Here is a 72,089-nt window from a genome sequence, read left to right as displayed (position 1 = left end):
TCTCTCTACACTAACACCCACACAATTGTCAATAAATACTTGATGTGATAAATTGTACACATTTCCTCTATTAACTTGACTAATTATTAAAGAAGCTAGTTGCTAAACATTCCAATACCACTGAATGTTTCTTGGGACTGCATCAGGTTGTGAAAAGAATTTCCCAGGAGTAGGAATTCAAAGCACTGTTAACAAGAACACTTTTGTAGAGTCCTCAGCTACAATAAAGATCTTTTTTGGTTATACTGAATACTGGAAATTCCCAAAATAAATCCTATCAAATTCTAATCTTTCAACCAAAATACTGGAAATATTCTATCTCTGTTAAATGAGGTTATAGTCTCTGAATATTAAATTACCTTCATAATTTTGTAGAGCACATGTTACACACAAAGGATTACAAACAAATCTCCAATATATTTTTAGTTAATTTTATCCTACATTAAATTAAATGTTATATAGTACCTTTGATGATGATTAATTTTGAATGTCAACTTGACTGTTTTGAATGATACTTAGAGAAATGGTGAAGCATCATATTGTGGTGTATTGGTTGAGGTATTAGGATAGAAGGTGTGTGGTGTGTGTGTGTGTGTGTGTGTGTGTGTGTGTGTGTGTGTGTCTATGTGTGCATCTGTGTTGTGTTTTATTCTTTCTGTCTCTGGAAAATCCTGAAAAATATATCATTTCTTAAGAGATGGCCATTGACATTTCCAGCAAGTATTGATCTATAAAGTATATTTTACCAAATGGTGCATTTATACAGATGATCCAGATGATCTATAATTTAAAATAATTTGTTGTCCTAATTTTGACCTTACAGTGGCATGAACATGTACTTTTATGACCATGCTACTTTTCTTTTTTAAAATTATTTTTTTATTTTAAGTTATAAGTGTGTGTTTGTGAATGTGTGGGCAATTGCCATTGAAGGTCAGAAGAAGGTATCAGATCATATGCAGCTGGAGATGCCTATAAAGGCAATTAACTGTAAGACTGCCAGTGTGGATGCATGGAATTGTACCCAGGTCTTCTGCAAGAGCAGCAAGCAGTTTTAAACACTGATCTATCTCCCCGTGTCCCACTCTGATTTTCAGCTGTAGTGAAAATATTAAGAAGTTACAGTCAGAGCCATGTTCTTCAATCTTACTGTCCATGCTTTGGATATGCATTCTCAACTGCAAACTAAAGGTGTTAGTATTCGTCATGACTCTGTCAAAAAGACACAACATTCACATCTGTTTTACTATAGGATGTTGTATGAGTGTGTGTGTGTGTGTGTGTGTGTGTGTGTATTTGAAATACAACACAGAAAATTGGGGTACGGAAGGTAGAATATATCATAATCATTACCAATAAGATATTAACTACTTTAAGAGATAAATAAGGAGCAAATGTGATTGAGATTGCTTATTATGATGACTGGAAACAAATGGAGATTTCCATGGTCTGGGTAAGTCACAGGACATTTGAGATACTTCTAATTGAGTGTGGTGGCACATGCTTGTAATCTCTACACTTGTGTAGTAGAGGAGGAAAGATTAAGAACAGCTCAAGGCCAACCTTGGCTGTAGAGTGAGTTAGTGGCTGTTGTGCTTCGACTATATCCCACAGACCCATGTGTTTGAACACACGAATTATATATCACCTATTTGTTCCATTTTTAATTTCTGCTACAAGTGCTAATAAGCTTGATATCATCCCCAAATATTTCAGCAGATATAAAAATACCATTTGACTTCAATAGGTGAATCTTAGCATCATCATGGAAGGAAACACAGTAATTGTAAAATGCCATGCCCTTTTCCCTGCCTCCACCCTACTCTACACACACTGCTTGGGACAAGACTTTTTGAATATCGTAGTGTTAAAATTCCTCATGCTAGAGAAAACAATGACAACGACAACAGCAACAACAAAAAACAAAAAATGAAAAACAAAAAAATTAGTCCCGAGAGGGATATGGTGGTTGATAAAGATTTATCCATTGGGGAATATTTTTGATTATTTTCCTGTTGTCTTAAAACTTGGAATGGAGGGTCTGGAGAGATGGTTCAGCAGTTAGGATTGCTTGTTGCACTTGTATAGGGCCCGTGTTCAGTTTCAAGCAACCACATTGGATCTCTCACAACTGCCTGTACCTCCAGCTCCAAAGGATCTGATGCCTTCTTCTAGCTTCTATAGACACCTGAATTCACATGCACGTACTCCTGTATTAATACACACATATAATTTAAAATAAAATAAAATCTTAATAAATATTTTAAATGAGTAACACAGTTTTTCTTATTTATATATTTACAATTTAAAAAATACTTTTGTAAGCTCACCCGAGACATACCTATTGTCTTCAACATCTTTAAGAACACTTGATATACCAGGAAAAGAAATCATATTTATTAGCATGACTTTCTGTCATCCACACAATATTGTTTTATAGCCTAGTGGGAAATTTCAAATACATAATGAATTTCTTTTGTAGTGTGTAAACACTGGAATACTTGGCAGAAATTGAATGTATATGTAAATATTTATACATATCTATATGAGGTTTAATTTTGTGTAGTGCTCTAGAAGACACTATAGTGACCTTGATTTTGTGTCACACTCCCCTTAGAGTCTTATGTTGAGGTTGTACCTTAATAGTCAGGAAGCACTTTTAATGGAGATAACTGCCTTAGAGTAAAAACAAAAAGAAATTGTCTGTGACTCCCTTGGCTTTAGGATAAAATCAACATAGAGATGATGGTTCTTTGTTAGGTATCATTTTCTTAATTTTCCTCTGTAGTTCTTATGTATCACTGTACTTTGCTTGAGGACGCCAAATTAATGAAGGAAAGACAGGCTTTTCAATACAATTAAAAATAATTGTATGTATTCATGTTGCTTGGTGATAAGTAACAAAGAACACTTCACTAATTATATATTTATAAATTGTGCACATTCTTCCCTAAACACTTCCCTTCCTGTTCCCCTCCCACCTTCTGTTAGTTACCTTTGTCTCCATGATAGTTTCTCTTCTGCATTCATGGCACATATGTACATGATTTTATAGATCTCTAAAAAATTACATGAATTACATATGAGTTAAAACATATTTGTCTTTCTCACACTGGCTTCATTCATGTAATTAATTACCTCCTATAATATAATATTTCCTGTAAATGACACAACTTCATTCTTCTTTAAGGCTGAAAAACTCCATTGAGTCATATGCCACACTTTCTTTACTCATTCCTCTGTTATTAGACACCTAGTTTGGTTCCACGAAAGGGCTATTATGAGTAGTGCTGTGACAAACATAGATATGCAAGTGTCTATGTGCAGTGTTGCCTTGGAGTCCTTTGGGTACATAACCAAGAGTGATACAGCTGAGTAGTAATATAGATTTATTTTTAGAAACTAAGAATAGTTTCTCTTAAAATGTAGTATATCTGTTTGTACTCCTAATGTCCCCATGAGCATTTATCAGCATGCTTTCCTAGTTACTCAGAGCACAGGTGTCCATTATCACATTGATCTTACAAATCATCTCCTGAGCCACTAAAATCTTTTTGGAATAGACCTTTGTTAGTTTTCAATAAGTGAAAACCACAGACATAAGAAGCAAAAGTAGAATAACACTGGTCTGTAGTTGTGGATGGCTAAGACTGCCATCTCCTACTAAAAAGCATAGTTTAATGAATGACAAGACTCATAAAATCATAAGACAAAAGATAATGACTATCTGGTTCATTATTATACTCTGTATATATAAACCTCAATGGTACCTTTACTAACTCTGTTATTTTGACAGTGTAGGCAATGCTAAACTATTCATGCTTAGAAGATTACAATTTGAAACTTAATCAAACTGTTTTTGATAAGGAATATAGATGTGAGATTAACATTTACAGACAGCATCCTCTTTCAAAGCGTATACTCAACAACTTGTACTTTCAGAAATGATGTTTGTTTTAATTATAAAACACATAGATATTAGGGAAGAGCCAGCCTCTCTTTTACTGATGGTGTTCATTCCCTTCTCGAACTAGCCTCAGGTCATTGTTGGTACATAGTATGCTGTTGTTCAAATCTTTACAGATCTTATAATAAAAAACCCAGAGCCAGATATTGGGGTGAAAGCTGAAAGATTAGAGAAGTAGAGCAAGGCACAGACAACCTCACCTCTTCAACTCCTCAGCCAATCCTGTTTTCTCAGATTGAAAGCCTCTGAGTCCTCATCGGTAAGGATCTCAACTGAACTGCTTTTAGTTCCTCTTCCCTCATGCCTAAAACCAGTGAATGGAATTCAAACAACAATGAGTTTCCATCTTACCCCAATCAGAATGACTTCACAAGATAAAAATGACAAATGTTGATGAAGATGCAAGAGGAAAGGAACCTTTGCTCACTGGTGGGAATGTATATTGATGTAGGCACAGTAGAAATCAGTGTGGGGGCTGATGAAGAAAATTAAAAATAGAGCTCCTAGAGGGTCAAACCATACCATTTCTGGAGCAATCAGAGTCAGTTTGCATGCCATAGAAACAACTCTATCCCTGCATGCTTTGTAGCACTGGTCACAATGGCCAAACCAGGCAATTGGCTTAGGTCCATCATTGTATGAATGGATAAAGAAAATGAATAGTTTCAAGTGAGATTTTAATCATCCATAAAGAAGAATGAAATGCTGGTATCTGCAAAGAAATGGATAGATTAGGTGATCATGTTATATGAAATGAGCCAGACTCAGAATGACAAATGCTGTATGTGGGAGCTAGGGGCAGAGGGAGAAGGAGAGGAAAACAAAGAAGCTATGGCTGTAGAAGGGGAATGGATAAGGGAGAGATGGAAGGCAATATTAAAACATCATCAAAGGGGAGGGAGCTTAACTGGAGAGACGGCTCAGTAGGTAAGAAGACCAAGACCGGTGGCTCTTAGAGAAGATCCAAGTCCAATTTCTGCAATCCACATGATGGTTCACAGCCCTGTGTAACTCCACTTCCAGGGAATCTCATGGCCTCTTCTGGCCCCTGCAGGCACCAGATATGCACTACACATGAGCTTCACAGACACATGCAGACAAAGCACCCAAATACATACATACTAATATAAAATAAGAAGATTAAAAGTGAAGTACATTATATACATGTGTAGAAATGCTGTTACTAAATCTTATTTTGTGAAATTAATATCTACTAATAAATATATAGTAGATTGGCCAACACTATAATTCAAGTAGTGCAATCATTGGTAGCAGTATGAGAAAAAAAAAACATGGAGTGTCTTGTGTCTTGATAAACAAGGTATCTTTGAAATTATCAGCTGAGATTCTAACAGTCTAATATTAGCTTAGATAGAAACATACTGAGAAGATTTCAGAAATAAAATGACAGATTGGTACTACTAATTATCTTATTTTTAAATTAATAAACAAATGGGAGAGAAGGCAAGGCAGCTGGTTAGACACAGGAGAAGACAAGATGTGGAATTCGTGGGATAAAGCCATAGTGTCACACCATGCCTATTGAAAGCCACCACAGAGCTAAAGGATACACACAGTATTGATATCTAAACCTCACAGATGGCCTTCAGAGTGTTTTTTCACAGCTAGCAAATAGACACAAATAATCAGATACATTGAGCGAGCTGACTAATTTGCTAATGGAATATTTGCTCAAAGGCTGTACCTACACAGTAAAACCCTGCAATTAACCTTTGAAAACAAAAGAGATGGCTGCCTAGAAGGTTTTCCAAGCTTAATTATTGATAGAAGCTGAAGGGTAAATCTAAACCTGACCTTAAACACTCTTTACCTTTATCCCTCACTTCTTTATAGGCAGTGAGGTATTTCTATCACCAACCTGCTCACATGAGGACCGGGAGGGGAGACCTGTCGATATTCCCTCAATTGATTAGGAGGAGCTGTTCTCAGATGCATCTCATTGTTCCTTACAGCTGGGGAGTAGATCATGCCAGTTCATAAGCCATGCATAAAGTTATTTTCTTAATTCAAATTATGCATTTATTTCACAGCCATTTAAAATGATAGTATTCCATATTTGAAACAAAAATCAGAATGAAACAATTCCAAGCAAGCTAATACAATTACCCAGAGCTAGCAATGGTGCCATAAGATAGAAATGACAGCCATTGAGTCATGCAAGGCTCTCAGTCCTTATGGTGTTATATTGCACATTGCTGTTTGTACCTGCCAACAAACAAAAAGAATAAGACATTTATTGATGATGAACTATGCATCTTCTACATAGCTGATGTTCAGTGACTCTGTGGGATTGAATGAAGGTTAGGCACTATGCCACATAATATGTAGATACGTGCTGTCATTTCTTTAAATACACTATGTTTAGACAACCTGAGATTTAGGAATTAGGTCAATCCAGTGATAAAAATCCAAGATCTATACGTGGGTTGGTCTGTCTTTTTATAAACTGCAAAAAAAATGTATTTTCTCAAATATTCAATGAACCTTTTAATCTGAACTGGATGATCACTGGAGATTGTGTTTCTCTGTGAATTCATAAGAAATCAGAATGGGGAGGATGGCTTCCTGGTTAAATGTAACAGCACACCATTAACAATCAGTGGGATATAATGAGCCCTGTAAAAGATGATCCCCTCCGAAAGTTCTTTCTGTACCATGCAATTCTTTGTTTGTATGCTGTCTATATTTTTACTCATAAAAGACTTATTTATGTTAATAATTTTCATTTTAAAATGCAACTATTCCTGAGAAAATTAAATTGATCCACTGTTAATTCTCCAAAGTGAACTAATTAAATCAAATTGCTTCTGCACAGCTATGTCTCACTAAAGAAACAGGCATTTCAATTCAGAGACCTCTGTCCTTAAAGGGAAGTCTGAAGAAGCCCTTTTACAGGAGGACAGTTGAGGGCTGACACTGCAAGGCGGTTTGTGAATCCGAAGAGCAATCCAGATCAGTGGATACGTGGGTCTAGAGAACAATGGGTAATAACTTGAAGAGGAGTGTAAACATGTAGTTTATTTAACTAACTGATTTTGGTGTGCAGTTGTTGTCAATACTAAAGAGCACGAATTACTTTTAAACATGTATCCCTCTTAGACTACAGGATTGTGATTTGTCCATTGACTTTTTTATATTGCCAAAGTAGGCATCTGCCTCTCTGTATAGTGTGCTGTTAGCTATCAAAGAAATGACAAATTTACATTAAGGATGAAACTGCGTGTATGAGCAAAGAGAGAGCAGGCTATATTAAATATTTTTCTCGTTGCTTTGGCCAAATACCTGATAAGATAGAATTCAAGAGATGGGGTGGGATTTTAAGGTGTGAAGGGGTCCAGTCCACTATGGTGGGGAAGACATGGAAGTAGATGGCTCCATGGTAGGAGGGATGTGCTACTGGGACTTCTCAGCTCATCACAGCTTGATAGAACAGAAAGAAGAGAACAGACAGGAAATGGAACTAGCCCATGAAGCCTTAAGGCCCTCTCCAGATGACCTGCTTCCTCTAGCAAGGCCTCACCTCCGAAAAATTCCACAGCCTTCCAAACCAGCATGACCAGCTGGGGACATCACATTCACATTCATGAGCCTGTGGCCTCTTCTAAACCTCAGCACTGAAGTCAAAGAAAGTACATATTGCTCTCAAAGAATATGCGGTGAGATCCATATATGCCTGTGGAGTTCTGTAAAATAAGAATTGGCTAGTTGTGTTAAATTTTAAATACAAGAATCTAGCATATTGGGGTGCTGTAGAAGGATACCACACACAAGGTAGTTTAAAATAAATATATATATATTTTGAGCTCTTTAGCTAGAAGTCCAAAATGAGAGGGTCAACATGGCCATATTCTCTTTGAGACTCAGGCTAAAATCCTTCATTATTTTTCAGTATATGGTGTCATCAATACTAGATATCCATTGGTGTGAAACTGCACCAATTCAGCCTCTGCCTGGTTGTTACAAGACTGTCTCTGTCTTTCTCTTCCACAGGTGTTTTGCCTCTCCTTATATAGACACTAGTCATATTGGATACAGTTTTGGGTAGGCACTGCAAGACCAAAGGCACATCCTAAGAATCACATCTTTCTTCTTTTTCCTCCACATTGAAAAATGGGAAACATTTTTTTTTGTTTTATAATTTAATTTAATTTTATATATCAGCCACGGATTCCCTTGCCTCCCCCACCCCACCCCCACACCTTCTCTCCAGCCCATTCCCCATTCCCATCTCCTCCAGGGCTAAGACTCCCCTGAGGATTGAGTTCAATCTGTTAGATTCAGTCCAGGCAGATCCAGTCCCCTCCTCCCAGGCTGAGCCAAGTGTCCCTGTATAAGCCCCAGGTTTCAAACAGCCGAATAGTGCAATGAGCACAGGACCTGGTCCCACTGCCTGGAAGCCTCCCAAACAGATCAAGCCAATCAACTATCTTACCTATTCAGAGGGCCTGATCCAGTTGGAGGCCCCTCAACCATTGGTTCATAGTTCATGTGTTTCCATTCATTTGGCTATTTGTCCCTGTGCTTTATCCAACCTTGGTCTCAACAATTCTCGCTCATACAAACCCTCCTCTTTCTTGCCAACTGGACTCGTGGAGCTCCACTTGGGGCCTGGCCATCGATCTCTGCATGCAGTTCCCTCAGTCATTGGATAGGGTTTCTAGCATGACAATTAGGGCGTTTGTCCATCCTATCACCAGAGTAGGTCAGTTCGGGCTCTCTCTTGACCATTGCCAGTAGTGTATTGTGGGGCTATCTTTGTGGATTTCTGTGGGCCTCTCTAGCACTTTGCTTCTTCCTAATCTCATGTGGTCTTTATTTATCATGGTCTTTTATTCCTTGTTCTCCCTCTCTGTTCTTGATCCATCTGGGATCTCCTGCTCCCCTAAGCTCTCTTTCCCTCGACCCTTTCCCTTCATTACCCCCACTCATGTCCATGTTGTTCATGTAGATCTCATCCATTTCTCTATCATTGGTTGATCCCTGTGTCTTTCTTGGGGTCCTGTTTTCTAGGTAGCCTACCTGGAGTTGTAAGTAGCAGTCTAGTCATCTTTGTTTTACATCTAGTATCCTCCTATGAGTGAGTACATACTATGTTTGTCTTTCTGAGTCTGGGTTAACTCACTCAGGAAGATTTTTTTCTAGATCCATCCATTTGCCTGCAAACCTCATGATGTCATTGTTTTTCTCTGCTGAGTAGTATTCCATTGTGTATATGTACCATATTTTATTTATCCATTCTTCAGTTGAAAGGCATCTAGGTTGTTTCCAGGTTCTGGCTATTACAAACAATGCTGATATAAACATAGTTGAGCAAGTGCCCTTGTGGTATGATTGTATATTCCTTGGGTATATGCCCAAGAGTGGTATAGCTGGATCTTGGAGGAGATTGATTCCCAATTTTCTAAGGAAGCGCCATATTGATTTCCAAAGTGGTTGTACACGCTTGCATTACCACCAGCAGTGGAGGAGAGTTCCCCTAGCTCCACATCCTCTCCAGCATAAAGTGTCTTCAGTGTTTTTGATCTTAGCCATTCTGATAGGTGTAAGGTGGTATCTCAGAGTTGTTTTGATTTGCATTTTCCTGATAATTAGGGATGTTGAGCAATTCCTTAAATGTCTTTCAGCCATTTGAGTTCCTCTGTTGAAAATTCTCTGTTTAGTTCTATAGCCCATTTCATAATTGGACTGTTGGGCATTTTGATGTCTAATTTCTTGAGTTCTTTATATATTCTGGATATCAGTCCTCTTTCAGATGTGGGATTGGTGAAGACTTTTTCCCATTCTGTAGGCTGTCACTTTGCCTTGCCTTGTGGACCATATCCTTTGTTCTACAAAAGTTTTTCAGTTTCAAGAGGTCCCATTGATTGATTGGGTCTCAGTGTCTGTACTAGTGGTGTTATATTTAGGAAGTGATCTCCTATACCAATGTGTTCAAGACTACTTCCTACTTTCTCTTCTAATAGGTTCAGAGTAGCTGGATTTATGTTGAGGTCTTTAATCTACTTGGACTTAAGTTGTGTGCACAGTGACAGATATGGATCTATTTGCAGCCTTCTACAGGTTGATATCCAGTTATGCCAGCACAATTTGTTGAAGATGCTTTCTTTTTTCCATTGTACAGTTTTGGCTTCTTTGTCAAAAATTGTATGTTCATAGGTGTGCGGATTAATGTCAGGGTCTTCAGACAACATAAGGAGATTAAGGGAATACAAATTGGAAAGGAAGAAATCAAGCTTTCCCTATTTGCAGATGACATGATAGTGTACTTGAGTGACCCCAAAGATTCAACCAAAGAACTGATGCAGCTTATAAACACCTTAAGCAACAAAGCAGGATACATGATCACCTCAAAAAAAATTAGTAGCTGTCCTATATACAATGGACAAACAGGCTGAGAAGGAAATCAGAGATACATCACCCTTTACAATAGCCACAAATAATATAAAATACCTTGGGGTAACACTAACCAAGCAAGTGAAGGACCTATATGACAAGAACTTTAAGTCCCTGAAAAAAGAAATTGAAGAAGATGTCAGAAAATGGAAAGATCTCCCATGGTCATGGATAGGCAGGACCAACATAGTAAAAATGACAATTTTACCAAAAGCAATCTACAGATTCAATGCAATCCCCATCAAAATACCAACACAATTCTTCACAGACCTGGAAAGAATAATACTCAACTTCATATGGAAAAACAAAAAACCCAGGATAGCCAAAAGAATCCTGTACAATAAAACAACCTCTGGAGGCATCAAGATCCCTGACCTCAAGCTCTACTATAGAGCTACAGTAATAAAAACAGCTTGGTACTGGCATAAAAACGGACATGTGGACCAATGGAATCGAATTGAAGACCCTAAGGATCACATCCTAACTACATCTTCAGAGACCTTATTTCTAAGTTGCTTTTACAGTTACCTGGAATTAAAGCTTCACATATCCTTTAGGGAAAGGCACAGGTTAACCCACAAAATCAACTCATTTCTAACTAAATAATGTTCCTTGACAATCCAGCTCCATCTGGGGATGCTGAGGAATCCTGTGTAGTGAGGCCGTTGAAACTCACCTACCTATTAATTTGAAATGGTGAGACAGGCCTTCCTTGACTTTTTTCTTATGTCTCATGACATCACAAAACCAAGCACCAAAACCAATTGTGAAGATCTTTATTTATCTATTTGTTTATATTTATTTATTTATTTATTTATTTATTTATTTATTTATTTATTTATTCATAACAGCATTTCTCAGTGTAGTTTTGGTGCCTGTCCTGGATCTTGCTCTGTAGACCAGGCTGGCCTCGAACTCACAGAGATCCACCGGGCTCTGCCTCCCGAGTGCTGGGATTAAAGGCATGCACCACTACCACCTGGCATGAAGATATTTCTATGTAGTATTAACAGCTTAAGCAAATTATGGAGAATACATTTATATGAAATTATAATGACACAATTCTAGCAGGGAGAGATGCAAAGATTGAAATTCTTACAGAAGAACAGACACTTTTTATACAATATGATGACTGGAAGATTTGGTTTTATTTTGACACCAAGATAGCATGTATTTTCAAACCTTAACCTTTTTAATTTCATTTCAGGCTTCTTTTCTGCATTCCACCAGTTATACACAGTAGCCCAATCTTCCCACCTTTAAAAAGAGACACTTAAGATAATCAGTGAGCAAAAGCTCTTTCCAGACTCAATCTCTTTTAATCATTTTAATGATGTTTTAAATTCTTACGCTTTTTTTATTTCTTCATGCAATCTCAGTCTGCTGATGACTTTTCACCAAGTGCCTACATAATTCTTAAATTTCAAATAGCCAGTCATCATTTCTGCCTTCTAATTTACATAGAACAAAAATTTAAAACCAATTTTATATGTGTGTGTGTGTGTGTGTGTGTAAATCATAGTGTATCCCCTATATTTGTAATAATGGAAATCAGTTGATAAAATACTTAAAGGTGATTGAAGTTGAAGATATTTAAGGTACATAGTTCATAAGTTTAAAGTGGTTATAGTTTATAGATTTCATTCTTCAGTACCATTGAATGAGCTACCTTTGAGAGGTTGGTATTCTATTCTAGTTATTTGTAATAAAATGTTATTGACTGATATGCTTTCAAATCCAATAGAAGTGTTAACATAAATTTCTCAGAATGCTAAGTATGTAATAGCTATATAGATCTCATTTGTAAAATTTATAGTGTCTATAGATACAAATGGTCTTTTTGGCGCTATACCAAAGAAAGTACTAGCTCTGACAGCCTGATTGATTATATTTCAAGTCACCATCACTAGGGCTTCACAGTGGCTTCCCAGATTGTTCTTCTCTATCAGGAGCTTCAGTCTTTATACAAAATTAACATATCTAAAAGTCTATTTAAGCCTCCCTCAGTCTTCTCCAGAGTCCTTTGTGGACAAAATCCTGTGTGATCTTTTGGTCTTGAGTAATATGTAACTCTAGTGAGGTGCACAGCCATCTGGGGCATAGAGGTGGACTTCATCTTGCTCACTGGAACAAAGCCATTACTTTTTGGAGTTTCATTGAAGGTAGTTTTTAGTGAAAACAGTGTCTCAAGCAGCATCAAGGTGAACTACAGCAGCTTTTCTCCTTGGATGCCTCTGTAGGATCTGTTCTATCTTAAATTGGGTCTTTTCCCAGATTTCCTTGCCTGGGTCCTCTCACTGGAATCTCAGATGATGACTTCATTTGGAAATAATATCAGTGCACATGAGTGAGTTCAGATGAGGACATACTGAGGACCTCCTCAGGTTAGGAGTATCTTCTTATCTCATTCCAATATGGGCATTGTTTGTATTAAAAGGAGAGATTTGGGCATAGATACTAACACAGGGAGCATGAAATAGCAAAAATTGCCAAGTAATATTCTCAAATAGAGTCTTCTGAAGTAGCCTCTACTACCTCTTACACCTCACATTCTGTACATCCTAAACTGTGAGATACTAAATGTATGCTTTACTATCATCATTATTACTTTGTGTGTGTGTGTGTGTGTGTGTGTGTGTGTGTGTGTGTGTGTGTGTGTGTGTGTGGTGGGAGCTGCTCACGTGGCACAATGTACATGTGGAGTTCAGAGGGAAACATTGAAGAGTTAGTTCTCTCTTTCTGTTTTTCACATTGTATTGGGGGTTCTCTAGAGCAGTGGTTCTCAACCTTCATTAATGCCAGGACCCTTATTTTTTACACTTCCAGGTTGTGGTGACCCTCAATCATAAAACTATTTTTGTTGTTACTTCATAACTGTAATTTTGCTACTGTTATGAATTGCAATGTAAATATCTGTATTTTCAGATGGTCTTAGGTAACTCCTGTGAAAGGGTCACTGGACACCCAAAAGGGTGGTGACCTACAGGTTGAGGATCACTGCTCTAAAGGAACAGAACTGATGGAGTGAGTATATTCATTAAAAGATGATTTATTTGATTACACTACACTATATGGTGCAGGTAGCCCATCATTGGCTGCTTCACACTAGAGAGGCCAAGAATGCAGTACTTGTTCAGTCTACAAAGCTACACGTGCCAGCATTGCAAACTTGGCACTGAAAGTCTCCAGGGTTCCTGGAGTACCACTGGTCTCCAGGCCACATTGGAAGACATAAGAAGCTGATTATAGAATCAGTGAAGGAATATAGTAGCCACAGGGTAGATGAACTTGCCACAAAGTATGGTGACAAGCAGAAAAAAAAAAACAAAAGCTTCTTTCTCCTGAGTCCTTTTATTTGAACTGCCACCCAAAGTTGCTGCCTACCTTTTGAGTGGGTGTTTATGTACTTCAAATGATCTGATCAAGGAAGTCCCTTCAGGAGTGCCCAGTGGCTCTCATTTCAATTGGGTCTAGAACTAGTCAAATTGTCAAGCAAGATTAGTCATCACACATAGGTTCTAAGGATCAACCTCAGATGGAAAGACTTGTCTTTATCCACTGAGTCAGTTTGTCAGCCCTAAATGTCTATTTTTTTTTTAGGAACTCTGTGATGGAATTCTATTACAACAGCCCTAGAGAACTCATATAGGAACCTATAAGCAGCTGAATACCTTCTGCTCACTGTAATACACACACACACACACACACACACACACACACACATATATATATATGTGTGTGTGTGTGTGTGTGTGTATATATATATATATATATATATATATGCACACATGTATGGTAGAATAGGTGATATGACACAATAACTAATGAACATTTACATATAACACTCATAAAGAAATGTAACAAAATTACTTTGTGGAAATATTTTTGTTTTATGACTTAAAACAATAAGTTCAGACTATGAAACAAAATCCTACCAATAAATATGATGAAATTATATGCAGAAAATATAAAAAAAAAACAACTAGACACATAAATTTTAGGGCTTGGCTAGATTTCCTATGGCCCTTGTATGCATAAACACATTGTTACTCATTTTTAGTATGACTATATATTAGCAAGGACTTCAAATGGGAACTGTCTGGCTGATGGTCCTTTGAGCGCTCATAATTGCCTATAAATCCATGTTACTCGGTTTCCGTGTTTATTACCATACGATTTTGTCTGATATAAGACATGCCAGTACAGTGTGTGCCTGCCTGAATATACATGCACAGACAAGCAGGTGCATGTGCTTAAAAAGCTAGATTTCTCACAAGCAATATGCTAACAGTGTGGATGCCGGAACAGATTGTAGTCACACTCTCTACACAGGCCACAAGTCACAGGGCCATATGCTGTGATATTTAGAAATCTGATTTATTGCCAGCACACATCACCATACGTGTAATATAGGACCGTTATTTTATTTACTTTTCCATTAGATTGTCTCATTTGACTTTCATGGAATGGAAGAACTGTGGGGTGTGTTTAGGGAAGGACAACGTTTAATAAGGACTTATTTGGAGCAGTTGGGATTGATGAACTTTTTTTGGTCATCTCTACATACATTCTCTATCTTTCTCATTACTCTGACCTGATACCTGACAAGAAGCAACTACTGGATGAAGAGTTTGGTTTGTCTTAGCCTGCAAGACATACAACAAACACATCTGGCAGGTAAGGCATGTCAGCAGGAGTGGCTCACATTTCAGTCAGTTGGAATTTGATCACATGTGGGTGGGTCAGGACGCAGAGAAGAGAGTGCTGATATTCACTTGGCTTTCTCTCCTTCCCCCTTTTTATTCAGCCCAGGATCCAGTTCTTTGGATGGTGTTTCCAACATTCAGCGCTGGCCTTCCCTTCACAGTTAATCTTCTCACAGAGATGACACATCTTCACAGATGTGTCCAGACCTATATCTCTTAGGTGACTCTAAAGTGATCAGATTAACAATGAAGATTAATCATCAGCCATCTTTCCTCACCAGTCAGTGTGCATTTATAATTTTTCATTTGCCAAATATATCTACTAAAGAACTCAGTGTAAGTAACTATCATATACCTGTTGGCAGGAATGCAAGCTGGGAGAATGGAACTGATATGCTTTTAATACATACATATGTTGCCATCACTCAAATTAGAGTCCTTTATTCTAACACAGTTTGGAAGATAACTTATTTAGTAAAGTTTATATGGAGGAAAGGGATGTTAACCAAATTGAAAGTATGAAAATGCATTCATTTACTATGTTGAAAGCAACCCTTTTCTATTGTCTTCATAATGCATGAAAGTTTGCATGCATTTGTATAAATATTCCTGAACTATGTATTAAAATAAGTCTACAATAAAATTTTTCACATTATTTAAAATTAATGGCTCCAAATTATTTCTGTTCATGAAGTCTAATTCTACTCTAGCATACTGAAGAACGTGACTGCCCACACCAAGCCCTCTTTAGATTTCATGTGCTGCCTTGCACACTTGCATCCAGGATGGGGCTGCCAGGGAAGCTAGACAGAACACACAAACAGTGGTGTCACTAGTTTTGAACTGGGAGTTTTCTGTTGATTATTGAAGATGTTTCAAGTGAACAATCACTTTTGTTTCTGAACAATAACTAGAAAAAACAGAACATGAAGATGTGAAAAAAATAAAAAAAAAAAGAGAGAAAGAATACCTGATTACCCTCAGCATTCTGTTTGGTTTTATTAAAGGACCAACATGTCTGGTGCTTCATATCATGTGGGGAAAAAAGTGAAAAATGATCAAGTCCCGCATTTCCACAGCTCTAATGACTTACACTAATATATTCCTTCATCTAAATACAGATTTCTATTTAAAATTCAGCATGCAGGGGTATTATGAATTCCACTCTAATGGATTCCAAATAATTGCCCTTTAGAAATGACGAATAGCTGTTTAAACCCACTGATAAGAACATGCCTCTCCTTGCCAAACAATAGGCCCTCCACATTTACTGTGTCATCTATGCCTGAAATGAGTTTATTAATTTTTTATTGATATGCAAAGCCAAAGAGAGGACAAATGGAAAGAGACTCTCCCCTGAAAACCCCCAACTTATTCCCTAAAATATTTGCTGCTGCTTCTGTGTGTGACAAAGAAAAGAAACAGTGATATTGTGTCTGAGAGGAGGCCAGTCCCACCGCATATTTCTTATTCTTTTTATTTATTCATTTTTTTATTTTTGTGTGAGCAGTTCATAATGAAACGTGTCTGAGGTGGTCACAATGACCAACAGTTTCCAAAGCATGAAGGTAAAGCTGTTTTGGTGTCCTCTGCTGCCTGCCACTCCATAACCTCACAGAACTTACGGGGACTTCTCCCTTTAAAAGGCAGCAAAAACCATTGAAATTAAATAGACATTGCTCATCTCTCTTTGTAGCATTGGCCTGGGGGTGGGGGAAGTGGCTTTATTTTGGTATTACATTTCTTATTAGACTTGATTATTTTTCTATACTAGTCAAAAATAGTATTCTGCCAGTCATGGCTAAAATAGATACAATAAAATTTCCCTTCTGTGGAAGTAAAGTAAAATTCATTATTAGACTGTTAACCTTTTCTGGATAAGCAAGCAGTTTTATTTCACAGTATAATTATATCGTTGGGGGTGTGTTCAGTTAAAAACATTCATTTGTGTAGGGGAAGGAAAAAGTTTTAAACTAAGTTATGACAAATGACACAATGAAAAAACCAAATCAACTCTTATTCACCCTATTGATAAGGTTTCCCTTTACCACAGTTAGTTTTATTCCTTTACCTTTTGAAAAAAAGAAAGAAAGAAAGAAAGAAAAAGAAAAAGAAAAAAAGGAAATTTATGAGAAAATATACCTGCGTTCATCACAAAGTGGAAGAATGGTCTTCTATTGGAATTGAAATATGGTTCAGAATTTATATGATCTTTTGTTCCCTGTGGGGTGATTTATAAAGTCATTATGTTCAGGGTAATATTTTATATTTAGAACAGTCTATGTATGCTATATGTACATTTATATATGGAGTGCTCTACTTATGCAGATAAACACATATAAATCAGGAAAACTACAGGGAAATGAAGATTTCCAACTTATTCCCAGCACACCCTCCAGAAAAATATACATTGCACATTAAAAACACATTTCCCACCTCATCTCTGCCATCAATATTAATAAGCTTCAAGCTCCGTTCAGGAAGGAAATGCTGGTGGGCAGAAATGAGAGGGAACGTGGAAGCCAACTGGCACCATTGTTTATAAGCAGGCAGCATGGCTGCTGTGTCCCCCAAGTCCCAACCAAGAGTAAAAGCGAAGCAGAAAACAATTTTACACAATATAGCTACTAACGTTATAGTGTAATGAGAAAAGGATGCTTTTATTTTTCTACTCGTATTTGGATATAATTCTGGGCCGTGGGTGTTATTTGAAGGTTTTCTTTTTAGTAGTGGTGTCGGCCGCCCTTTTTCTCCAGGCCCTTTCTGTCTTTCTTTGGGTCTTCTGTCCTTCCTCTCCCCATGGGTACCCAGAGAAGAACAGCCCTCTGTATGCTGCCTGCTCACTTCATTCTTTGCTGCATTCAGCTGGCCTTTCAGGTCTGTTGACTGCTGCTACACAAGATAGCTTTTATGCTCTGATGACAGGTTTGCTGAAGCCAGACAGTTTCTGAAAAGACAATCTATTTGCATAAACAATGCCATCCTAGGGGGTCTACTGGAAACACAATCAAAATTCACTCAAGCAAAACCCTCCTGATCAACCTTTTTTTCCTGCTAACACCTCCTAAAGTTACCATCTGTATGCTAAAATGTGGCTGAGAGTTTGAAGGATTCCTCCTCTCCTTTTCCTGTGTGCCCAGCTTTCTCAAACAATCCAAAAATATATTTATTTTCCCAGTTAGTCTGAACAGAATCCACAAAAAGACTGTGTTATACACAATGAGGACTACATTGTGTGCTAAATGCTGGTGGGGCCAGTTTCGCATCAGCTGGCCAGAGCCTTATATGACGCTTGTCTTCAGGGCCTCATCAGAATGCATAATCCAGGCAGGAACTTGTCGTCCATGTCACCAAGAGCATTGGGAAATATAGAGGGTGATTCACTTCAGGTCCTTCCCTTAGTTTCCTACCCACAGAAACAGACAAAATTATGGGAGCAAGTTTATTTTTCTTTTATGTGCATTAGTATCTTGCCTGCCTGTATGTCTGTGTGAGGGTGTCAGGTCCCCTAGAACTGAAGTTACAGACAATGTGAGCTACCATGTTGGTGCTGGGAATTGAATCCCAGTCCTCTTCATCAGTCAGTGCTCTTAATCACTGGGCCACCTCTCCTGCCCCTGGGAGCAAGTATAAAAGAGGCTAGAGCAAGCAGGTAAGATAAGACTGTGTGCATAAAACCAAGAGGGGCATTATTAAGCTAGTCACACTGATGGCAAAGCATGGTTGGATTTCTAAGCATCTCAAAGCAAACCCAGTCTCAAAAGGGTCCTTCATAGCAGTACTTAGAATTTTTCAGGTAATAAAGATCCTGAGATTATAAATGTATGCCTTTGCCAAGCAATAAGGATCTCCTCTCCTATCTAAAGTCATGGATGCAATTTGGTTTAAATCTCTTTTATTTCATGGAGACAGTAAATATTATGACCTACTGGATACTGAGGAACAGCAGAAATTCTTCCAACATCTTCTTACCTCCTGCTTCCTTTGTCTGGTATTTAAAAAAAATCCAATATTTTATTGGCCTACTGGATTGTCCAGTCTAAGCACTCCTTTTCCCCCCTAAAAATGTCACACGAGGCCTATAAATATGACTTCCCATAAAAAGTATAGGACTTCTTGGAGAAATGATGGATCTCTTACCTGTGGCAATAATTAAATAATTTGAGACATGGTCTCACTATGTGGCCTAGGCTGGCTTTGAACTCTCAGGAATCCCACCTCTGCATCATTAGTGCTAAAATTACAGGCATGTGCCACAACAACAGTGTGTTGCATATTATTTACACTTACACAGTTTATTGATTTTCAAGAAATTATGTGTATTTTACACTTGAATTTTTGAAGTGATATGAATCTTTACATTAAATAAAACCTTTGGAAAAAGTCTTCTGGGTTAAGGAGATAGTTCAGTTGATCCATCTGTTGTACAAGTGTGAAGAGCGGAGTTCAAATCCTCCTCATGCATATAATAACTTAGCACTGTAACTAACATCTGTAACCTCAGCATTGGGGAAGTGGTCAGAGCCAGGTGGACTCTCAGAGGTCACTGGTCAGCTGGTGAAGCCAATCTTTCACTGAGCTTCAGGCTCACAGAGAAACCCTGTCTCATAAATAGAGTCAAAAGCAACCAGGAAAGACACCTGACACTGAATTCTTCCCTGCCCTCTCCCCGCCACACACACCCATATCTACAGGCCCTCATATTATGCACTATGCTCTGGATGCTCTTGGATCCAGAGCAAATGTTCAGGAAGAGGAAGAATCCCTTCACCCTGTTGGTCAGTGAATGTGGGGAACCTGAGTGATATGAACTAGGATTGGAAGTAAAAGACACCTCAGATTCTTTTAGTTATGGTTCATTGCCAATCAGTCAGGGAGTGGGAGGGGACAGAAGTCATAACTTTTACTGAGCTCTTTTCCCTGAGCTATAAGCAGTCAGTAAACTTGCTTCTTTGTGTGGAATTGTGCTCTGCCTCAGTATCTCCGGCCACTTCTCTCCTTCACCTATCCTTGGCTCGTTAAGGAACTTGGTCATTATGGGTTCTACCAAAGTTTCCCTTGCTTCAAGAGGAACTCATGATAGCAAGAATCTGGCTGAAGGTATCAGAGAACTTTGAGGAGTAGAAAGACTTAATGGCAAGAAATCTCTTCTATAAAACACCAAAATCAAAGTCCACTGTGTGTGCTGGTCCCACGGAGGAAGATTGAATCAGGTCATACAACATGTGAAAGGTTCAGAACAGGACTGAAAATCTAGTGTGGACTTGTGAATGAATATTTTGTGCCATGGTCATTTGGTTTTAACCTGCTTCTTCATCTCACTATGTAAAATAATTGAGTTATGCTTGAACCTCCTTGTCTGGTAAATATTGGAAGAGCACAGATAGAGAAAGGCTAGTGGGGTCACCTGCTATACAATTTTTCATAACTGGCTTTTCCAGGATGCAGAGCAAGTGCTCCCACCTTGTGACATTAAAGCATTCACTATGAACAATCTAATTTTCTTAGCAGTAAGCCAAAGCCTCTGCCTCAGAAGTCTTTTATTACCATGTTATCAAAAACCTCTGTCAAATGTATGGGCCATCTCATCAGTTTTCTTGGTATTCCATAATTGGTTTCACCATGTTTGATCCCATAAGCAATGAGGCTGCCTTCTTTTTAGTCCTCCATCACCATAAAGTAGGCCCAGTATCTCATGGGGTTTTGAACAATATGCCTGTTACTAGAACATGCTGTTTCAACTCTCATTGTGAGAGCTGTCGAGCTAGCATCCTTCCAGTGGGAATCAAGCCAACAAACTGAGCTATGCCCTTGAGGCTTCACAGACTTCAAGATCTCTTTGAGATTCTTGCCTGCGAGATTGATGGATGTTTTTTTTCCCCTCAGTGGAGTTACTGGGAAAGGAAAGTCAGCCTCATCTATAGGCCCTTGAGGTTTTGCACTTGGTACCTTCCTGGTTGGGTAGTTTTTGTTTTGTTTGTTAAGTTTGATATGCATTCCAGTGGAAGGCAATTTGGTTCCTATCTGCAAGGGAAATAAACATTGTTGTTCATCAGGGCCCATGCACTGAATCAACTATTTGGAATCCAGTTATTGATTGCAGATCCAGTTTGTTCTGTTATCTCTTTCATTATCTGCACTGCTGCTTGGGCCCATCATCACACCAGCTATGTATACAAAGCTTCCTAGACTATGTAAGGGGTGAAAGGCTCTAGATCTGATGGAGAAGGGGCCTCTGCATCCCAACCTAAGCAAAATTTGGCCCACTGCTCTTACACTGAGGTGAAGAAATCCAGTGAGTCATTGTTTCTCTCACTTCCAGTAGAGTAGCAACCACTTCTCTTTGAGCCCTTCTAAAGAAGACTTATTGTGCCTGATCACAGATTAACTTCTCCAGGGTACAGTGTTGCTGTTCTGGTGCAACAACCAAGTTAGCCACATGTCTTTGAAGACACAACTCTGTGTCATTTTTTTGCTGTCTTATCCCTTTGTAAGCTTTTATGAGAAAAGCCTTTCAACTGATAGTCAAAGTGCCTACTATATCTGGTGTTATTGAGCCATGAATTAGCTTTCTTGAAAATTGCCTAGAAAAGATTCCAAGCTACTCCCTAGTCACACCATGGCCCTTATCCAAAGTCAGGAGCAATTTAATCATTGGGTGTAACTGTCTCCAATAATGAGTTTAGTCATTTCAGGTGCTTCTTGAGAGAAGATTCTAGGAGTAAGAGATCATATCAACCTATTCTCAGTTTTCAAGATGCTGCCTTTACCTTCTGAAGCACTCTGTCTTTCTTTCCTTAAGAAACTCTCCACTACTCCCATTGGTACACTGTCAAAGAGACAGCCTCCCTGTAGGGAACTCAAAAGCATTTGAGCAAACCTTTACTAACTAATGAGTTAAGTTTGGACATAATCAAAATAAAAAGAGACGATGTTATATGTCTCCAACTATAGAATCAAGTACTCCATTTTTCTTTGACAGAAAAGGGAAACTAGCCAATCATCCAGCAACATGAAAGAAGACATTTTGCCTTTTAGAGATGCAGGAGGCAATGAGTCAAGAATGGTATATTGATTTTCAAAATTGTTCCATGGACCCTTCCTCCTGAAGGAGGATTTCTTTGTTTGGATCTCAACACTTTCTGTGTATATCTCAAATGCTATCAGTTGTCTGGTCTATTAACCATACCAGAGAAAACTTACAGAGAACTTTTCACTTTCTCTGAAAACATATGGCTCAGACTTTATTGACGCATGTAAAAGGTCTCCATGTGTTTCTTGGTCCCTCTCTGAACATTCTTGGTCACTTCATTTTCAATTATGTCACATAGGTGGTGGCATGCATAGGCACCTATGGAACAGACTAGACCAACCCATTCAAAGAACAGGGACTGAAGCATGTTCTTGAACAAGCTTAGGATCCTTGAGACTGAGAACCACCTAGAAAACTACTGTTGACTCTTTGTCAACCTGTGCCCAATGAATGATTTGGGTTTGAGGTGAGAGATGGAACAAACATATACTTTTTCATCCTAACATGACAATGAGTGTTCTCAAGGTTGCACCTTTTGTGTAGAAAAACAAAATAAATTTGCCTCTTTTTCCCAAACTACAATATTAGTCATCCATTCAAGAGGTAGTAGTACACAATCTGAAGTTTCCTGACTTCAGTTATACAGATATACTGATATAACTATATGATTGTGCCTGAAAAGAAGACCATGCTAGCATCAACTCATTGGCCAGGCTTTTTAAAGGCTATGTAGTGAAGGTAGAGTCTAGGCAATCATTATGTGCCCTACTTATACCTGGATAATTGCTGCAGGTCTAGAAATAGTCAAACCAGAAATGTAATGATAAAATGAAATTATCTGAATGTCAAAGGCAAATTCTGAGGTCCCCTATGATTTATTTGGTGAATTGGGTACATAAATAAGGGAGAGAACTCTGAATAAGGCTAATGTTGAACCAGTTTCGTAGTGTTGTTTGGAGTCCTCTTGGTAGCTCTAATTCAATGCCAAACAAAATGAACAGATTTGGGAAAACTCTTAGCCATTCAGACTACTCAGTGGCTGACTTAAGGAGCATATTGGTGCTAATGTTTGCTAGAAGACAAAACAGTCAAAGGATGAGAGGTGAAAATGGGAGAGACGAAAATGAAAAGAACCCCTGAAAGGTATGTGCTCAAATGTTGATTATATAAAGACATCAGGCTACTTTGGCATGTAGTTTGTGTTTTATGTATGTATCTATAAGCAGATGATTAGATAGCAGAATGTCAGTGTTCATGAGATAAAATCTGAAAATAAATATCAGATTCCCAAATCTGCATGCAAATGCTTATACAGACTTGTCTTCAATGTATCATATATTTGGGTTGAAATTATTTTCTGAATTTTTACACACACACACACACACACACACACACACACAGACAGACACACACGCATGCACGCATGCACGCACGCACGCACACATGCACGCACACACGCACGCACACACAGATGTTCTTAGTTTGGATGTATTTTATCCTAAATGCATTTTGAAAGGTAACTATTGACACTTGACCATAGCTTACCTTATTTTTTTGCATGATATTGTATGCATGAGGCAAGAACCCTGCCTTTTTATCACAGATGAGACAAGTCATATGAGTCATATGAGTTAATAATTTCTCATGACACTCAACATGGTTCTGGACATCTTTAGAAATGGCAAAGAGAGGCAACAAAACAAAACACTTAGCTCTGTGGAAGAGTCCTTCTGGACTTTGAAAATTTGCCCCATCTCCCCAGGTATGTTCAGGCCATTCATATATTTGAGTTTAGTATCATTATGGACTGGAAGTGTTCCATTTTTTTTTCACAATAACCTAAGACTTACCAAACTGGAGTCTAGTAGAAAAGACTACTGAAGCTTAAATACCCAGAACATTTTTTCAGCTATAATTGTTTTAACTGAAGAATATTTCTAAAATTCTATTTAAAGTAATGATAACTTTTTTTCTCTTTCATGATAGATAATTCTTTATTGGAAGTAGGTTTCAAGGCTAAGTAGCTATTACTATTTTTACTGGAACAAAATCTTTAATATGACACTGAAAGGAATTAATAATAAAGGAAGGTAAGATGTTCACGGTGGTGGTTCTGAAAAGAGGTCAGGATAATGAGCCTGTCCTCAGAGAAGAAAGAGCATGCACAGGCTCATATTTTAATTACCTCAACATGTTCGCCTATTGCCACTTTAAAAAATAATCATTCCTCAAGTGCTAATACAGTTGTTCTGTCGTTATTAAGATGGAGGCTATGGGGTTTTACATAAACTTTCTTCTCAGGAAGCTCTACCTAGAGAATTACTACTTCAGTGGTATATTTTATATCTTAGGCATTGCAATATATCCTCAATAAGCATTGGATTATTTTGTTAGGGTTTTTTCCTCACTATGACAAAATGCTCATGAAAAGCAGCATAAAGGAGGAGAGGCTTTGGTTCTCAGTTTCAGAAGAAACAATCCATCATGTCAGAGAAGTCTTGGTTGCTGAAGTGGCTTAATCTGTGGTGGGTGGAGCTTGTGGCAGCAGCTCCTCAAATCTCCACGCAAAGCAGACAGGAATTATCAAGTTCTAGAACGGAATCAGAAGCCCATCCCTTGTGTGCAGTAACCACCAGTAACCACCCTATGTCCCAAAGATTTCACTACCTCCCAAGAGCATCCCATTTGGGAACCAAGTAGTCAAACATGAGACAGAAAGGGCCACTTCACATTCAAACCATGGTAATGATGTAGGTTTCAAAGTTTATCAGAATACAACATTACATCTATTTTTAAATGAAGCAGTGTTGGCACAGACAGGTGGATCATCAAAGGGTACATTCTAACAAGAGGTACAGCTTGGATTTGAACCCATGGAGTATATCTCTAGCTTTCATTCAAATCCAGAACCCAATTATTTCCAGTGTTTTATATTTGAGGTAGATACACAGGAATGTATACACAATATCTTTTTCATTTCTTTTGTTGAAAATAGTTTTTTTCCACACAATATGTTCTTATTATAGTTTCCCCTCCCCCAACTCCTCCAAGATCCCACCCACATTCCCTTCCATCCAAATCTTCTGTATTGCTTTGGAAAACAAACAGGCATGGAAATAAAATAATAATAATAATAATAATAATAATAATAATAATAAAAACAAAAACAAAGAAATCAGAATAGGACAAAACAAAAAATAGAAGAAAAGGAGCAAAATGGAAGGAAGGAAGGAAGGAAGGAAGGAAGGAAGGAAGGAAGGAAGGAAGGAAGGAAGGAAGGAAGGCATGAGAAACACATAGATGCAGACACACACGCACACATACACATGTTCATACACACAAATCTCATAAAAACACAAAACTGGAAGCCATAATGTGTACAAAGGACCTATCAGAAAAAAAATAGCCTTACAAAACATTATAAGACAAAGAACTTCCAAAGATGGCGTGGAGTTCACCTACAGCTAGGCATGGGGCCAGCCCTTAAACGTAGTTTGTATCTCCAGTAAGACTCTATCGGAGAGAACTATTTTTTCATTTGTGAGTGGTTGTCAATTGGAGATAGCTTTTGGGTTAAGGAATGGGTGCATGTGTCCACTTCTTCTCTCAGGTCTTGCACTCAATCTGGCACAGACACCTGCAGGCCTAGTACATGCTACCACAATTTCTGTGAGTTCACATGTGTGACATTCCGACAGTGCTTAGAGGGCCTTGTCTCCTTGGTATCTTCTAACCCTCTGGTTCTTACACTTTCTAACCTCCTCTTCCACTGGGTTCCCAAGCCCTGAGGAAAGTCCTATATTTGATAGAGATATTCCATTTCGAAATGAGTTTCCAAAAGTCTCTCACTCTCTGTGTAATTCTGCCTATGGGACTCTGTATTTGCTCCCATCTACTACAGGAGGAAGATTCTCTGATTATGGATGATCAAGACATTGATCTATGAGTATAGCAAAATGTCCTTAAGAGTGACTTTATGGTACATTCCTTTAGCAGAACAGTAGTCTTTGGTTTTCCCCTAGGTCCCCTGCCTTATCTGGTGTTAGATTCTTGGATACCCTAACAGTTTGGGAACGGGTTTCCAACTCATGGAGTGGGTCTTAAATCTAATCTGATAATGTTTGGTTACTCTCATGAGCTTTGTGCCACTATTGCACTAGCACATCTGGCAGGCAGATCATCATTTGATTAGTTTGTTTTCTTAATGTTCAGTTTTTTAGTTATTTATATATTTTATATATCAGCCCTCTATCAGATGTTAAGTTGGTAAAAACCCTTTCCCATTAGGTAAACTGCTGCTTTAATGAATGTTGTCCTTTGCAATTCAGAAGCTTCTCATTTCGCAAGGTCCAACTTACAAATTTTTTTTTCTCAGTGCCTGTTTTTGGCATTCTGTTCAGAAAGTCTGTTCTTCAGTGAGTTCAAGACTTTCCCCAATTTCTCTTCTATCAAATTTCATATATCTAGTTTTATGTTGAGGTCTTTGATACATTTGGAGTTGAGTTTTGTGCAGGTGATAGATATGGATCTTTTTGGATTCTTCTACATGCAGCCATCCAGTTTGCCCAGCACCATTTCAAAAGGTTCCTTCAACTATTGAGGCCTACCTGTCAAATCATTCTTCTAAAAGTCATTTGGAAAGATTCACCCTCTTAGAATATTTGGGAAGTATAATGCTCTAACTAGAAGCTTCTTTATTTAAGAGAACAAACTGTAAGAAATGTGAGCAGAGCAGTCATTTTTACTTTGTCAATAATACAAAAATTATCACATTTTAGAATTCTTAGGTATTTCTTCTTTTCCCATATAAAATACCATAAAAAAGTTTAACCAGCATTCATGTCAGAATACCCATGATATCTGTGTCCTGTGCATCTTATGAACTCTCTTTTCTTCAGTTTCATCAGCCATCCAGCAGACTGGTGCTCATCAGGCAGAGTAATGCTAATACTGTGTCTGTTTCCATTTTACCAGGCTTCACAGTCATACCATGCTGGGAATATCCCAGTGTCAGCATAAGTTGTCAATTATATTAAAAATCTTCTTTTGCAGTTATAACTTAAAAATATTTTTGAAATTATAATGTAATTAAATCCTTTCTTCCAACTCTCCTACATATATCCCCACCTTTCCAATTCATGGCCTCTTATACTTTAATTGTGTATATTTATAAACACATCCTACTCAGTCTGTATAATGTTATTTATATCTGTATGTGTCTACAGTGCTGACATTTGGTATTGGATAAACAATAGGTGTGTTCTTCCCTGGGGAAGATTATTTCTCCTACCCTCAGCATTCTGTGGTTACCTGCAGTTCTTTGTCTAGTGTTGAGGCCTCCTGAGCTTCAACCCCTCCCAATTATAATTACAATTACAAAAAAATTACATAAACACCAGCTGCTTTCTCACCTTCTACTTTGTCCCTTTTAGCCGTCTCTTTGTTTTGTTCCTCGGTTTTATCCACAGCATTCAAAGCACTGGACTTGCTGATATCTTGGTCTGGCAGTTTTTCTTTCCTGTTGTCTTGGGGTATGTCATCACAATAGGGTGTACAACCCACTATATCTAGGACTTTGAAGTTTTACCTGTCTCATTATCTTCAGTATCAGCTGCATGTAGAGTAGAGCCCAGTACATGTCACCTGTCAAAAGTATCTATAAAGTAACTAAAATCTTTTCATATGTTGCCAGATCCTACCTAGTTCTAAACCCAAGCCATCTAAATGGGTACCTTGATTTCCATAGGAGAATAAATAAATGATCAATACTCGAAGACATTTTGACAGTTTCAAATATGTTTGATGGTTAGACTATATGGCATAAAAGCTTAGAACTTTCTACTTCATTTCTCTTTTGAAAAAAAAAAAAAAACGGAGTGCATGCAATGGCATCTGATGAACTAATTTTATTGGCCAAAGCTATAAAGTGTTCATGTCTCCGTACTGCTGAATCCTCAATGTAAATCAATTAGGTAACTCTGCCCTCCAGAGAGCAGCTGTTCCTCACACCAGATTTCTGGGTTGATATAAAACAGCAGTAATTATAAGTATTAGGTGTGTGTGCACTACAGCCAGTCTGGAGGCAGAAAATTGTCTCCACTTGGATTATTGGGACATGCACAGTCCAAAAAGTGTATATTGCGTTACTGCAGCCCAATCTTCAATACTCTAAAATCAGTAGGGGTCATGAGCAAGAGCTGAAATGTCCATGGGAACAGATATTAGGCTGAAGTCATGAGCCCCTTGGTGTAAAGATAGGTTTGAACAATCATGACATGTAAACTTCTCTTTGCAGGTTGTCACTGGTCAGTTGCTGTAACTGTTTCATTGTGTTTTATAATAACTGGCAGGCTTGCAGCCTAATGCATCTGACATCCAAAGGCAAGTTGCTAAAGTGTATACAATGACTTTTAAAATGCTTTTCAAGAAAGATTCTGCCATCCTATAATCATCTTATTCATGCTGAAGGCGTACTACTGTCTTTGGGGAATATTCAAATTTATGAAACATGCAAAATAGGAATGAAGCAACACTTCTGAAAAGCTGCTACTCAGAGAACAATGACTTGTTACAGCATTTATCCTGATAGCAAATGATAAAAGATTTTAAAAATTAACCAAACAGGCTGTTATCCCAGTAATAGTATCCCCAGTCTCATTTATCTACCATTAGGAATTTGGCAAGAGTCAGTTAGCTTGAATAAATTATTTTTTTCAAATTTCAAGAGTTTTTAATTTCTTGATTTCAATATTCTAAAAATCATTTAAAATTCTCATGTATGTCTCTACTAAAAAAAATAACATGGCAATCCCTTAAAACCAGAAATGCCTTGGAAATCACTAAAAATCATCATGCAATCTACAAAACACCCCCATTTTCAAATTCATTTCTTACAGGTTATCATAACTCAACCTTCAATTTCTGTTAGCAAGCTTTTGCTTTCATCCCACAACCATTTGATTTCCTGGAGTCCTAGGTCTTAAGCAAGCACATAACCCATCTTCAGGAAAACATGGCAACTAATGAGGAATGTCACAACTAAGCAAATTGGACTCTTTAGCAATCACTTTTGCTTACCTTTTGGGCTCACAGAATTAGAAAGAGATTGAAAATACTAGTCTGTTTGAAGTCCATCACATGCTGAAGAGCAGCAATGGTTTTTTGCAAAGCTGGAAGAAAATCTGGGTGATCAGGACTTTCATTCATGCAACAGCACATCACAGCACACACAGCCTTGACAACACATTTGTATTTACATATTGCAGCACTCCTAAAAGATAATTGAGTCATTTGTTATTATCCCTGCCAAAAAAGATGGAATTCTTAGATGTCCTGCAAACGAAACATATCACAGAAAACTCTTGAGCCCGAGTTAGGACTTTTGGTCTCAGATCTGTTATTTATGTATTTCTGCTTACAATAAGTTAAATACCAAGATGCTACTTATTTCTTATTTAATAAAAGCTCAAACAATCAAAACAATCTGACAGTATTAGGAATCCAGAAATACTGATAATTTTATTTTTAATATTTTGCCAGTTATTTGGCTAAAATTCAATTGTTGTAATGAAAAGGCCTGAAATAATATGAAAATATGAAGATCGATTTAAAGTTATATGATATATTTTAGCAGTGCTTGTCTATATTTATTGTATTGAAACTACAAAACAGCATGTGCCAGGCCAGATGTAGTTTTAAAACCTCTTAGTGTGATCCTGTTGGGACCAGCAGATAATTGAAAACACTTAACAGAATATTTTAGGGAATGTTGCCAAGGATTGAATAAGAGAATTGCAGTTCGTTTTTACACACCAGACAAAAGTCACCTTAAATGATGGTAACAGCGGTTAGAATAAGGAAGGGAACTGGGCTTGGGAAAGGCATAATTTACATAAGGTGCTTTTTATCTAACATTTTCTTTCTTTTGTTGAATTTGACAATTTACCAGGGCCTTTTCAGAAGTGTCTGACAGCCCTTTTAATTAAGCAGCAAGCAGTGAAAAAAAATGACAGCCAATGTGTTTCTAGAGTATTAATGCATTTCATGAGCAAATTTACCCCCTCAAGGGGAGCTCTAATTCTGAAGACAGCATTCAGTGTTCAGTTCTGTCTTACATAGAATCTTAATATGGATTAAAACAGAAAAGATATGTTTATGCATTTTGGCAAAATCTTACCTCTAGCTTAAACTAGCAATATGTTTTTGGGTTGCAGTAAGGCCTCAACATTTTATAAAAGACAAGGACTCCCATATATTTCCATGATAATTAGTAGGAAGTAACAGCCAGTGATTTCAAGGGTCAGCAAATACTTAGGGCTAATTAGCAATGCCAATTCTGAAAACAGAGACTGTATTGCTAAGGTGTTAGATACTTTGAGAGCTTCATTCTAGTTACATAAAGTATACCAAGATCTGCTGTGGAATAATCCTCTTGTCACTTGAATTGGCTTAATAAAATGCTGATTGGCCAGTAAGAGGTATAGGTGGGGTGACCAAACTAAGAATGCTGGCAAGAGGAAGGACAGAGTCAGGAGTGACCAGCCAGATGCAGAGGAAGTAAGATGAGAATATAGAACTGAAAAAAGGGACCAGGCCATGTGACTAAACATAGATAAGAATTATGGTTTAATCTAAGGTTAAGAGCTACTTACTAATAAGCCTGAGCTACTGGCCGAGCATTTATAAACAATATTAAGCCTCTGAGCAGCTTTGGGTATTTGGGAGTTGCTAGTGGGATAGAAACTTCCACCTACAAAGATTTATGCAGAAAAATAATCTCATAGATGTCCTGTGCTTTCATCATTTGTTCTACAACCATCCTGTGTAAGCTACTTCTCTGCTAGCCAGGTTGGTGGTATTTCTTTGTCTACTGTAGTCTTTGGACTTTTTCTTCAGATGCTTTCTTGCCAGCCTACTGCTCTGTATTCATCAGCTGCCAAGTAGCTTCTTTAGTTGGAAAAAAAATATAATGCTTTCTATTTATTCATTTTAATTTACAATGTCACATATTTTTCATTGGAAAGTCACCAATTACTTCCACAAATATTGTTTTCTCAATATCTATTCCTAAATGTATGAATTTCATCTGATTCAGGCACATTTTGGAGTGCATAGAACATATTTTAATAGTTATTTTAAGTAAAAGGAGAAGCTCTTACAGAACCACACTGAATGGATTACAAGCGTTGGCAATGACACTGCATAAAGGACTAGGAACTCGACTGGTAGTTTTCTGATTTTCATTGCCAGATCATGTCAGGGTACACAGGAAAGGACTAGTTACAGTGAGGTACTTGAGATCTTCTGGGGCAAATAGAAAATTCTGCCCATTCCCTGCTATCTACATATGTAAACGTCAGCAAGTTAACTTGGATGGTGACAAAGGTGATGGTTGACTTTGTCCTACCTTTGCTTTCAGATTATAAAGTAGTGAGAGTTTAAAGTTCCATGTTTCTAGCAAGAGGTGGAGAATTTGGTAACATGGCTGAGTAACCTCTAATTGAGACTTTTGCTTTGGAAGATGAGGAGAAGAGAATCAGGAAGGGAAGAGGAATGTTGCTGGAATCTTAGCACCACTTTCTCACTTAGAGTTTAGGAACTCAGTTAACATGGCAGCCACTAGAAAACACATTTTGAGACAACAATCAGTAGTACTAAGAAGGAAGCACAAGGAAATTCAAAGTCTGATGAAACTTGTTCTGAGTCAAAGCAGCACCATGTAAATGGATATTTTACTGGCAAATCAGTTACTGCAGATATTCTGAAACAGGATAATCTAATCTACCAGAATGACTATTACCCAATACCAGTATGAGTCAAGGAGATGGCCCCATGGTAAATCTTTTGCTGTGCTCAAGTTTAGATCACTAGAATTCATGGAAAAGTGAAATGGGAGTGTTAGCCTGTCTGTAGTTCTAGCAAATGAAGGCAGAGACAGAGAATCCCTGAAGACAGCTAGGTAGTCAGACTACCTGAAACTATCAACTCCAGGTTCAGCGAGAGATTCTGACTCAATACATAAGGTGGAGAGCAATCTAGGAAGACACTCAACCTTGGACCTTCATGTATGTACACACATAAACATATGAACCCAGTAATGTGAACACTCTCCCTCCACACTTATGGACATTGTCCTAGTTAGCTTCAACTTTCCACTGACATAGCCTAGACTCACCTACAAAGGAAGATTCAACTGAGGAATTTCTCAGATCAAATTGGCATGTGAACATGTTTATACAGAACTATCCTGATTGTTAATTGATATAGAGGTGACAGTCCCATTGTGCGTTACATCATTGTTCAGCGGGGAATGGTCCTGGGCTGTGTGAGAAGGCTAACTAGGAATAAGTCTGCAAACAAGCTATCAATCTTCATTCGTATCTGGTTTCTACTATACTTCCTTGGCTGTGAGTGATTTCTCTAGTTAGTGATATTGATGTGTGGAATAGCAAAGAGGCCTGTATTTAAGTTCCTGTTTGAGTTCTGGCCTGACTTCCCTTAGTGATCTGGAAGTATAAGCCAAATAAATTATTTTCTCCTCTAAGGTTTTTTTTTCTTTTGGTTAGAGTGTTATCACAGAGACAGAAATCAACCTAGAATACATATAATATACCCATGCGTACAAAAAATTCAAACTTCTTATGAATGGATATGAAAATGCCATACCTAAAAGATTTATAATACATAACACGTAGTATTTAATATCATGTTACTAACAGAATTATGTGGCTTATTCAACACACTTATAGATAACACTCAAATATTGATTTGTACCTAGTAATAGAGCAGAGGCCTGATTTTACTTTATCATTAATTACCTTATCAAACTTCAAGATGTTTTGACTCAGCCAAGAATTATTTTAGACACTGAAAACTTGGCCTCACTGTGAATCAGCTCTATGTGGTTCTTTGTAAATTGAAAGGTGCTTTAGAGTTGGTTCTTCTGATTGGTGTCGAGTTATAAATAAATGCTGTTCCGGTTCACTTAGTTCTATACTCTGTGGGGAGGAAGCATTTGTTAGATTCTTGTTTGTGTAAGTAAGGTTACTTAATCTAGGAAAGAAAAAGTACACAGAATAACAGATGGACAAACTCCCTATGTTTGAAGACAAATGTCACAATTCCCTCATTAAAACATAGAAGAAAATAAGTGGAAGAGGGTTCAGCTGACTGTGTGGTGTGGCTCAGTTCAGGTTCTTGTGGCTTCTGAGTTAGCCCCAGGGAAGGACAGATTTCCAACTCAGAGCATCCAGATGCTTTAAGTCAGACCCCAGTTTTAGTAATATAATGCTTTGCCTGCTCTTTGCAGCCATAGAAGGAAGAAGTGCTGGTAGTTAATAAGTTCTATGCAGTGAGCAACAGAGAAGAAGCATCAAGTGTGTTTTCTGTACCATGCAATATCCTTGCTTATACATTATTTCTATATAAATGTAGATACAAAAGTCACACTTTGATACAGCAGCTTACATATGTTCAAGGAATTTGGCAGTAGGATAGTGCAATCCATACCTGCTAGGACCAACAATAAAGCAGGCAGGTGACTGCCATGCTGTATAGGGGGAAGAGGGGAAGAGAAAGAGGAGAGAGCTATTTGAAAGATTATAGTTATATTTTCTTTTAATGTTATGTGGTTAATTATCTGAAAGATTTGCAGGTATTTTAATTCTTAATAGCTATAAAATCAGTAATGTAGAATATATAGTATCATTTTTCCAAATCATAGAGCAATCAGCAATCACTACCTGCCTTTGTGGCTTTATACCCTCTAAATACAGTAAGTTACCATTGAGAACTGCAAGATGGACACCATTTTGACCCAGAGGGAATGGCTTAACTTACTATTCAGCAGATCAATATATTTATGAACTAAAAACCTATTGGGAAGCAGGATTTGTATTATAGATCAGTCAGACATTTGATGGATCTGCATTTAGGTCTTTTATAGACTAGAAACTTGGCATAGCATATAAGTTATACCCAATATTTTAGTTGTATTCAGAGTTCATAAGTTTAAAAGGGGATTATAAGCACACATGTTTTACAAGTTGTTGCTGTATTCTGATAGTACTTGGTTTGCATCATTTCTGCCCAATAGGGCTCAATGTGGTCTGGCATTTTGAGCTGAGACATCATAAAGAAAAGTGTCCCTTTACCTGAGTCTACTACAAGGCAGAATACATCTTGATTTTGCAATGGAAGCTAGAGTCCATATTGCATAAAGCTGTTTTAGTCACTTTGCAAACATGTTGTATCCAGCTGGTTTGTAAAGGAAGTCAAGAGATTTTCCAGAGACAAGAAACAAGAAAGACACCACCACATCATCACTAGGTCTGGTGTTTGAGTAAAAAAATTCTTCAACTTAGGCATTGGAATATTTGTACCCCAATTGGTGACACTGTTTGCAGAGCTTTAGGAGATGTGGTAAGTTAGGGAGGCAAGACATTGAGATTAAGGTCACATCCTACTCCCAGCTAGCTCTTTCTGCTTTGTACTTATGGTAAAGACTTAAGCTTTCAGCATCCTGCTCCAGCCACCATGCCAGTCACTGACTCTGCCATGCCTACCAACCATAATGTCCTCCTATCCCTCTGTAACCTTAAGACAAAATAAACTCTTATTTCTATAAGTTGCCTTGATCCTGGTATTTTATCACTGCAACAAAAAGTGATTAATACACCAGACATTGCTAAGTCCAGTTTCCTGGAGCACAGACTATAATGTATCAGAAACATTAGCCACCTGTATATCAGTTATTTTGTTTTATTATTGTAACTAAAAGAAGAAAGGAGCCTCTCTGAAGACAGCTGGCTAGGCTCCATCTATGAGTATAGAAGAATATACTATGAGAACCATTTCATTGACTATTTTGCCTTTTGCTAGCCATGTTTGTTCTATTCTAGGACTCAGGTCTACCAGTCTCCAGTTACTTGCCATCCAGGCAGCATCAGGCACGAGCTCCCTTTCATGGTGTGGACCTCAAATTGGACCAGTCATTGTTTGGCTATTACCACAATCTCTGAGCCACTTTTACCCTACCATATCTTGCAGGCATGACACATTATCTCCAAGATTTTATGCCTGGGATGATGTTCCAGTCCCACCACTGGAAGCCTTGCCTGCTTACTGAAGATGTCCTGTTCAGGTTCTATATCCCTTTTTACTAGGTGCCTTCAGTAGGGTCACCCTTGTAGATTCCAGAGTTTCCACTTCACTAGGTTTCCACATTGCCCTTGAAATGCCCCCTAATTCCAGTCATCTCTCCCAGTACTCTCTCCCTCCATGCCCCCACCTCAAGATTCACAAACATTATGTGGATGTTAGGAAACCCTTCAGAAGAGAGGGAGGAGGGATTGTAGGAACCAGAGGGATCAAGGACACCATGAGAACACGGTCAACAGAATCACCTAAGCAGGGCTCATAGAAGCTCACAGAGACTGAGGAAACTATCATAGAGCATATGTGGGTCTAAGGTAGGTCCTCTGCATATACATTATGGTTGTGTAGCCATCCATGTGTAGCTTGGTATTCTTGTGGGACTCTTAACAGTTGGCATTGGTGGTGTCTCTGAATCTTTTGCCTGCTCTTGTGACCCTTTTTCTCCTACTAGATTGCCTTGTCCAGCCTTGATATGAGGGTGTCTAGTCTTATTGCAACTTGTTATGCAGTGTTCTGTTGAAATCCCTGGGAAGTCTGTTCTTTTCTAAAGAGAAAAGGAGGAGGAGTGGATCTGAGGAGTGGGAGCAAGGAGGCAGGGTGGGGGAGGAAGTAGTGGACAGAGGGAAAAGTATGATCAGGATGTAATGTACAAGAGAATAAAAAAGCTTCAAAAACAATAAATAAATAAATAAAAATAAACAAATCTTTCTAAAAAAGAAAAGAAAACAAAACAAACAAAAACCCAAACAACAAAAACAAAAACAAACAGACAAAAACATTTAAAAAAACAGTTTATATTTTGCACTTCAACTATAACAAAAAAAAAAAAAAGGCTCATGGTCACTGGGGTAAGACATGGTGGCAGGAGAGATTCCAGACTGATGTTCAACTCTCTTCCTTCTTTCATCAAGTCTGTCATCCCAGCCCATGTGATGGTCCTATTTAAATACAGGGTGGGTCTTCTCTGCACAGTTAAATCTCTCTGGAAATAGCCTCACAAGCACACCCTGAAGTGTGTCTCCTAGCGCTTGGGAGTCACAGTCAAGCTGACAATGAGTATCAACATTCATAATAAGACAGTGAGAACCAACTGCCCTCTAGAATCGGTGATCTAGGACTTCATTCTACCATATGTCAAAGCAGGGTTAGTTTCATAAAATGTACACTCAGGATGTCAGAAAAGATTCAGGAGGACAGGGAAGGGAGGTATCTACACTGCAATTGCCAAGAACATTTATTTTGCAATAATATATTGATCCTAATGAGAATAGACTGTTTGGGGAGCAGCCAAAAGAATGTTGGTGAAATCCTATAGGCTTTGCTTTATATTCAGAAAGTGCTCAGTCAATGCCAGTTACTTGCTTTGCTTCATTTGCATTTTTGGCACATGCTAGCTACACAGATTAATGGGTTTCACTGGGATGTTTCTTTGTATGTATATGTGGTGATTTGATCATGACCATTATTGTTGGATACTATTCCTAGGGAGATATGAACAAAAGGTCAATCTATCCCAGATAGGGAACCAATGGCAGACCAAAGTCAATATACCACCAAAGTCCAATTTCATAGGTGAACCAGTGAGTTGTATTTAGGTTACGTAAAGGAGTATGGGTGAGAATTTACTTATAGGAGCATAAATAACTCAGATAGCTGCATGATTCAGCTTCCCAACTCCCACCTCTGAGAGGGATGATGACTCATGGAACCTGGGAACCTATAGCACACTGCACAACTTATAAGCAGCTCAACATGATAGAGGATGTTTCTTATAGGCAGCTCATGTAGTCTGAGCCTCTTCCAGGCAACTCAGCTAGTCTCTGTTGCATCTATGCAGATCTATTGTGTTGAGAGTGTCTCACAGAATTCCTTACTGGTTCAATATGCTTGGAGAAGGAGACAACTAGTGAATCTGGTCACTTTTAGTGATTTCTGGAAGCTATTGGGTTGTTTACCACCTGACCTTAATAGATTTTCTGTATAATGGAACATTTCACCTCCCTTTAGAATATTTGTATTTTGTGGAGCTTCCCCTCAAGATGGAGGTTCATCTCAGAGGAAACTGTTATACAGAACCAATCTATTCTTCTTGCACACGGGATTTGATTTTCAGCCTCTTCTCTAAGCAGACATCCCTGTCCATAAAAGTTCCTCTCTGTCTCCTGTCTCCTGTTGATGCTGGTGGAAGCTGTGCTTGACCTCCACCTTAGTCCCTTGACTAGTTAGGATCTCCATGGGGAATTTTAACTATACACTGATGGAGTTAAGGACAAACATTATCTGTTGTTTCCTAGAATCTTTATTGAGATGATGCAAGATAGCTACACACACATACACACACACACACACACAAACACACGATGTACTCTTTGGTGATACTAGAAGACTAAATAAAAGCAACTCCAACTTTCAGTTCAATCACAAGAGCCATCTCCATAGAGAACAATGTCTCCATCATATCATGAATGACAACATTGTCAAGTCATTGTAGTTAGGTTTCCCTTCATTTTTTTTCTGCTTATGGTCCTCACCTTGAAGAAGAATTAAAGGCAGATGATGAACAAGGAAGTGAGGCAGGAACTCTAGAGTAAGTTCTGTACCTATTCATGTATTGTTTTTAAAACTAATGTCAAAACTTAGCACAATTCACAATGTTGATTCCCAGGAATACTCTCTCCTTTTTTGTAGAAATCCATCATAGCATAGGTTTCAACTCAGCCTCATTGTTCAGTAGTTGTGCAGACTATGTAGGTCTTATGGCTTTTTAAAAGATTACTCCATCTCTATGGGCCTGCAGAGCAGTGGAGTTCACAATACCCATGCTTCACAGCACTGTAAGGAAGATTAAATGACCATTTATTCAGAACTTGGTCAAAATGGTGTCAGAGACTCAACAAGCTGCATGTCCACACTTCTTAAATAAGTAAGGTTCACTTACTTGATTGTTTTCCAATTGTTAGACTTTGGAAAGTATTTTTATAGTTTATCTATCTTTAGCTTAATTTTCTATGCAAGTACCAATACATAGGCAAATATAGGTATTCATGTCATTGCAGACATACCGCTGAGAATCATATTCTTTTTCCATTTCTACAAGAACATTTTAATAGGAATGATGGCTAATTTGGGTTGCCAGCTTGACTACATCTGGAAAATATGAAAACCCAAGCATCTGGGGGTATGCCTGTGAGCTATTTTATTGATGTATTTCTTGTAGTATGAAGACCCATACTATATTTTGGGCACATCTTCTCATGGAAATCCACATACTAGAAGGAAATGGAAGAAAGTTGTTTATCTGCTTTCTCTCACTTCAGATGGACAATTCTTATATCCTGTTGCTGAGGCAATCATTATCTGGTATTAGAACCTACTTCTTCTGGATTTCAATGCAAACTGAGGACCAGTAGCTCTCCAGGAATCCTCTGGGACTCCAGGACCAAATTGTTACTGCTGAGACATAGAGTCTTGTGGGCTGAACAACTACAGAATTCTTGGCCTTTCTATTAGGAGACAACCATTGTTGGACTATATCCTGTAAGCCACTGTAATAATTTATATGTATGTAAGAATAGGAAGAAGCAAAGTGCTAAAGAGGCCCACAGAAATCCACAAAGATACCCCCACAATAGACTGCTGGCAATGGTCGAGAGACAGCCCGAACTGACCTATTCTGGTGATGAGATGGCCAAACACCCTAATTGTCATGCTAGAAACCCCATCCAATGACTGAGGGAACTGGATGCAGAGATCCATGGCTAGGCCCCAGGTGGAGCTCCGGGAGTCCAATTAGCAAGAAAGAGGAGGGTTTATATGAGCGAGAATTGTTGAGACCAAGGTTGGATAAAGCACAGGGACAAATAGCCAAATGAATGGAAACACATGAACTATGAACCAATGGTTGAGGGGCCTCCAACTGGGTCAGGCCCTCTGAATAGGTGAGACAGTTGATTGGCTTGATCTGCTTGGGAGGCATCCAGGCAGTGGGACCAGGTCCTGTGCTCAGTGCGTGAGTTGGCTGTTTGAAACCTGGGGCTTATGCAGGGATGCTAGGCTAGGCCTGGGAGGAGGGGACTGAACCTGCCTGGACTGAGTCTACCAGGTTGATCTCAATCCTCAGGGAAGGCTTTGCCCTGGAGGAGGTGGGAATGGGGGGTGGGCTGGGGGGAAGAGAAGGGGGGCGGGAGTGGGGAGAACAAAGGAATCCGTGGCTGATATGTAGAACTAAATTATATTGTAAAATTAAATTAAATAAAAAATAATTTATATGTATGTATATATTAGAATAAACATACAATGATAGAATTATTCAATTGCGTATATAATTTTATCTTCACATACACACTCATTCCTTCTATCAATTATGTTCCATTAGAGAATGCTGGCTACAATAATAAGCATCCTTGTTATACTTTTCTTTATCCCTCATTTTAGTACTCCAGGCTCAGGAAACACAGCTCTTTCTCCAGAATTAAAGAACTATTAAAGAACCCTGGAAAGATCATTAATTTTCCTACTCACTCACATTCAAGCTGGACCACACACATTAATCAACCAAACTGCTTTTTCCCCTATTGTGATGTGGTTACAATTCGTGTTTGTTCTTCCCAAAGGATTTTGTCACAGGTGGGTGAATTCAGCACTAATAGCATTACCCTCTGTTTTCAGGAAAACTTTGTGAGGGCAGAATAGCCCAATTAACATTGCCAGTTTTACATGTTTTTAGTTACTGATCAAGTTTAATTATTTCCTGTGCCATTATTGGAAAACCCAGACATCAACTTCTCAACTCACAATTCTTGTTCAAGCTGAGTGGTCATATGGCAAGCTTCTAAAATTGATTGCATAAGGTGACTATAAGATGGAAACCTCCTCTTTTATATTTCTCTACCTAAATCCAGTGAAGTTATGAGGAAAAAGTAAGTGATAATTTCTGCTCAGAAGAGACATGAATGTGGGGTTTCAATATGCCAAATGTTTCTGTATTTGCTTCCTTCCTTTTAGTTTAATTTTTATTTATGCATGTATGAGTCTATATGAGGGTATTTAATGTGTTTGCAGGTGCCCACAGAGGCCAATAGAGCTTTTCAGATATCCTGGAGCAGTTACAGACAGTTCTAAGTCACCCCACATTGGCACTGGGAACCAAATTCAGCCACAAGCGTTCTCAACAAATGAGCCATCTCTGCAGTCCTTGATGTTTCTTTAAATTTTCACTATTAATTGTTTAACAATGACATGAGGAAACAGAACTTGTGCCTTTAAAATACCTCTTAAGATACTGGCTTGTGACTAGCTATTTTCTTCTTAAACATTCTATTTTCATCTTGTAAAAGATAAAAGATTCAAAGGTATAAGATTGCATTTGTTCTACATTAGTCTCCCTCCCAAACTATTCTTTTAAAAGCCTTTTGCTTACACCTGGCATCTGTTGTTCTTAGGAGTGCAAACATAAGGATATACCTAATCTAACAGAGTCTCCAGAAACTTTTTTCAGCCTGTCCTTTATGCATAGAAGAACATGGCAGGGACTTTTCAGTCAGTGAAGGATATACTGTAACTGATTCTGAAATCCTGCTGCTACACCTAAACCAACATTTCTACTAAGGATTAAGATTACATTCTTTGTGGATGTATTTATTTGAGTAAAATATCTTTGTCTCTTAATGCTTGGATAGATACAACATCCAACTAACAACTACTGGACATGAATCACCTTTCTCCCATGTTGTACTTCTTGGAGGAAAGGCTATGGTAGAGATAAACAATAAGCATCAATAACTTCTTTGATATTTTTAAATTGGGAAGGCATCTATTGATTCAGCAAGTATTCTTTGGTTCCCAACACTTGACCAGTGAAGTCTAAACATTGTAGACATAAAGAAGGGAGACAAAAAAAAAAAAAAAAAAAAAAAAAAAACCAGATATTCTTGGCATGTAGTCAAAGATAATTATTATTTCTGCATTGAGGACAAGAGCAGATAACAGTTTAGATAACCCTGTTTTGGAGGCCCTTCCTATTAATTATAAAATTATCTGAAATTAGAAGCACCCTGTAAATACACCCAACAGTAGGTCTATGACAATGTTTCAAGAAACTTTAAAAAGATAATATCCATCTTAAATGTGAACAGTACCATCCCATTGGCTGGGATTCCAGATTGAGTAAAAGGAGAAAACAAGCTGAGCGCCATCATTCATGTGTCTCTCCTTGACTACAAGCACAATATGACCAGCCACTCCATACTCCTGCTAGCTGCATCTTCAAGAACTGAAAGCCAAAATAAATCCTTTCTCCCTTAGGTTGCTTCTTGCCTATCCATTTGGTTACCACAAGTAAAGTAACTATAACAGAAGTCCAACAATGTAATCAGAAATTCTCACTTCTCATAGAAAAGGTTTGCCAAAGTGTTTGCACATGGTAAGAGTGAAAATGTTTTAGCAAGTGAAAGCCTATAGTCACTGCTACAAGGACTCAAGTCTGCTGTAACTGTGCATGAGTATCATAGGCAAGAATAAACCATATGTAACAAAATCTTCTGGAATACAGAAGCCAGGAATATCGACAGAGTTTTAATGTCTTACAGAACTGAGTTCTGTTGGAAAGAAATGAAGCTGATGAAATCTCTAGAGATTGTAGTTAAAACTATGATCATTCTTATAGTAACTGACTTTGAAGGCCTCTCTTGTGTACTGGGTAGGAAAAACAGTGCACTAGGCAAAGTTGCCTCCTAATGAGCATCCAAAAATAAATTGCCTAATGGACTGTCATGTCCAAGCACTGTTCCCAGTAGTTATGTCCTTAATGGGTTTCTGTCAAATGATAGGATAAAAATAATGAGTTTTTCTTTATACTTTTTTTCTCATCCTTATATATGTTTTTATTTTTATATCTTTGTAACCCAAAACAGTACCTTGTAAAGGAAAAGAATGCAGAGCTGTACAAAGATGTAATCTGAGTCCATATTTCTAATGTTCATAAGATCTGCTTGGAATCATTAGAGCATAATGAAGGAAAACACTCTATAGACCTGTTGCCTTCCTTCTCTGAGATGCAGTATGGTTTCAAGTTGTTCTTTGATCTGATGTAGGCACTGATCTCCATGGCAATTATTCTGGTTTGTAAATATTCTTGTTACAGGTTGTTCTGGGTTTAGTAGGAGCAATTAAGAAATTTCTCTTTCTCTTGGCTACTTATGATTTCTCCTTGGTATAAAACTTTTATTTCCTTTTTAACATTAAGAATGTACTGACAAATTCAGATTATTTGTTAGCATCTTCAGGCGGTCCTTTAACCTACCTTTTTTTTTTTTTTTTTTTTTTTTTTGCTTTTTCACTTTTAGTACAGTTTTAATAGTTCTTTTATTTTCTATGTTTTTGATAATTTAAAATGTTTTAAAGTAGAAAGTTTACTTAATTATTTAAAAAAAAGACTTTATGTACCAGGTCCTGGAATGAATTTAACATTTGAAAGCACAGTTAAATAGACATGAACTTCTTGACCAGTAATCAAAAGGTTAAAAGAGATCTCTAAGCTGGGTGTGGTGGTACAGAACTATACTTTTCAGACTCATGAGCTGAAGGCAGGGGAATCAAGGATTCTATAATATTCTGGTGTATATAACAAGACCCTCTTTCAAACATCAGCACCCCTGAAAAAAAAAAAAAGGCAAAGATAATCCTCAGTCAGAAAATCACAGGTCAGCAAATACTTTCTGCAAAGGGAAGATAGAAAAAGTCCTGTGAGCATCACAACTCTTATCTTAACAGTGGGAGCAAGAAGGCAACTACCTCCTGTTTCAACCATATTGTGCCTATGTTCTAATAACCTTGTATTTACAAAATCAGGCACCCTGTAAGACTTAGACCCAATGATGGAGTTTGCCACATTAGTCAGGGTTCTCCAAAGAAACATGGCTTACGTGGAAATTGGTTCATACGTTTATGGAAGACAAGAAGTACAGGATAGATGTTGAAGCTGAAAAACCCAGGACTTCATAGTTTAATAAAGTCCAAGTCCACAAATCCAAGAACTGTAAGGAGCTCTGGTTTGAGTCTGAAAGCCAGATACATAGCAGGTATATTACCCAGACACAGCAGAAGATGAAAGTCCCATCTCAGAGAAATAATCTGCCTTTTCCTGTCTTTTTTGTTTAGTTCAGACTTCAAGTGTTATCTGACATATATGAATGAGAATGATCAACTTAATTCAGCCAATTGATTCAAATGCTAATGGAGACACATTCAGAAATAATATTTTCCTAGCAACCTTTAGTCCAAAGCTTTTTTAAACCAAGTATGCATCATATAACTGAATGTGGGGGAGTGATAAAAATATGGTGACAGTAGAAGGTTTATGAATGTACAATAATCAGAAATACAGAAGCCAATGTGCCACACATCCAAGGTACTTCTAACAGCACTCACCTGTGTTGTATCCTGCAACTTCATTCCATCCTTGGTTCTGAGCATAAAACATAGATACTATGAGCTGTGTATATTTTTACACCATACAACAATGAGCCCTGTCTGACTTACATTGACTCAGATACAAGACCACTGTATGTGATGAACTGACAATATTTTATTGTATATACAAGGTTTTCTGTTCTCACAGAAACATAATAGTTTGTTATAGAAGACAAAGGAACTTTTTAATTGCTCAGCCACAACTTAAATCTTTAAGAGTAAACAAACACATCCATCTCATTCATAGGCAAGTCTGATTTCAACTTTAAAAAATGGTAACTTCGTCCCAAAGAATTATTATAAAATAAATTTTGTTGTTATTTGTTATCAGAAAATGTTTGTTTTTATAGCACTTTTGTGCATGTATATATATACTTGGGACCATGCAAAAATTTTTTCTTCATGAGAAGTCCTCTCAAAAGAAAAGCTTTTAAGAGCCCCTATGTAAGTGTGTTCTAACTGAACATACAAATTGGTCATCACTTTTATTGTCTCCTAAGATATCATAGAGCAATGGTTCTTAACCTTCCTAATGCTGTAACCCTTTAATACAGTTCCTCCCTTTGTAGTGACCCCAATCATAAAATTATTTTGTTTCTACTTCACAATTGTAATTTTGCTACTGTTATGGATCATAATGTAAATATCTGTGTTTTCAGATGGTCTTAAGTGACCCCTGTGAAAGGATAATTTGCCCCCTAATAGGTCATGACACACAGGTTGCGAACCACTGCCATGGAGGTTATAACTGCAGGAAGCAACTTATGCTCTTTGGTCCCAGAGAACAAAGGGACAAAATTGGATTATAAAATTTGGAAATTTAGAAGAAGCATCCCTAATTAGGGACCCAAACCACTGAAGAGGCAGCAATATATATCTTTGGATGCGTGAAAGAAAGTTGGTCCTGCAAATATTGGAAGAAAACACACCCCAGATTCTAGTAGAAAGATCTACTACATTGTGTGTCAAGATCCATGAGGAGAAAATGGCCCCTCCTTGAAGAGGCAGATAGGTGAACCCAGATTTCATGCAGAAGAGAGAAAAGGTACAAGGTGGGAGCTGAAAAGCAACCAGTAACTGGTGCACACATCAACCTGTGTTTATTTTTCTACCATTGTCTTCTTGTTGAATCACTACCGGAAATTGCTCAGTTAGCAATCATGCTCATGTGTGTCTCCAAAATCTACCTACTTTTGAAAATGCTAAGAGCAATTGGTAGTTTAGTATCTATAACATAAAAGGACAGCTCTGTGTGTGTGTGTGTGTGTGTGTGTGTGTGTGTGTGTGTGTGTGTGTGTGTAGAAGTTTGTAATTCTGCCTCCATATATATATCAGTAAATCCCGGTTTTTGAAAAGTAATATATGTTAGAATAAAATATAGCTCTCCTTCTCAATGATTTTAAATGTCTTTTATTATGCACTAGTGACAGCACTTGGTATTGACAGTTCCTATTATGTTAATTTGTGTTAGGAGTTGGAGAGATGGCTCAGCAGGTAAACTTAAGAATACTTCCTGGTCAAGCAGAAGACTGGTTTATTTCCAAATGCTCTGATTCCTACTCTGGCCTTTTGGGCACCTGTGTGCACACGGTATACACAAATTTATACAGGAACACACAGATACACATACATTTTTGTAAAATATCTGTAATTCTTGTTTGGAAAATAAAATACTATCAACTATACATGCATACTCTTTTCCCCCACCTCCTTTACTTTTGAATTTCACAAGCTGGTGAAATAGAAATGCTCTGACATGTTTTTATAGCCTCATTCTGATTGATTGATTGATGATTGATTGAATGATCTATTGATTGACATGTAGTGAAGGATGCTGGAAGAATAAGGCAGGGCTATTCTGAGAAACATTCTTTGAAGGTATTTTAAAAGTTAGGCAATTTGTCACTCAATAAAAATATGTCTATGTGATACATGAAATTTTGGCACTCTTGTTTGGCCAAATGGCTGCACATGTTGACAGCCTAAGTGTCTGTGTGCAGCTAGACAATGCGTAATATGACTTCTATTATTATAGTGTGTACTCACCACTCCTGCGTAATGACTCAGCTCCTTTCAGGTCTACCACTAAACTGTGCTTTCATTTCAAAATCTTCTGTCTAAATAATTGGTTATTTCAACATTTTACACACTAGTTGGTCTTTCAACATTTCTTGAATAATTTTTTTTTTCTAGATACAGCAAAACTGTGCAGCCTAATTGATCATATAACTGTCCCTGTGGCAAGGAACAGACAGAGTTTGTCTAAAAATTCTTTAACTATCTGCAATATTATGTGTCCAGTGATAGCTTACAGGTACCTAATTATACTATCTTCTAAATATTTCATGCATTTTCTTTTACTGATAAGGGTTAATCCACACGTCTCCCAAGGGCTTTACATAAGTTAAGCACATAATATCACTTCCTGTATTGAAAATCTCCGAATATTATTTTCAGTACATAAATTTGGTATATGCTAAAGAAAAGTTATCTGGTGAAAAATAACCGAGAAGATTAATGAGTTAGTAACTCAATGCAATGCTGTATGAGATACTTTATCATGGAAGCCATCCTGTGGAGTAGCAGACAGTTTTTCTATGTTTCTTCTGGATTTTTTAAAACAAAATGCTCTGTACTCATTCACCCTAAGGAGATCAAGAATATTAATGACTTAATATTTGCAAGCAGCTATAGATTCTCATAGCCAAGGACAGAGTATCTCATTTGTAAAATATAACCTCGAGAAACAGAACTGCATGTGAAATAAGCCCTGCCCAGCCTATATTTCCCTATGCATTATAAAAAGCCAATTTGCATTGTTAACTAGCTGCCATGTTGTTAGTTTTCCATTCCTCTTTTATCATGTGGATATGGATGGATAGAGAGATGGTGTTTTGATCACAATGTCTTCTGTGATAGAGAAAAAGCTGAGGGATCCTTTTATGGAGAGTGGCTTTAAAAATCCCACAACATTCACACATATTAACAACTCTACTAATGACTATAACTTCAAAATTATAAAGATTTTTGAAGATGAAAATTTCCTAGCTGGCTGAAGGGCACAGAGTTAAGAGGTTTTCTAGATGGAAAACACTGTCACATAGGACATTATTTCAACACACTACTGAAGTTGTGTTGTCAAGAACATTGGGTAGTAGATTTATTAGCTAGGACTGATCAAGTTGTTAATAATCCGGATGGCTTGAATTTGGGATTGAGGAAATTTGTTGCCACTGAGGACAAATAATCATGAAGGTACAGAATAGAAACTGGTAAGACACAAAGGGTCCTTGACTTAGCCAGGCCCTGTTAACCTATCCTGTGAAGACAGCTTTCAGGAAGTAGGTTTTCTTTTCCCTCAAACACACACTTTAGAGTCTGATTTTTGTTTGTTTGGTCTGGTTTTTTTGTTTGTTTGTTTGTTTGTTTGTTTGTTAATTGTTTTGGTTTTTGGCTTGGGGAGGGGTTTTAGTTATTTCTGTTTTTCTTTTCTTTTTTTTAAACTTTTGGCTTGGGGACAAGTGGAAATTTGATGCATGTGAAATATTTTTCTGCAGTAGAGCATACTTTTTCTGTGTGGGACAATGTGTGATCAAAACTCTCAGAGGTTAGCTTTGCTTCCTTTGAGGCTTGCTCTGTAAGAAAGCTCTGAAGTCCCCACTGACTTGTGGCGTTGTCTGTGGAGCAACATCTGAAAGCCCTCATTGGTAGTTGTACCTGTGCTGATCTTTGGTGTGGTTGTACCTGTGCTGATCTTTGCTGCCCAGCACATCAGTACAGTTTTGATGGCAGCATGGTGACCTACTGGGTGGAGCAAGCTAGACAGACACCATGTTGTCTCTTTCAAAAATGACACTGATCTTCAGGGCTATTCAAGAAAATGGAAATAGGAGACAAAAACGCATCTCTGAATAATCAGCTGCTCTCAACTGTGCTTTCATTCTTAGGTGACACATATTTAAATAAACTTTTCCTCAAGACTCCAAGAACAAGTAATGTTTCTCCTCCTTTGAGCTATATTGTCTCAAAGAAGGGTTTTGAAACCAGGAATTAAGCCTTCTCATTCCTTCTCAGTCATTATACCATTATGGGGTACTGTACTGTTGTTTTTGGTTTTGCTGTCTATATACTCTAGGCTGGCCTCAGACTTATAGCAATCCCAGCTTAGCCTACCAAGCAGTGTCACACAAGTGTGAGTTGCCATGCCTGTGTTCCTTCCAGCACTCTTGTAACACAACCTTTCCTTTCTTTTGTTATTGCCACACTACAACTAAAATACAGCTTTGGAGAAGTGTGGGGCTGAGCTCCACTATGAGCAATTTGCAGATGTTAGGAGCTTGGCTTCATGCAGCTTTGTGTGTAGTGTTGAATTACTTAGGGACTAGAGAATTGTTCTTTATGTGTATGTACAGAAGTCTAAGGAAGCCTCACTATCTGCTAGTAATTAAACTTCATGGGATGAATGGCTGCCCATCAGAGGATGACACTTGCCCCTAATGGACAGAGCAGGGTTGGAGGTGCCTATAATGGAGATCATCTCTCTCTCTCTCTCTCTCTCTCTCTCTCTCTCTCTCTCTCTCTCTCTCTCAATGAATGTGATTTTACAGGTCTGATCTTGTACATGGTCATTCTTCTGTACAATGCTACGTATTCTGTGTAAATTTGCAAGGCTCTTTTTGAAAGCTTTTCTTTCTTCTGGGCTTAATAGGGATAATAAACACACATCTGTCTTTGAAGTAGAGTGGAGAGTGATTCCATGAACTCAAAAGGCCATTATGAAGGAACGTGAAGTAAAAGGTGAAAAACTTGACTAACAACCATTTGGAGATGAAAATGTGTTTTACTGGGGAATTCCATTAACTGATCAAAGAGGCATGTGTATGAGGACATGCATTTATGCAGGCTTTTAAACTAGAAGTTTAAATTTGTCTTTCTGTGTGTCTTATCAAATGAGTTTGGCCATCATCTTATTGACACTAGCTCTCCAAAGGCACATCAAAGCTAGTTTGTCTGGTACATCTCTGTAATTCATTTCCTGAATTTCCTCTTTCATTATGGTTTCATTTGTTCACTGAGGGATTTTCTTTTTCTCTTTTAAAAGCAGCATTCTACTCAAAGAAGGAACAGACCATTGTCTTTGGATACTGACAATTATTTCCACTGGTGGCACTGAAATCAGACAGAGAAGTGTTACTTCCTCGAGGTCAGAGAAACAAACAAGTCTCACCTTGCAGCCAAGAGAAGGTCTAGTACTTTTAAAGATTTTTCTGAGCCATAGTCTGCATCAAACTGATTTGGTGCTTAAAAACATCAGTGAACTTTGAAGTGTTGAGTAACATCACTCACATGTTAGATGATTTAATAGTAATGAAGTGCTGCTTGCTAGCATGAACCACACACTGGGGTAGCTCTGAGGACAGACACAGTATGGGCTCAGTCTCTGCCCTCCTGGTAAATACTGGGTGTATGAAAGACATCCATTTGCTCTCAGACAACTCTATTTAGACATAAGTACCAAGACTCAATGAAATTTTAATTTCACCCCCTCATGTCTATGCTGCTGCATTGCTCAATATGAGAATAGAGCCAGGACAAAGGGCACAGAGGAAGAGATCAAATGGGCTGAAGCTGGTTTTAATATGCCCTATTTTCCCATGCTTTGCTCTTCAGCAATATCTTCCTCTCACTAGTCCTAACTACTGTGCTGGTGTCAGCAGTATTTGCAATAAAATTGGAAGGATACAGAGGTCAGCACGACACCTGTGTAAGGAGGGTGCTCAAAGCGTGAGGCATTTGATCCTTTTCCCTCTGACTTTTCATCAACTTTCTTGACCAACATTCTCCAGCAGAGAAGATTATCCATCACTCTGGACCCCACCAGTGTCCTGCTAAGTCTGGGCTGGGCAAAGGGGTCCAAGTCTGACCTTTCCTAGGCAGCATGTCTTTCTCTAGGGCAAAGATTCCAGAATCAGCTACTTCTAACTTGTAGGGTCTAGATAGTTCGGTACTTAGTACCACTTATCTATCTATCTATCTATCTATCTATCTATCTATCTATCTATCTATCTATGCTTGTGTGTATATGCTATTAAAACCACAGCCGTCCCATCCTTCCTACTGTGCAGGTGTTTGCATCAGCAAAATATAAGTAAACCAAAGCCTGTCAGTGTCTATCAGCACAGCTTGCATGAATAATGCTCTGGGGGATGTTGAAGAGTGCTTTATATAATGCAAAACTTAGTGCACAGGTGTGTGCTTGATTAGTCTAGCACCATTTGTCTTTGAACCAGGTTAGATTTATTTAGAATGAAGGTCTCCTTTTTCTCTGCTTTGAGCAACTGGAGAATGTAGACTTGGGTTAAAATGACAAGCTGAGTAAATTCTATAAAACTTAAGAGAAAAGAATGGAGCATGTCAGTGAGATTATACATCCAACACTTGGTTTCAAAAGAGAAGAAATAAAGAATGTTGAAATTAATGTCTCTTTCTCCCAGGCTTCCCTTCCATGTGATCTCTTTCAGGGTCTTGTTTTAAAAGTGTCCCGAAGCAAGTATTATTTCAGGACTGTACTTCAGTGCATCCCCCCTTATGGTGAATACTACCTGACGGCCAGATCTTTCCAGTGAGAATTTCAATAGGTGAAATGGAAATGATCAGTGAGCAATGAGGAGCATTATAATAGAAACATCATTTATAATGACAGCCTCACATCTGTTTCACTTTCTAATTACAAGTACAACACTCCCCCAGACACCCAGCTCTAGCAGCAGGGGTATAAATCACAGCCATAAAAAAGCTACCCACAACAACGTGATTCTGATTTTCATAGTTGCATGTTCTTTGTATTTAGCACCCCACACATGCTTCAGTTCTGTGCCTGTCCTGTGTCAGATGAGATCTGGCAGAATGGAAGGAGAGGAAACAGAGTTTTTACACTAAGCATGCATTTTTCCCCTGGATGTTCCTAAACATCTTGTCCGAACAAAGTGAGATCCTGAGAGGAGAAAAACAAAAAACATCCATGTGAGAAAAAAAATCAACTCTGAAAAGTAGTCTCAGACATTTGTCAATAAATATTTATTAAATCTACTATGTGGCAGGTTTGGTGTGAGCCTAAGGGGACAAAGGAATAAACAAAACAGATGCTCTTAGAACTGACAACCTAATTCTAGAAAGAGAGATTAAAGATGATTGCACACAGAAATGCATAATTACTCCTGTGATGTTTCCATGAAAGCAAAACTTCAAGGCTCTACAGCAACACAACATTCAGGGGAAAAATCCCAAGAATATAGAAAACACTGAAGGAAACAGCAAAAAGACTACTGGAAGCATTTGTCAGCTGCCCATCAGAAACTCAAGCAGGGTCAGATTTTAAGGATTTTTCAATTTCTGAAAAATCTGTAATTTGAAAAAGAAAATATGAAAAGGTATTGAAGGCATATTTTACAAATTTGAATTTCAAAGCTTTTAAACATAAAGAATGAGAACACTCCATTTTTCATGTTAGCTTTTACACTGAGAAGAAATATGATTCCTGTTGATTAGTGTAGAATAGTCTGAAACACAGAAAACAGACTCTGGATTATCTTGACCCTGATACCAGAAAAGGATTCTTTCACCAGAGGTAGCACATCTCTAATATGATGTAGGATTGCTGTCAGTAGTTGGAAAGAAGAAAAAAAATGCTATTGAAAAAACAGGGGAGAAATTGTATTTTTACATATATATAAATATATGTATATTATATGTAATATAACAATATGTGTATTTGTGTGTGATAATTTGTAATTAAAATTTATAATTTTTGTGAATTTATACATGTATGTACACTTCAAATACTGCATAATCTGTCAACATACTATTAAACTTAAGTCTATATATTGTGTTGGTAAATGACTGTGTATAATAATTAGGTTTCTCTTGCTGTGATAAACACTGAAACCAAAAGCAACTTGTGGGGGTTCACTTGACTAACAGTTGTACTCCATTATAGAGAGAAGCCACGGCAGGAACTCAAGGTAAGAACATGAAGACAGAAACTGAAGCAGAGGCCATGGAGGAGCATTGTTTACTGGATTGCTCCAGATGATTTGCTCAGTGTGCTTTCTGGTACAATCCAGGACTGGGAGTGTTACCACCTACAGTATACAGCTTTTTGAAATCAGTCAATCCTAGTTTTAAAAATTATTAAATGTTAATTATGGTTAATGCTTATAAATTTTATTTTCATGAGCACAAATTGAAAATTAAAGTATATTTCTTCAGTTATACACACCAGGTTCCCATTCAGGTTTTCCCACCTCAAGGAATATGATCAAGAATTCCCCACAGGCATGCTTCGAGGCCCATCCTCAAGTAATTCTAGATTCTGTCAAATCGACAATTGCCACTGACCATTACAGTAAGCAACTGAAATCATGGCAAAGATGAAACCAAAACAAAACAAAATCCCACCCCATCCCAAAAAAATTCTCAGTGACTCAATGACCATGGCAACCATCTGGTCCCCTTCTGCAAATTAATAATGCTTCACTTGAAGACATCACTGGGAACCCCAACCTCTACTTACTCTTCCCAGGACTTAAAGATACATTCTTTTTCATTTAGCTTTCCTGCATTGCGCTTTAGCACTTGTATTCTCTGGCTCACCTTCTCTATCCTGCATCTTTTCTCCATTAGCTGTGAAGAACCAAAGTGAATGCCATGCTCTGTGCTTTAGATCTGCCTAACTTGGCATGTTTTGATGTTCAGTAGTGTGGGAAGTTAAAAATAGGGACAAGTTAAATTTTCTCGTTAGGTAATACATTGTCTTTTACTAAAGATTAGAGTGCTGCTGATTCAGCCATCAAATCCTACTCATTTAACATCAGATTCTCTTGCAGTGTCTTACAAATATCTGGGCATTTCTCATTTTAATAATGATGTCATCTTCCTCTTTTTGTTTCTTTAGGAACATTACAAATGAATATAGCAATAATTTTCTATGATATCTTGAAATGGAAAACCAAAAGTATTGTGGTCCACACTACATGGTTAACTGCCTGTTTCCATTCCACAATCACCCAGCAGCCCATCACATCAGCTGACATTCCTAGAATTTAGAGCTGTAAAAAGCTTGAACAATAATCATATTTAGTGTTTGTAAGAAGATGGTGTGTCACAGGGAAATGGTTTATTACACCACCTCTTGGAAACTCCCATTCTTCCTTGGTTTATAGAAGCCTGAAAAATTTGGTGATGATAAAGAGGTTCAAGTCGCTTGCATAGTTTTTTGTCACAATGGTTTCATGGCAAAACTCTTTTGAGGGCTCAGCATATACAGCCAATAGGATTTGTCTTTCTATAGAATACAATTTGAAATGCTAACATCACTCAAATTCTTTATTCACAGAGAAATTGAGCCCCAAAGTGGATAGTTATCTGTCAGTTTTCCTCATGCTTGCAGTGAATGAAACCAACAATACGTCATATTGGCCCATATGTGAATGCTATCTTTGCCTCACAAATATCATAACAATCCTGCTCAACTGACTGATCATGCTCTCATATGTATTCAACAAGCACAAGTGTAGATTTGCATTTATGTCTGAGATGTCTCCTGCCTGTATTCTTTCTATACTTGCTCCTGTGAATGTGGTATACAAAATGTGCATTCATCAGATCATAATCTTTGTTCAATCTCCCTTTCTATGTGTACATGTTTGTATGTGTACACATGAACATGGAAGTCAAAGAGAAACCTTGGCTATAGTTCCTCAGGGCCATCTACTTCTTTTTATTTTAAATATTTTTTAAATGTTTTACATTTAAGAGAACAGCTTGAGGGAGACATGTCTTTTTTGCATAAACTTTGTAAAATCTTTGAATAATACTGTAGAAAGCATTTTTTGCATACTTGTTATTAATGGCTATGAATGATCATCTACTTCTTTTTGGGACAGAGTTTCCTACCAAGTGGGCTAGTCTTGCTGTCCAGAGAGCCCTAGGAATTCACTTGTTTTCATGTCTCTAATACTGAGATTACATGGGTGTTCCATAACATTTTTAAATGTGGCATCTGGAGATTGAACTCAGGCTCTCAGAAGGACTTACAAGCACTCCAGTGACTGAGCCAGCTCCCCAGATCCATCTTTGTCCTGTCTTTGAATGTCTGTTTATATAGCAAGCTTCCCAGGTTCCAGCTATAGTAATACGGGAGGAAATGACAAAGTGTGAGGTCACCATGAAGTTATAAAATACCTTAAGAGTTGATCAATATTAATTTATGAATACACTCTAAGGAACATACCTCTTTTTTCAGCTGACCATTTCAATTTCCCAGCAAAAGCCTCATGGAAGAGAACTATAAAAGTTCTTTCACATTGGCCTTGAGACTGGAAGCCAGGGAGAGCATTGATTTGAAGAAATAGGCCACTTTTCATTATTGTGTATGACCCACAAAAAGTGTCTTCATTTCCTCCATAAAGAAAAACTCATTTGAAAAATTACTGTGAGGCCCTCACATCATGGAGAAGAGCTATGTATTGTCAAAGACCTGAGTGGGAAAGCACTTGCAAATTGATTTTCTAGGTTTCTTTGACCAATCTGCTTTTCATTAGTTCTACCGGCATAAGTAATAAATGTATAAAAACGAGAGGTGTTTGTGTATGTGTGCTTACATGTGCTATTTTGTTTCAAGGTGATTTATCATAGGATCCCACCCCAAAAGCTGTAGCCTTCCGAAGAGGGGGAAGGGAAAAATAATGATCATCCTTCTGTGGGTCCCAGGCCTGAATTACTCCATTTTCCCAAGTCAGCAACTCCCCTGCACATCTGAAGCACTAAAGTTGGTTCCTGGAAATATTGCCTGCTAGTTAAATCACCCGCAATGGATAGGCCCTTAAAGAGGCAGGCAGGCTTTGAAATTTATTGCCACATGCCTATACGTCTTTCCAAGGTCTGCAAGTCTCTGGAGTCTTTCTCAAACAAGGCTTCCGATGTTTGTCCCTGCAGAGGGCAACCAAGAGCCATGTAGCCTGCCAGACATATGCTTGTACCTTCAAGAAAAGTTAGCAGAGATTTCCTGTTGTGAGTTTTGGTTGATTCAAGCCATGGGAATGGCTTGAAGCTGACCCATCTCTTATTTTTACTTAAGAATATACATAACTGTTTGGGAGAGACCAGCTTGGTGGGTGAATATTACTTCTAAGGCCTGGTTTTTCTGACTTGTAGTCAGTTTCATATACATACCCATAAACAAATCTGTAGAAGCCAAATCCTCACACAAATTTATAGGCACCCAGTTTATCTACCTCCCCACGTCACTCTCTCATGGTAAGCAAGCAGAGTTTTACTAGACACCTCAAAATTTGTCCCTACAATTCACACTTCCTGTAGACAATTTGGAACAGGCTTGTTTCCATCTTTAATCTGCTTCTGTGAGCTCTCCAGAAGCCAGGGTGATGTTAACTGCATGGCAAAGAGTCTTGAAATCTTTTTCACTCATATTCACATTTTCTAGCTTAGTCTTCCCAGTGTGTGTTAGATGGGACCACTTAGAGCACAGCCTATCATATGTGAAGGTTACAGATTCTTGAGCTCCTTTCTTCTGTTCAACTAGAATTACCCCCCCCCTTTAATGTGTTAAAGACTGGCTGGATGCAGGAAGACCCTGCTCAATGCTCTTTTTTGAGGCTCTTGTGAAAAGATAATATTGACTATTCCCAATTCTGGAAAAAAAGTAAATTAACTCAGCATCCTGGAAAACATGAAGTCTCAAATGTGGTTTATTGGAGACTGTCCTCTCTCCTCGTGTGAGCTTTGCATCCTGCCTTCGTGTTTCCACCGGTGTGCATTCAGAAAGCCTGCACCTCTGCACAGTTTGCCAACCACTCTCAGTACACTTTAATTCTGCCATTGGCATCTCAGAAGTTTGGACACAGAAGGAAGCACAGGAAACAAGTATAGTTGAGAAGCGAGACCACTTTCTAACAGCTTAGGATTCCAATGTGCCACCTCCATCAGAACCACCAGCTCCTGGAGGTTCGTTGACTGCCTGGCCCTAACCCAGGCTGATCAAGAGGAAATCATGGTGCTGAACTCCAGCAAATCTGCCATGTGAGTTTCATGTGCTGATCTCTGAGAACTGTTACCTTAGATATTTTGAGGCTTTTGAGAAGTTGTTTTTGACATAAGGTAGTTTCATTTATTACTTAGTAAATTCATTAAGTATAATATGTAACTTCCCACTCCCTTAGAGAGGAAACTCTTAGAAAGACAATTTACTCAAGAGCACTCTTGCTAATACAGACACTCCAATGCAGTTTACTGTCCAAATGCCTTACCAGGGAGACAAAATTTTACCCACGATAGGCTTTTCTGACTCTGGGGACATTATTGATGGATAAGCCAGGTAGCACTCCAATGGCTGGGCATAATGGAAGAAGATAAAGAAGAATAGGAAAGGATGGATAGGAGAAGGAAGAGAAGGAAATAATAAGGGGATGAAGGGATGGAAAGATGAATGTCTGACAGAATCTTATTAGATGCATTGTGATACTTGTATAAAATTCAGATTTCTTGACCAAATGCAATCTGGATGTAGATTATAAAACTATTATCATATTAAAACCAAATATTTCTATCCTTGAACTTGTAATCCTCTTACCCCAGATTCCTGATTGGAGGAATTACATGTGTATACTACCATATATGGTTTTAGATCCACTACCTTTATACCTCAGGTGAATACTATCAGTTTGTCAGCAGCTAAAGCAAAAGGACATCAGCTGAGAGGCATCCAGTCTGAGGAAACAAGATCAGCTGAGGAATTGGCAAGGTGAGGTAGCTGTGGCTTGTTCTGCTTCTCTGATCTTCCAGCATTCACCCCAATACCTAGCTCTGGGTTTGTTTTTATTAGCAAGACCTGTTAAGATTCATGCTATAGTATCCTTATAATTAATCTTTGCTGCACCAATGGCTATGTAGGCATGTTAATGCATCCTAGGGGTATTAGTAACCATTGAACCCTAAGTGTGTGAGCAAGTTGGTCTCTGATTCTTGTGCCTTCTCTTGGGGTTCTTTTCCTTCTGGTGGTTTGCCTTGTCCATAGTTTTTTATTTATCTTATTATATTTTATTTGCTCATGTTTGGTTGTTATCTTTTGGAAGCCCCTTATTTTCTAATGAGAGACAGAAATGGAGTGGATCTAGATGGGAGGAGAGGTAGGAAAACTGTAATAAGGGTATATTGTATTAGAAAAGAATCTATTTTTAAGAAAAGGGGAGAAAGAAAGATTAGATAGATAGATAGATAGATAGATAGATAGATAGATGATTGATTGATAAGCATATCATGTCATGCCTTTACATAAATTCTTAGCCTTTTCTGGTGAGTCCCTGTGGCCTGGAATATCTTCCTTTATTCCTTGGCCATCCCGTTGGCTTGACTCCTACTTGGATATAATATTTCCACAGTTTTCTTCTATCAGCTTCTCTGAACTTTTCCCACATTTTCAAAATATCTCATACAGTGCACAAACATTGATTTTTGCTGTGCCTTCCAGTATAACACATTTACTTTGTGTTAGGTCCTGTGAGTGAATAGGAGATGATATACAGTATCAGGGGTAAAGCGCATGGCTTATATGCAAAGAGATTTCGAAAATTAATGCAACATATGTGAATTTTGGTGTCCACACAGAATCCTGGAGTCAGTCTTCTATAGAAACTAGAAGAAAACTCTATTGATATCTTATACTCTAGAATTATATTCTAAATGAAGGAGCTGGGACATGACTAGTGGTCAAACATTGTTGAGTCAACAAACAAATAAGGATGGAAGTGTATTACCAGATAGGCTTCTAGAACTATTGTAATATGAGCTGATATGATATTTTAGTGAATTTATGGAAACAATATATCAGTTATTTGTCATTTACTCGTTGGCTTTAGTCTTGTCTTCATTGACCTAGTCTTGTATTCCATAGACTGTGATTGGTTCAAAACCTTAGATCATGTTTCAGAGGAATGAAGCATGATGATTCTCCTCCCAAATGTGTTTTTCTTTGATTGATATTTCATCTTTTGCTCCTACCAGATGTCATCTGCAGTCTGAGGTTACACATGTGAGCATGACTCTATTAGAGTTGCATTACTGATTGAATATTTAATATTTCACATTGTCTGTAAGGAACCTGAAAGTTAATCAGGAGATATAGAGAAGTCACATTTCCTATTCCTTATCTTTGTGTGGACAAAGATATCAACTCCACAAACATTACAAGATCTTTTCTCTAAATGAAGTTCACACCTTCTGGCACGGCCATTTTTTTTTCCTTTTGTTGCTTCTCCTAGGAAACCACAACTTTGGCTCACCCAACCATAACCTGTCCCACCAAAGCACAGGTATCAGAAAATCTACTCACATGTGTCTAAAATAACATCCTAAAACTATCTCCCACAGAGTGAGCATAAACTCAACCATGATTCTTGGTCACTGAGTAATCTCCTGTCCTCTGGGTTTAGTTTACTTTAGGTGGGTTTTGTTTGGTTGGTTGGTTTTGGGTTTTTTTCCCCTTCCCTAGTTCCATATTTGTTTTTAGTTTTTTAATTTATTTTTGTTTGTGTGGCAAGATGAGCATGAGGAGACCAGAAGAGGAATCAGGCATTCTGCTCCACCAGTCCCCGTATTATTTCTTGAGACAAGGTCTTTTATTGAGCCTGGTGCTAGTTGGAGCCAGCAAGCCACATTGACCCTCTGTTCTCTGACACTCCACCAGGCACTGGGCTATAGGCAGCACATGTGGCCATGCCCAGATTTTCACTTGGAATCTACGGATTTAAACTCAGGTCCTCATGCTTGCTCATCAAGCACTGCTACCCCTAGTCATCTTAGCCTGTCCTGTTCTGTCTTAATGAAAAAATCTAGTTCTGTTATTTCAGATGAGATTGGATCGAGAATAACTAACCTGAGTTTCTAGAACCACTGTTGTTCCAAAGAAGGAACTGAGTATTGTTGTGAGAATTTGTTCCGATCAGCCAATGACCTTTGGGCTATCTGGTCCGATGGGCATGACCCTTTCTGTATACCTACCTGACCAGTTAAAACTGAGGAAGGGGTGCGCCTTGTGCTCTCTTGGGTGGTCAAGACCCAGCCCAGTGGCTTGAAGCAGCTTACAGTTTGTCCCCTTCCCACTAGGGACAGAAGGACAGGACAGTGGCAGCAAGATCGGAAGGATTGGCAGCGGCAGTGTCTTCCTTGTTATATATTGGTGAGACTGTTTCTCCACTGTACCCCTTAATAAATTTATATATGTACATATATATATATATATATATATATATATATATATATATATATATATATATAAACATATATTTCATGTGATACACACACACACACACATATATATATAAAAACACTGGAGTTCCTCCCCAATGTTAGACATTATCTGAGATAGCTCAGAAGTTCTTGCCTGTGCTCTGCTGACACATGGGTGATACATTCATTTGTAATGAAGACCTGAAAGGTCAGTCTGGACTTGGTACATTTCAGACATTGAAATGATTATTAAGCCACTGGAAGGAAGTGGCTTTAGTTTTGCAGTAAAATGAAGTCATACTGAAATAAATAGGCTTTTGTTTTGACACAAGGTAAGCAAGCATTCTGAAACAATAGCAACATTTAAATATACCCACACAACAAAAAAAAATAGATGAATCAAATAGAAAAAAAAAACTATTCCTCTACTGAGTACTCAATCTTATGTAATTCCATGTATGAATTTACTATGCTGCATTATGTTCATCTCACGTTTGACTTCTACAGTGGATGATCTATCGCTATTTGGGGGTATGCTTTAATATTTAAAAATAATAAAGACTGTAATTTTCAGCCAAAATGTAGCTTCCTTTTTTTTTTACTTTGTGTGTTGATTTATTTGGGATTCATAAGTATAGAAGAGAAACAGATAATGGAAATGTAGAAAACATTTTCCTGTACACAGTGAGGGAAAACCTTTACTAAACAAAAATAGTCAGTCCTTTCTCAGATACCACATGAAATGCTTCTGAGACTAGGAAAACTGTTGGTTTTTCTCTCAAATTATTTTACATTCAATAGCTTTATTCTTAAATAGGCTAAACATGTCAATGACTCTAAGTGTAAACATAAGACTATTTTTTCATAAAATGAAAATCCTAGATAAGGGAGGATTGCTGAAGCAAAAAAGAAGAGTGTAAATATTTGATTCCCTGTGAGTTGGGACAAGGCTATTCATTAATTTAGAGCTGGAAGCTGAGAGGGTGTTGGAGTAAGTCATGAAGCAAACAGGTCATTGCTTACCTTCACATAATGCAATCTGAAAAGTCAAGGACCTAGCTTCTCCCTTAGCTAGGAGAAAGGAGCTGAGTATTTGTTCATTCTTTAGAATGAAAATACATGACGCTTTCAATTACAAAGATAAGGAGGATTTTATTGTAAAAATTCAGAAACCAAAAGGAAAGCCAAAGACTAAGCCACTGAATGTTAGATAGGAAATGGTTTTAAAAGTGACAAAAAAGTCTTCAGAGTAATTATTATTCTCCTATTCTTTATAAGCAAGGACATATTCAAATCTCCAAGTTATATAAGAGCAAAAGAGAATGAAGGCACAGGGAAGGAAAGGAATAAGAAGAGTCACAAAATCAAACCAACCATTCCTAGATATGCCAACTTTGGAGTCATTGAAAAACACCAACTACCAGTGGTGGTTAGAAGACTTAATAATGACAGCATATGTAAATTATCCCAATATAGCAGAGCTAAGTAAACTTTGTTGTCTTTTCTTACCTTGCTTCCCCTGCCAAGAAAATGACATTATAACCATGTCTCCTGGGGGAAGTTTTGAACCTGAACTCTCAAATCTTACATTTCACAACTAGTAAGTATATGAAACTATGCTCTATATTACTTATAAAATACAAATTAAGGGGAATTTACTGAAAAATAGAAGAATACAAAATTAAAGAATACAAAGTATTTGGGAAAAGGTGGGGGCAACTTACATTTTTTAAAATTGTTTGCTGCATTATTAATAGGCACAATGACTTGAGAAAGAAAATTGACCCCAGCTCTTAAGTAGCAGCCGTACTGGGTGTATACCACTCCATCCCACAGGATAGCCTTGGTTTCCAATGGATCCATAGAACAGGGTTTGTGACAACTTTATTTGTAGTAGTCTCACATTGGAGAAAGCATAAATATTCAGCAAAATTAAATAGAATTAACACATTCTAGCATAGAACTATAGCAGAAACTATATAGCAATAAAAGGAATGACGTATTAATATATATGAGAGCAAGAATTAGTGATAAATGTAACGAGTAAATGTAATTAGAGCCACAAGGGTACTACATTCTATGTACTTTACTTATATGAAATTTGAAAACAAGTAAAGTATAATAATAGCTTTGCTTGGGGGTACCTGTTGCCTGGAATTCAGGTAGGGAACCTTTTGGAATGCTAAGAATCTTGTACACCTTTACCTATGTGTGGTATAAAACAGATTACACAATATGTAAAGATTCTGTAAGTTTTTCTTCACAATCTGTGTATCTTGAAATATGTCAGTGAATTAACAAATAAAAAATATTAGTGTTCTATACACATGTGGGTATTCACTAAAACAATGTTTAATGAATTTATATTGTATTTGACCAGGTCTAGTATCTTCTGCTTTATTTTCAGTAAGCTTATTCATCTACAAAAGTTCATTAAGTAAGATGATTTTCATGAGAAAGCTATTACATATTAGAGACCCCAAACTCACACATCTGAAAACCAAATGCTTGAGTGAGTTGAATCTTCTGAGAACCAGTATGATATTCAAATAGTTTCAGATTTGAAGCATCTTAGACTTCAGAATTTAGGTGTAAGGTTACTCAACTGGTAATGTCTAAGAAAATATTACTGGATATGAATAAAAAGGCACTCTGGAATCTGAAATGCATCTGGTCCCAAGCATCTGGGGTAAGAACAACTCAAACCCAACCCTTGTCAGAAATCTCTTCCCAATGGTTTGTCTTTGGTGAGACAAGTAAGGATCATTCTGCGCACTGTACTAAGAGTCAGGGGACCAACCTGGATTGAAAGACACTCTGGTAGTTTGATGGTTATTTTTCTTGTCAATTTGACACAATCTAGAGTCATCTGAGGGCTGGAGAGGTGGCTCAGCCATTTAAGGCTAGGCTAACAACCAAAAATAGAATCAACCGGGGAAGAGTCTGAATGAAAGCCTGTCTAGATCAGGTTGGACTGTGAATGTATCTAAGGGAGATTGCCTTCATTGTGTTCGTTGATATGGGAAGAGTTGGTCCACAGTTGAGGCCCTCTTTTCCAGATTTGGTTCCTGGGCTGTGTGAGAGTGGAGAAAGAAAGCATGGGTGCATTCACTTCTCTCTGGTCTTGACTAAGTATGTAATGAATGTAGCTGCTTTAAGTTCTTTCCAAGTGGACTTTCCCATTACGATGGACTATAAATAAAATCTCTGTCAGAAGTTACTTTTTGTCAAGGCGTTTTCCCTTGACAAAAGAGATGAAACAAATTCAGTTAGTGAGTTGTGCAAGCCACCAGTCCCAGTTAGACCACATCACAACCACAAGTGTTCAGTGGGGCCAGAGTCAATGTGAAGTTGTTTATTATTATTATTATTATTATTATTGTTATTATTATTATTATTATATAAGCATGACTTTTCACTTCAGATAATGTCCAATAGCTTTAAATTTCTGTGTATTACATGTATTTTTACATATGAAGAATATATTGTGAGACTCGAGGAAACTACAAAGAGATCATTGATGGGGGAAGAGGAAGAAATAGCTTAAGGGTGGTGGGTAGTAGAACACAAGTGATATGAAGGGGAAAGAGAAGCAAGAGTGGAGTTTAAGTAACAAGAGGGGGTGGGAGTAGGGCAGAGGAGGCAATGGGGGGATCACTAATACTACTGAGAAAGCCATATGGATACCTATTATTTTATAAGCTTTATATATATATATATATATATATATATATATATATTAATTTAATTGCAGCTCCTTTACATAGGGGATTATGCTTTCCAAGAAGCCATAGTTAGCCAAGATAAAAGCCTAGGGGATGAATAAAGGGAAGTGGGCATGGTTCTTGGAGGAGTTAGGCAGAGAAGCCAAAAATGAATATGATTAAAATCCATTGCAGGAAATTCTCAAAAATTAATTTAAAATGTGTAAGAAGAATACACTGTGCCCCTCTATGCTTTTCTTTCTTTTCAGTGGACCACCTCACTAATATTGACCATGATTTATAGACCATATGCAATCATTTCATATTGTCTCCGTAAGTGAAACAATTCAATTCTAAAGATTTTTCAAGCAATCTCACTTTGAGCCAAAATCAACATTGGAAAGAAATGTAGAAGTAAATAAACAGAGACAAGGAAGACACAGGAAACTGTCTGCTCTTCTAATTTTTATGTTTTGAACGTGAGCATTAACTCAGCAAAGGCCTTCTCTGCAGATGGAAATACTATTACTCTTCATAATGAGAACTAGACATCCCTAGTTGGAGGAAGGACCAATCGCAGCTGACATAAAGTGAAAGTTTTAGGAAATGATGCACAGCAGAAGCAAAGTCAATGAGCACTGTCCGGAATTACAGAGGGGTTGGGGGTATATGTGGAGCACAGGACAGACCCTGGCTATTCTCTGACTACACTCATCAGACACAGAGGCTTGCTAAGGGACAGCACTGTCCTCCACAGTCCATTACTGTGTGTCAGGTTAAAGCAGGGCCACATGTCAGGACACCATTTGCTCTAACACCCTGAGCTGTAAACAGTTCTAGCTGAAGACGATTAGAAGATTCCTGAATGTTTGAAGGAATGAAAGCAAACAGTTGTTGAGATTTTGACATGTGCTTGTTGCCCTCCTCACTTTATTTTTGTTTTCTTTGCTTTATTTCATAGTCTGGGTCTGCCAAACACATTGGTCCACTTAGTTCTTCAGACTGCACTCTGACCTGTGACCTACTTCATTTGAAACCAGACCTCTCTCATTTGGGAGCAGTCCAGAGCTACCTCAAGCTTGAAATCCAAACACTCTTTCTCTCTGAGTGTTTATATGTTCCTCTTATGTGCAAGTTATGCAAGCCAGTCCAATCCCCAGCACCTATCAAGGGCAGAGCTCTGATTTAAGACTAATGGATCAGTCGGCATTATTTGCACCCCATATGAAATCGTGATTGTTCCCATCTGGCTGCAACCTGAGTAAGGCTTGAGATGATTAACAGGGCAGTTAATAAAATTGTAGCAAGAAAAGGGAGAAACTCAGTCTTGACCTATCTCAGATTTTTCAGGCAAACAGGAGAGTCACCTTTTTAATAAAGAAATGTGATCAAACAGACCACAGCTGCATATTCAGAATAACTCTCCCAAGTTAAGTACCAAGGTAGAAGAAGTGTTGTTCCTTGTAAGTTATTCTGAAAATATTATGAACTGAAGCAGCAAAGAGATTTACACACACACACACACACACACACCACACACACACACACACACACACACACACACACACACACACATGCTAATTTGGGCTAATTTATATCTAATTTCTTCATACCAGGGAATAATAACAACAGAAAAGGAATTCTTCTATACACTGAATTGTCTTATCTCTCCCTTAGTCATTTTATAGGATGAAAACAAAATATACGTGTTTATGGCTATAATTCTTATACCCAAGTATTAAAATAAAGACACAATAAAAGAGGCTTGACTACCGAGAGTCTGAAAGACATCTTGGCCATCGAGTTTTCATGAAATGAATATCTTGATATGAAAACACACAAGCATCTCTGTCCTTCAGATGTGTTGTCTGACATCCTGTGACAGTCTGTGACACACAGTGCATGTGGAGTACCCAACACTTGATGTGACACAAAGAAAGAAATTGAGATTATAATTAGAATGAACCTAAAAGTAGTGCTATGTGGAGGGTTTGAAAAGCTAAAGGAATATATAACATACACTAAAACCTTAAGAACACATGCAGTTTAATTTTTTTATTTATATTTTTATTTTTTGCAACAATGTTTTTAGCTTCTCATGAACCAATACTGTGAAAAATACTACGTGCATCCCAGAGCCAGTAAGAGTAAAATGTATGAGAAGGGTGAGTGCTTCTGATTTTCTTTTCTAATCACACAATGGGACAATGTAAATTGACCAGGTAAGGCAATTATTACACATGCCTTATTGAAAACAAAGTTTTCACATCCTCAAAGCTGTACCCTAAAGCTTACTAAGATGTCAACATGAGTGTGGTCTTTTCCCTCATTTTCTATGAGCACATTGCATTATCTAGGAAGCAGAACTAAAGGGGTAAATGGTGGAGTTCTGATGCAGGAGATTGCTTCTGACCTGTCTTCTTGTGTAAGGCTGAGCAGCACTGATAAAGAACATAGGATTCTGATAGGACTGCACTTCTTTACTTGCTTTTATTTGATAAAACCAAGATGAATAACAAGATTTTTGCAGGAAATCACATTCTTTAGATATAGAGTCTGCCTTCCTATAGAATGTAATTGACAGCAGCATAGAAAATTTGTTTTCTTCTCTAATGCCCAAAAAGAGTGACGTCAATAAAAACAAATAGTGTTCAAAATGACAGCAGAAAGAGCCTTCTCTCCTCGAGGGCAATTTTGTTTCCACTTAGTCTGTCCTTGGGAGACCTAGCTTTGATCACTCCATGGTTATCCTTGCTTCGGCATAGGTATAATTTGCAGGAGATAACTGAGTTTCACAACTTTTCTTTTAAACTAGGGACTATGGTTAAGAAGCCTAAATGTTACATTGCATTCTAGTGTTCTGTTCCACCACGGGGAATGACTTCAATATTGCACCCTTTGTATAGTCTTCTCCATAAATAAGGGTTAGCCTGAAAGTTGTTTTGATTAATAGAATGTGGTGAAATTGTTGCTGTCTCAACCTCACAACTAAGCTCTAAGAAGTGCCAGTGGCTTCTGCTTTTACATTTGTATGATGCCCGACTTCCACATAAGATATATAGCAACTCAGCTGGGAAATGGTGTGTTGTGGCCATCTGGAAATAACCACATAGAAAAAATGAATTCCAGAAACCGCTAACTGTAGGAAAACCTACAAGGCCAACTAAGAGACAGCATGGGGGTCCCAGACTTGTCACCTGTCTTAGTTACTTTCTTGTTGCATGGAGTCAGTAGCAGGAAGGTGTTTTGTCACATTGCAAATGAACTCTGAAAGGAGAGAATGGTGACAGAACCTTCTGCTTTTTACATAGTCCATCCCTCACAGTGGACCAGTCTTCCCATCGCAATGGACCTAACAAAGATAATCTCCTACAACCATGGCCAGAGGTCCATCTTCCAGGTGATTCTAGAATTCAACAAACTGACAATTAAAATTAAACATCAAACCACCCTGTATTCACTGTCAGCTACAACCATATCTAAGGCAGGAAAACAAAACACCCAGTGGACTAGCTAACCCCAGGAGATTCCCCTGGTAACATCACAAAAAAAAAAAAAAACAAAAGAATGATGGTTTCAAACATGAACTAAACATGGAAGACATCAGTGAACATGCCAAAGTGGATGAGGATTAAGTGCAAGAGGCCGCAACCCTACACAAAGAACTATAGGCAACTGTGAGCAGGAGAGATTGTCTTTCCCATGGACGAACAGGTCAAGCTGTTGTCCACTGCTAAACAGTCAGCCCTGAAAACATACATACAAGCAACATTAAATGGATCAAGTAGGTTATCTTTAATAATAATACTAATTACGTGTGTGTGTGTGCGCGCGCGCGCGCGCGCGCGCGCGCATGCAATAACAATTAGTGAAAAAAGAGACCATGAATTTAAAGGCATGTGGGGAATGGCATATGGCATGGTTTAGAAGGAGAAATGGGAAGAGAGAAATGTAATTATATTATAATCTCAAAATAAGAACGATAATTTAAAACCTTTATTTTCCTGTCAATTACTACATAGTCACACAAAGTCAAAACACTTGTATTTCCCTGATAGCCTTTACTTGGGAATCAAGTAGGATTTGTTTTTTGTTTGTTTGTTTGTTGTTATTTTTCACAAGCATCAGTACACCGAAGTGTTGCTTTGGTCCAGCAGGCCTAGTGTTTGTTCTGTCTTCCGGAATAAAGTCTCCAAATTATGAGGGAGATGGAGTCTTAATTGACCATCTCTTGTCACCAAATGAAGCTTCCAGTACCAGGACTCGGTTTCATCCTACTGAATTGTTGTTGGCCCCAAATAACCCAGGCTATTGCCAAAACAATAGCTTGTTCTCCACAAATTGGCAGCAAGGCCCCATTACTCAAGACAACATCCAAACAACTCATTGAACATGGAGAGATAGATCTGGTGCCTATATAGAACCTTGACCTCCATGTTCTAGTGTCTTTGGCGCAGGAAAGTACTCTGCAGGCTACCAAATGAGAAATATAAACACCAACACAACCACAAGAGCTTTGATCTACAATTTGTCCTGCTTGCAAAACATGCTAGGGTAATGATAGTGGCACAAGCCTTGAGCCAGTAACAAACTGATGTCTGATTTGACTTAAGACCCACTCTACAAGATGGAACTAATCCCTGACCTTGCATGGGTGACGAAGAACCAGAGACTAGATAACCCAGAGGCCTAAGGAAAAACCCAAATACTACTGGCCTAAAAACAACAAGAAAGTAACAATAAAATGACTCCTGGTGATATTCTGCTATACTCATAGATCAGAGCCTTATTCAGCCATCATCAGAGAAGCTTTTTCGTGCAGCAAATGGGATCCAATACAGAGGCCAGACATTACACAGAGCATGAGACCTTGGAACACACAGTTCTGAAAAAGATGTCTCCAGCAAATCCATTTCTTCAGAGCTCAGGGAACTGTGAGGGAGAGGAAGCAGAAGGACTTTATTTTTCTGTTGGCTTGGCTTGTCCAACTTCGATATGAAGGTTTTTGTTCTCTCTTATTATATTTTATGTTGTTGTATTTTGGTGTAATCTCTTAGAAGCCTGTGGTTTTCTAAAGAGAGGGAGAAAGGGAATGGATATGGATGGGAGAAGAGGTGGAGAAGAACATGGAGGAGTAGAGGGAAGTGGAACTGTATTTAGATTATATTGTATGAGAAAAGAATATATGTTTAATAAAAGGAAATAAGTAAAAATATACTTGAACTCAGCAAAACATATCCCAGTGCAGAACACAGAATTCCCTGGAGTCCTGTGATCTTCTTGGGCTCAGACTCAGCATCCTTCCACATGCCATTTCATTTGTTTGTCTCATTTATTAATACTTAGATACTTCTTAAAATTTGCACTTTGTTTATTGTAACATATTACTCTTCAAATTTAAGGCAATTAAGTTCAAAGGCATCTATCTTCTTTGAGATTCTTGCAGTCATTTCAATTTTCAAAAGTTCAAGATTGTTGGAACATTGTTCTCTATTTTTTATTTATCCCAGCATTTACTATAGAGCTATTTAGAAGGAAGGAACATAAAAGTTAATGAATGAATGGTTATGCAAGTTAATATATGGATGTATGAATAAATGATGCAGAACTCAAGAGCACAGAAAGTTTCCTTGTTGCAGTACACTTTAGATGATTTACTCAGGATTATCATTAGAAGATAAAACAGAGCCAGGTCATGAAGACAAGGCCAGAAGAATTCTTACTTAGTCTGGAATATTTTAAAGGTGAAGACTTTCTCTTGTGCCCATGAGCAGCTTATAATTTATTGAAAAATAAATCTTGCCTCAGTGTTGAATTCAGTACCCTAAAATAACACGATAATGATATAGCCACTTGATCTAAAAGAAGAACTGGAAGTTTTAGTTGGCTTTAAAAATAAAGCAATAAGAGCAAAATAAGCCCCCAGTTGTCTGAGGTAGGAGTTGGGCAGATTCCAGAGGAACGTCTACTGTGCAGGGTTATACAGAGCTGTAATCACCCCTTGGCACTACTCTAGCTGTCTTTGAGATGAGAAAACTAGGCACAGAGACCTCAGAGACTGGGATGCTTGCTCAGCCTCAGTCCTATCAGGATGAGTCTAACATTTTTTTTTAGTAAGAGCCATTTAATGATGTCTATGAGGAGAAGATTATGAAAACAAAATGCTAGAAACGGTGTAAAAAAGGCAGAAAAAGAATTAATGGCTACAATTGTATTTACAAATTAATGTCGTCAATGAAAAACAGAAAACCAGAAAAATACGGAAAATATAGAAAGAAAATTTGAGCACCATAACCTAGGAAAAACACATATATGGAAAAAATATTAGAAATCTGAAAGGGTAACTTTATCTGCCACATAAATGGGTATGGTAGTTTGGAGGATGGAGGATAATCTGTCTTTATGATAAAAATATTTATTTCTCCTGCTGCATAACAGGCTAGCCTGAAACTTAGTAGGTTAAAGAAGAACAGCTTGTTTGTTCATAAGAATACAATCTGAGCTGAACTTGGCTTTTGTGTGGCATCATTTGGGTGTCCCAGCTAGTGCTGGAGTTTCTACTGTGGTAATGACTCCTTCAACTTGACGGACATGTTGATGTCATGTCAGTTGTAAGCAAAAGTTCAGTGGTTGCCAACTAGAGCCCAGGACCTCCACCACATGACCCTTTCCTGTAGGGAGGCTAATCCATCCAGACTTCTTTCTTCCTATCATCATAAAAATCTCTTCTTCTTTGAGCATAGTTGAGGGTTTGTTTGTTCAAAGTACCTGTTGTGATTTGAAGGTGAAATGTTCCCCCACATGTTAGAGTGTTTGAACACATGACTCCTAGCTGATAGCACTATTTTTGGAGACTGTGGAACCTTTAGGAGGCAGATCTTGGCTGGAGGAAGTGGGTCCCTGGGGATGGGCTTTGAAGCTAATAATACAATGATCCCACTTCCAGTCACCTTTCTACTTCCCATCCAACCAAGATGTGAGAAGGGAGGATTCTTATGTGCTCCTGTAGCTATGGATTAGGCCTTCCATGTCATGAAGGCTTCATTCCCTCAAACTATAAACTTCTTTAACTCCTTCTTCACTTGAGTTGTCTCCTGTCAAATAGTTGATCCCAATAATGAGAAAAATAGCCAGTGCATTCCCTAGGTTTCTTTCCAGTGCCAATGAGTCTCCTAAGATGTAATTCTTCTTGGTCCAAAGAACTGTGAGTGAGTGAGACAAGTTATCTGTCCTTTAGATCCCCAACAAATATTATTCAATGTGCACATGTACAAGCACACATGAACACACACACACACACACACACACACACACACACACACAGACACACACAACTAAATGAGTATAATTTATTTTTAAAAGAGACAGTATAAGAGGCATGTAGTAATCATTGGTCCAATGCAATTACTGAATGATTCGAAATACATGGAAACAGTTCCTATATTAGAGCTCAGCCTTGCTGCCTAGATGTGCCTTGCACTGCTTCTGAGTTCCACTCTGAGCTCTCCTGGCTATTCTATAACAACTAACCTACATTCATCAATGCTTAGCTGTAACAGCCTCTTTCGGATCAGTAGAAGTCTTAGGGTCTAAATAATTTCATTCATTTTTAACTATGTCCACTTTTATCCAAACAGAAAGTGTTTCAATAATGTAATTACTTTAAAAGCTTTGTCATTTCCCAATGACTCTTTTGATATTCTGTTTTGTTAAAATGAAGTAGACAAAACCTCCACCAAATGTATTAGAAACAAGTCTTAAGGGTCTTAGAAGTCCCTTTTACTAGTTGGGAAGCTTAAGTAAGCATATTCTTTAGATTATTAAAAATGTTATGATTCAGGAGATGTCTAGAAGTATCAGCCAAAATATCTTGAAGGAATGTTCAAAAGGTTTTGAAACCTGACATTAATTAAGGTGCTATATTTCAAGTCCATGGCCTGATTTGGTGTTTTTCTACAGGGCATTCCTTACATTAAGTAACAGTTGCAAACTCCATGAAGCAGAAACAGATTTGCATATGGACATATATACCCCTGGCTTCTTTATGCTGGTGCTTCATATTGACTGCAAACTAAGATTTCCTTCTTCAAGGAGATAATTCATCCCAACTTTGTTATAAATAGGCAAAGAAAAAAATGCATAGACTTCACCCATGTCTCTGCTGGGAAATCTTCATCAGGAGGTGCACCAACACTGAGTATTCTTTTTTTTATTCCCAGTCCTAGAGATGGAGGTCTCATTTGTTTTCCTGACAGGATCAATTTCTGCAGCCACCAATGGCAATTTCCTCCATACTTTCTTAGCATGTGGTAAAAGTTTCTTGTTGGTTTTAAATGGGGCGCTTTTACTCTGTGAGGAAAGATCATGAGGCATGACAAAACCCATACCAGAGCTTTATTGGGAGGAGGGGGTGGGGACAGAAGAGAGTGACCAGGCCTGTGAAAGACAACTACAGGGAGAGGTGGGCGAGGAGGAGAGAACAGAAGAGAGAGGAGGAGTCTGTGACTGGCTTTTAAGGATTTCCCTCCACAGAGCTATGCCATGCATGCACAGATTTCATGACCACAGAGCACATGGATGACATAAGACATAAGGCCCCTTACTTGGCTACTGAACTGCACATGTGCAGTCATGTATCTGGAAAAGCGGCAGAATCTGAACAGTTCCACCTGTCACCAACCCCTAAGTCAATTATTACACATTCTTTGGTATCTTCTTGTTTTCTATCTCTACTTGAAGGTTCCAATTCTTAATTTTATTTTCGGTTGCAGTCTTAACCACTGCACAACTTATTGGCTTAAAAAGTGTGCTTCTTACCTTCATGAGTTCACATCTGGAGTCAACTGTTGGATCAGACATCAAACAGTTTCATACTGAAGGGCTAGGAGGAGCCCTGCTGCAGATGTTGGCTAGAACTGAACTCTCCCTAGTAGCCGAGTTTCTTAGTTTTCTTGCATGTTGCCTCTCCATAGGAGACTTTGAACTTGTACACAAAGGTCTCCAGGTGGTTAACTTAACAATAGTAGCTGCTTTAGCAAAAGGCCGTAAAATTATCAAGCCATGTTTAGTCTAAAATACCAGATAATGACTTCTGTGACATTCTGTAAGTTAAATCAAGGCAAAAGACCAGCTGTTATTTAGGTAAAGTGCCTTGGTACCATGATATGTCCTTTAAATCCCCAACAAATAATATTCATAAGGCCAAATGAGTTTACAAATTATGACAATAAAATCTGTTATCATTGTTACAAAGGAAACTCTATATCAATGGTTCTTTTGTATTCTAATTATTTTTTAAGTTATCCTTCAAAATAAGAGGGCTTCACATGTATTTATCA

Source organism: Peromyscus leucopus, chromosome 5, assembly GCF_004664715.2.
Source record: "Peromyscus leucopus breed LL Stock chromosome 5, UCI_PerLeu_2.1, whole genome shotgun sequence".
NCBI lineage: Eukaryota > Metazoa > Chordata > Mammalia > Rodentia > Cricetidae > Peromyscus > Peromyscus leucopus.
The sequence above is the reverse complement of the archived record's forward strand: the minus strand, read 5'-3'. Positions refer to the sequence as shown.